This window comes from Pelodiscus sinensis, chromosome 1 (assembly GCF_049634645.1).
Source record: "Pelodiscus sinensis isolate JC-2024 chromosome 1, ASM4963464v1, whole genome shotgun sequence".
In the NCBI taxonomy this organism is placed as follows: domain Eukaryota; kingdom Metazoa; phylum Chordata; order Testudines; family Trionychidae; genus Pelodiscus; species Pelodiscus sinensis.
In genome coordinates this window covers 223,702,622-223,774,710 of record NC_134711.1, presented here as the reverse complement: position 1 = coordinate 223,774,710, position 72,089 = coordinate 223,702,622, and the positions used below count along the sequence as shown (strand labels likewise).

The 72,089-nt window shown below is 44.9% G+C and overlaps 1 protein-coding gene across 2 annotated transcripts; it reads right to left on the bottom strand.

Moving 5' to 3' along the window:
- Positions 1–19,646: 19,646 nt before the first annotated feature.
- Positions 19,647–56,347, bottom strand: CRLF2 (cytokine receptor like factor 2). Of its 2 annotated transcripts, none has more exons than XM_014579880.3 (8): positions 56,179–56,347; positions 47,737–47,848; positions 45,411–45,586; positions 43,917–44,056; positions 34,180–34,342; positions 29,581–29,695; positions 23,133–23,217; positions 19,647–21,233 (listed from the first exon to the last, which is right to left on the bottom strand). In XM_014579880.3, exons 1-8 carry the CDS (start codon positions 56,252–56,254, stop codon positions 20,976–20,978), a joined length of 1,125 nt encoding a protein of 374 aa, XP_014435366.2. In that variant the 5' UTR covers positions 56,255–56,347; the 3' UTR covers positions 19,647–20,975. The 2 variants fall into 2 exon arrangements, with proteins under 2 accessions (XP_014435366.2, XP_075772109.1); XM_075915994.1 differs by having other exon boundaries at positions 21,107–21,317.
- Positions 56,348–72,089: the final 15,742 nt, after the last annotated feature.

Below are 72,089 nucleotides of genomic sequence, written 5' to 3'. Positions count from 1 at the left end.
AGGATCTTGCTTTTAGAGTTTGTTAAGCATCTTGTATGTTAGGACAATCTCATTAGAAGTTTTATTATATATTAGGTCTCAGTAAATTTGCAATTCCCTGAAGACTAGATCCTCCCTGACATATAAAGACAATAATTTCTGCTGACTTTTATTTGTACTGAAAAATTGTGTAGCAACTGCTAACAACATCCTGGTTCCTCAGCAAATTCTCCCACAGCACTCTGTGACCTTGCTACAGGTATCCCATGGAATAATTCGGCTTTTGCTAATCAGACCCTTACCGAGTTTTCATGCCTAGCACTTGCTTCAAGTTACTTACAGTGTAGCCATGTACTAAATTAATACTAATAATTCATTTATATATAGTGCATGACAGATTACCTGCCTTTGTTTCTGTAAGAAACCAGTAGACTTGTGCTATCTATCTGCATTTTTTTCTTTCCTTTTCTATTTTGCACATTTTTAATAAAGATACAAGCTGTTCCAGGTCTCTGGTGCAAATTCTGGTTTTAGATACCTAAATATGGACTTGACTCTAACTTTAGGTGTGCATGTTTAAAAAATTTGGATTGAGATGTAAAAGCTTTCAAAGGAAAATTTAAAAACATTTTTAAATGAATAAAAAAGCCCCAGATAAAAACATTTTTAAATGAATAAACAAGCCCCACCCATGCCTATAGTCCCCACACATATCACCTGTTAGGCCAGAAAAAGATGCGTCTCATGTGATACAAGTAAAACATAACATGCAATGTTTCAATCAACTTTTTTTTTAAATATATTTGATATGTTTCCATTTACTGTTATCGGTGCAATCCTCTATTAAATGGTTATAATGTCATCTTATTTTGTAAGATCAAAGGAGTCTGTATTTAATATTTTCATGGGGCAATTGTCCATGTGGTCTGAAATTATCTTATTGGAACATCAACATTTGTTATTAAATTTCCTCAAGTATCTCCCTTGAGCAAACCCTATAGTCACATGGAGGTTGTTTGCCAAGATTTGAGGTTGGCTTTTATGTATGTGTGAGAGAAGATATCCTACCTTCAGAAGGACCACCAGGAGATATTTTGAAGGAGGGAATGAAGCAAAGGGGAAATATGCATACAGCATGTGAATGGTTACTGACAGACGCTTATTATTTGGTTGCTGAAATGGGATATATTCATAGGCTAACATTTGTAATATGGGCCTTTCGCCTCCTGGTTGAGAGGCTTGGAAGAGGGTTCATGGGTAGCTGTTGTGTATAGCAGGGTTTCTCAAACTTCATTTTGTTGCAATCCCTCTCTGGCAACAAAATTTGCTACATGACTCCACCATGGGGCACCAAAGCCTGAGCCTGCCTGAGCTCCGTCCTCCAAATTAGGAATCCAAAGCCCAGGCCCCACCATCCAGGGCAAGGTGGACCAAAGCTGAAGCCCAAAGGCTTCAGTCCAGGCAGGAGGCCTGTAACCTGATTCCCAACACCCAGGACTGAAGCCCTCAGACTTCAGCTTTGGCCCCAGGTGGTTGGGCTCAGGCTTTGGCTTCAGCCTCAAGCCCCAGTAACTCTAAGCTAGTCCTGGGGACCACATAAAAAGGGGGTTGCAACCCACTCTGGGGTCCAAACCCACAGTCTGAGAACTGCTGGTGTATGGGAATAAGAGTGTATGCTTTTTAAATGGTGTGTGAGCCCTCTAGTGGTTCTCACTGCAATTTGTAGTTTAGAAGCCACCAAAAACCAGTCAGGACATAGCCAGACCTTTCAAGTTTGTGTATGTTTAGCAAAAAATGTTTATTTGGAAGCCAATTGTATCCATCTGGTTCCTTCATGTTATTCCTGTTCTGTAAAAAGCTAAGGATTCTTGGACACTTTTATAGCTAGGCATTTATTGGTGAGTCTGCTAATAACTTCAGTCCAAAATAATTCAATATAGGATGGCAACCCCAAAAGTTCAAAAATAATGAGTTAGACTCTCAAAAACCCTAAGGCCTAAAACATTATGAGGCTTTTAAAAAATCCAACTATACTTTTAACTGTATTTTGAATGTTTAACTCTCCACAATTCCTCTGTCAATGCATGTTGATAATTTCACATTGAAAAGTTAGCCTTTAACGGCACAAAAATGCACACTGTTCCATGGCTGCCCAAATGGAGGCTATCCTTACCATCTTCTCATCCCAGACACTGCAGTTCCTCTAGCCATTTCCTATACTGTCTTGACACAGCAGCCAAACTTCTGCTACCCGGGGACTTCTCTACTGGGGTGTAGGCAATATCACTTCCTCCACTCCCCTGCCTCCTGCTGCCCCAGGCTGTTCCTCTGTCAGTGGCAGTTTTTAATCCAACTCCTTCCCCTGCCTTTCTGTGCTACAGGGAGACACTTGAAGGCAGGGCTTAATGGCTGGTCTGGTCTCCTGCCCTTAGCCCCAAAGCTCCTGCACAGAGCAGTGCCCCCTATGTCCAGTGCTGAAAACTGTGAGAACAGAGGAGCTTCTCATGTCATTGGACAATTCCCCTTTCTGGCACCAACATCCTGTGACTTTTGATCTGTTTGAGAGAACTGGCGACACTGCTTATGTTAAGAATAAAGGTTAACGTCCCTTGTACAATTCTACCCTATCTCATGACAATCACCTAGTAAATGAACTAATCAGATGCCTACCAATGATTAAACAGTGCACTGTCATCCTGAGCTTAAAATCTTTGCAGTCAATGAGGTGTCCACCGACTTCAATGGCCTTTGAACCAGGATCTCTGATACTCCTGCTTTCACCCCATTAAGTAAGACCAGCATTGATTGGCTGTTCCATCTTGTCACTAAAGATAAGAATCACCAGTCAAGTTCAGGACTAATAGTCTGTGAGACACAGCAAACTGCAGCTGCAAAGGTAAGTCATGGAATGATGCCCAGGAAATCTCTTCATAGGCAATGCTTGCATTATTGCCAACTCTCAAGTTTTTATATCAACTCTACTGACATTTTTTTGTTTATTTTTACCTGTTACATGAAATATGATGAAAATCAGCCAGCACAAAAATTTTCACTTGTTTCCCCAACTGCCCTTACTCTCAGTGGCACTGAAGCCAACAAAATGATCACCATTTCTTTGCAGTCTGTCTGTATGTGGAAACGAGGCTGCAATTTAATAAAGATGGCTGCCAGCTCCACTGTTTCCACTGAGGTTAAAGACATGCTCCCAGGCAATATGGCTACCACTCTATGGTTTGGGGGGGCTAGATAGGACCCCAGGCCTGTGGGGAGCTCAGAGATACTGTGACAAGTGGCAGGGGAAACATGAGGCAGATGTAGAGAAGTGGGGTGCAGGAAGGTGGGGGGAGGAACAAGGTTGAGGAGGGTGCAAATGTAATGTACACACCTTCTGTGTGTGATGTATTGTCCCATCTAGTAGCACCAAGACCACTTACAGAGAGAGAAAGACTAATGAGTTTGCGTTACTACCTTAGCTATGAGGCAGGTGGCTTTTAGCTCATGCGGTAGAGGCTCATGCACTAAGGTTCAGAGGTACTAGGTTTGATTCTGCCTATTAGCTTTCCACAAAGTCTGGAGATGGAGTAGTTAGAACTGCAACTCCCCCAGTCTGGGATTAGTGATAGATGTGGGTAAGAAAAATCCCTCTCTGCCAGGGAATGATCTGAGCCAGTTGTACCTCCTCAACCCTTAAACTTTTTAAGGAAGGAATTATAAGTCACAAATTTTACCAACCCTAAACCCTTATCTACATGCAAGTACAGGTTGGGCCTCATTGGTCTGGCACCCTCAGAACCTGACCGTTCCCAGATGAAGGATTTTGCCAGACAGGGGAAAGTAATTTCTGGGCTCTCCCTCTATCATTGGCCCCCCAACCATGTCCTTGCTACCAGCCTCCCAGCTGGCTTCCCCTGCCCCTGGATCCTCCACATACAGGGCTCCTGACCTCATCATGGCAGCCCCACCACCAGCATGCACAGCCCCATCGCCGGGCTCTTGGCCCTGTGAGTCAGCTCCCTCTGGGGTCCATCTGCACCACCGGGCAACAGCCCCACTCGAGTGTCAGCCACAGTCGGCAGCCCTGCTGCCTCTCAGCCTCACCAGGCAGCTCCTCTGGTGTCAGCAGGCCTGCTGGGCTCTTTCCTGCACCACCAGGCAGCCCCACACCCTAGTTCCTGGCCCCACTCCCAGACAGCCTTGTGCTCAGGCTTCTGGCCCACGGGGCAGCCACACTGCCTCTAACCTCACCAGGCAGCTGCACTGCTTGGCAGTATCTAGGCTGCCGGGCTCCTGGTTGTGCTGTTGGGCTCCAGCCCCGCAGCCCTACTGCTGGGCTCCCATTTTGCTGCCACAAGGCAGCCCCGCTACTGGGCTCTAGTCCTGCTGCAGGGCTCCCAGCCACCAGCCTTCCACCAGAACTCTCTGGTCCTGGGACATCCATGGTTCTGTAGGACCAAGGATGTTGCTGGACCAGAGAGTCCTGGTTAAGAGAGGTTCAACCTGTAGTCCCACTGATACAATATCCCCCTGTAGGGCTACTTGTGGGGGTGCTCACAAGTATGTGCCAAAATTTGGTAGTGATCTCTCTGGCTTGTTATAAGAATGCACAGATCCTAGAATGACTTCTTTGTTACTTTATCCTTTTCTACTTACGTCCAACTGAGGAAACGTCTATTTCACTGTACTTACTGTACTTATTTTTCTGCCCATCCACACAACAGCACATCCTTTACCACAGACTTAAAAAGAGTTGATCTTTAGATCCTTAAGTCATATTTTAGCTGCTTTAGAAGGAACACTTCTTTCTACTTAGGGGATATTTACTAATGAAATAGACTGGGGGTTAGTGCCTGCTTTGAAAGATACTTGAAGGAAGAAGGGATGTTCTGAAAGAGGGTTTTTTTCTGACATTTGGCCCCATGTAGATGGGCCAAAAGGAGGAAAAGCCTCTTTCAGAAGAAAAGCAGAAAAACCGCAATTTGCGTATCTTTCTCCGACTTTTCTTTGTAGTGTAGACACTACTTTTGACTCTTTCATGAGGATAAACTACACAGAAAATAATTTAAGCTTAGATTTTAAAATATTCTTCTAGGGAAGCATTTGTAATATGCTTCTTTAATTCATTCGGGTTCAAGACTGAAGATCTTTCTTGGAAAAAACTCCCATTTATATCAATGACAATTTAGTGTGAATAAGGACTGCAATGTCAGATACAACACCAATGCAGGATAATGCTCTGGCATAATGCCCGAGTCCTGCCAAACTTTGACCAGGCATAATTCTTGCACAGAAGATGTAATTAAAGTCAATGGCACTATTTACATGAGTAAAAATTACTTGTATGACTGAAATTTAGAAGGGTCAGTCTTCTGATGTCTTCAATGCTAAAAGGAGAAATACAAAACTCTAAAACCTGGCCATTGTAAGTAAACAAAGGAGGAAATGATTTTCTACTTGATGCTATGTAATTCATAAATCTGCTATTGATTTGGGATTTAAAACAGTTCATAAATTAAAAGAAACAACCAACTTTTTCATTCACCTTTCAGGACTTTGTGAAAAATTAATTTGTGACTGTTCATTAGGCTCCTTCAAATCTAGTGGGCTCTTTCATTTCCACAAATGCTCAGCACCTCTTTCCATTGACTTACATGTCTGTGTTCTGTGAATCTAAGAGTCCTGAGTAGATTTTTTTTATTTAAAAAAGTAAATGTGCATATACAATGTAATGTATGTATATGGAAGGGGTTGTTTTTGTTTTTTACAAAATACCTAGAGGCACTTGACTTCAAGTAAGCTGAAGACAAAAACACATCTGATACTACTAAAATTTATTTTGTGTTTGTGTGTGGTCTAGACATATCTAAAGGGATTTATTTTCCCCCAAATTTGCTAAATAATTTGACTCTTCAGGCTGATTTTGTTTGCAAGGCTTCTTCCTAGATTTATTTTCATTCTTTAAAAGATGAAATTATAAACCTATGCAAAAGCTGACATGGCACGGAAGCTGAAATGAGATTTTTGTGAATAGCATCAGTAAAATTGTTATTTTGTCTTTTCACCACACAATACATATAGCAAAAACTTGAGACCAAAGTCAAAGATTCAAGAAGATAATTAATTGACTATTACACTTTATATAAAAGGTGGCTATTATGGTAATAATACTTATTTTTTAATAATATTAATTTTTTCCCCTGAAACTTGTTCTATCGTTTATACTAGTGCAAGGTGGCTGTTAACATCAAGCTCATATTACACACAATTAACATTCATTTCAAATGAGATTTTGCAAAATAGTGTTTGTCTTCATGCAACGTGTTCCCCCATCCAGCTAAATGAGGCCACATGTCTCTGAAACCCAAAGAAGCTGAGTTTTCTTTATGAAAGGAAAACAAAAAGGAACATGTAATCATATTATGTATTCTTTCTTTTTTTCTTTCTTTCTTTCTGAATGACACTGTAAATATCTCCTCTAGACAGTAATGGATGCTCAGTCTTCAATTTAAGTCATTAGACTAATGATAATGGAGTATGCCTGTATAATATTGATTTTAAATTTTGAGATTGCTTGGCTCAGTTAATGGTAACTGTAGTGAAGTTCACAGCTAAGTCAGGTAGTGGGGCTGCGTTAAGTGGGGCTTTTAATCATCACTGAAAAAAATGTGTCCTGCAAGTCAGAACACTTTTCTTGAAAGAGGTATTTCATTTTTCTATGAATTTTCCTATTATTGTATGCACAATATTTGTCCAAAGGGTTATGTAAGTTCTCTGTCTTTCAACTTCTTTGGTTTCCGAGCTTCAAAGAGCCACATCAAAATATCTAGAATAGAACAAACACCAACCAGTGTTTCCTTCAGCATTCAACAGCTATCAAATTTTGTAGGTTGCCCAGGCAATGCTGGCAAGCGCAGGCAAATTCTTCTCTGACATGCAAATGAGCCTGTTAATGTAGGATGGACGGGTGTCCCTTGAACCTTGCATTTTTAAAAAAGGATACTTTCATATAAGATTGGTTGGTATAGGGGAAAACTGGCTTATGTTATTTCAAAATAAAATCCTGCTCTTTGAAGCATTTCAGTTGGCTACTATTGTAAAATAAAAAGTGCCATAATACTTAGGGATGCTCACTTTTTCAACTCTCCCTTGAATGCACTCATGATTAGAGAAGTTCTCTTGATTTCATTAGGAGCAGAAAAACAGACTGTAACCCAAGGTGTTTCACAATAGTGCCCTTTCAAAACAACTCTTTTGCTGATTTCAGCCCAAACTGGAGAATGATCTTTCAGTCAAGGAGTTAGCTAAAATTAATGGAAAACACAAAGATATCTTCTGCTGCTTGTTTTACCTCTCATCTTTAATAGACAACATATTACCCATGCTACCCATTTCTGCCTGCCAGTGTGCTCATCTTTAACAGACCTTTCTGATGAGGAAATATCCATCAACAGATGGGCTTTCAGATCATTTTCATTGTTGATTGTGATCTGAAACCTCCTGCAAAGTAGCATGCGAGAGAGTTTCTTTCAAGATGGTTGCACGCACATAGATGCCATGAGAGATAATCATGAACATCTGCTAGCTAGACTCTTTGTGCTAATGTTTACCGCTGTACTTTGTGCTGCAGTTCAAGCATTCTGACGTGAAAAAAACATCAAAAAACGAGCATCAACTTTTTTTTATTAACAACAGCATCAGCAAAACATGATAAGGAACAAAGGCGTGTGTTTTCAGTGGCTTTTGATTTTATTGTTCTTTTAAGGTAGGTTGCACTCTGATCTGCTGCTATGTTGTCTTGTGCTGTTCTGTCTGTCAGTTTGCATAACGTAAACAGGTTTGGTTAAGCTGGGTATTCAGATAGGAGATAAGAGTAGTGTGGCAGAAGTGGCATTAATGTGCCATGAATAACAGGACTTTTTGAGAGTTGACAGTCTGCTCAGCCATGTAAAGAACACAGAAGTTAATGAGACATACACTATTTGGTGCCTTAATCACTTTTGCAAATGGTGCTTAGGCTCCTAAATCACTTGCCTGCTTTTGAAAACTCTGCTTTTAGGATTAAATCCACAAAGGGGGCTTAGACTCAGCATTGCAGGGGCAAGATTAGAAAGGCAAAGGTACAGAATGAGCTCAAACTAGCTACGGGAATAAAGGGAAACAAGAAAACATTTTATAAATACATTAGAAGCAAGAGGAAGACCAAGGAGAGGGTAGGCCCAGTGGTCAGTGAAGAGGGAGAAACAGTAACAGGAACCTTGGAAATGGCAGAGATGCTCAATGACTTCTTTGTTTTGGTCTTTACCGAGAAGTCTGTAGGAATGCCTAACATAGTGAATGCTAGTGGAAAGGGGGTGATTTTAGAAGGTAAAATAAAAAAGTACAAGTTAAAAATCACCTAGAAAAGTTAGATGCCTGCAAGTCACCAGGGCCTGATGAAATGCATCCTAGAATACTCAAGGAGCTGATAGAGGAGGTATCTGACCCTCTAGCTATCATCTTTGGAAAATCATGGGAGACAGGAGAGATTCCAAAGGACTGGAAAAGGGCAAATATAGTGCCCATCTATAAAAAGAGAAATAAGAACAACCCAGAAACTACAGACCAGTTAGTTTAACTTCTGTGCCAGGGAAGATAATGGAGCAAGTAATTAAGGAAATCATCTGCAAACACTTGGAAAGTGGCAAGGTGATAGGGAACAGCCAGCATGGATTTGTAAAGAACAAATCATGTCAAACCAATCTGATAGCTTTCTTTAATAGGATAACGAGTCTTGTGGATAAGGGAGAAGTGGTGGATGTGGTATACCTAGACTTTAGTAAGGTGTTTGATATGGTCTCGCATGATATTCTTATCAATAAACTAGGGAAATATAACTTTGATGGGGCTACTATAAGGTGGGTGCATAACTGGCTGGATAACAGTACTCAGAGAGTAGTTAGTAATGGTTCACAATCCTGCTGGAAAGGCATAACAAGTGGGGTTCTGCAGGGGTCTGTTTTGGGACCGGCTCTGTTCAATATCTTCATCAACAATTTAGATATTGGTATAGAAAGTACACATATTAAGTTTGCAGATGATACCAAGCTGGGAGGGATCGCGACTAATCTGGAGGATAGGGTCATAATTCAAAATGACCTGGACAAATTGGAGAAATGGTCTGAGATAAATAGGATGAAGTTAAATAAAGACAAATGCAAAGTGCTCCACTTAGGGAGGAACAATCAGTTTCACACATACAGAATTGGAAGCGACGGTCTGGGAAAGAGTATGGCAGAAAGGGATCTAGGGGTTATAGTGGACCACAAGTTAAATATGAGTCAGCAGTGTGATGCTGTTGCAAAAAGTTCCTAACTGTCAGGGTAGTCAAACACTGGAATAAATTGCCCAGGTTGTGGAATCTCCATCTGTAGAGATATTTAAGAGTAGGTTAGATAAATGTCTATCAGGGAGGGTCTAGACAATATTTGGTCCTGCCATGAGGGCAGGGGACTGGACTCAATGACCTCTCGAGGTCCCTTCCAGTCCTAGTATTCTATGATTCTATGATTGCAGCATCTAAATGTAGGGGTCCTAAATCCTGTTGTAATATACCACTCCACGTTAGACATCCAAGCTCCCTATATAATGAATGGAGAGAATTAGGCATTTTAAAGAGGAACTGCAAAAGCAAACATGCTGATCCAGGAGCAACATAAGCTAGTCGGTAGGAAACAACGAAGTGAGAGCTCAGTCTTCAGTCCTTCCCCCCAAAGAGAATTAGGTGACTCAGTCTGGGACACAAGGAGGTGCCTCCCTCTATTTGGATTTGTACTGTGAACACCCTCCCAGAGTTAGGTGACTAAGGGTATGTCTACACTACCCTCCTAGTTCAAACTAGGAGGGTAACGTAGGCATACCGCACTTGTAAATGAAGCTCAGGATTTGAATTTCCTGGGCTTCATTTGCATAAACTGGGCGCCGCCATTTTTAAATCCCTGCTCGTTCGAACCCCGTGCCGCGCAGCTACATGCGGCACGAACTAGGTAGTTCGGACTAGACTTCCTAGTCCGAACTACCATTACTCCTCGTGGAATGAGGAGTAATGGTAGTTCAGACTAGGAAGCCTAATCCGAACTACCTAGTTCGTGTCGCGTGTAGCCGCGCGGCACGGGGTTCGAACGAGCAGGGATTTAAAAATGGCGGCGCCCAGTTTATGCAAATGAAGCCCGGGAAATTCAAATCCCAGGCTTCATTTGCAAGTGCGGTATGCCTACGTTACCCCGCTAGTTTGAACTAGCGGGGTAGTGTAGACATACCCTAAGTCCTTTCTCACAAACAAGGAGAATGAGGCAAATTCCCCTCCACCTTATAAACTTTAGCCCTGTGTTTGGGACATTCACCTGGGATGTAAGAGACCCAATGTTCCAATACTTTCTCCCCATTGGGCAAAGGTAGGAATCGAACCTAGGAGTTCACATCCCAAGTGAGTGCCCTGACAAGTGGGCTAAAAGTTATAAAGAAGACACTGAATCTTCCTTGTCTGGCATTGTTTTGGGGAGCCTGATACAGTTAGCAGCTTCTGGAAGCACCTACCAGATTGTGTCCCACAGTTGAGATAAGCAAGGGCAAGCCTACTTTGATGCTCCTGCAGGGGTTTAGGAATGAGATGGATTCCAAGGCTGATGCTGTTGTGCACATGTTCACTGGTAAATTTTTAGGTGCTATGAGGGCTTGATTGACAGAGACTTAAATGCTTCGGGCCTTACATTTCCTCCAAGATTGGGCAGCAGCTGAGCAGGGATTTTGAGGCTGTAAATTTTGGATTTCAGTGCATACAGTAGCAATTAAATGCCTAAACCCTTTTGTGACTCTTGTGCTTATTCTTCTGTGCTTTAGTTCTCCAGAACAATGGTTAAAAGATGTTGTGAGGTTTAATTAATTAATATTATGAGTTTCTTAGATAGGGTACATCTAAACTACATGGCTCTGTCGACGGAGCCATGTAGATTTGTTTGTTCGGCAAAGGGAAATGAAGCCGTGATTTAAATAATCGCGGCTTCATTTAAATTTAAATGGCTGCCCCGCTCTGCCGATCAGCTGTTTGTTGGCTCAACGTGCTAGTCTGGACGCTCCCCTGCCGACATGAAAGCCCTTTATCGACCTTCCCGGTAAACCTCATCCTACGAGGCATAATGGGGAGGTCGATAAAGGGCTTTCAGGTCAGTGCGGGAGCGTCCAGACTAGCACGCTGAGCCGACAAACAGCTGATCAGCTGTTTGTCGGCTCAGCGTGGCAGCCATTTAAATTTAAATGAAGCCGCGATTATTTAAATCATGGCTTCATTTCCCTTTGCCGATCAGCCTAATCTACATGGCTCCATCGACGGAGCCATGTAGTTTAGACACACCCATGGTGTGGTGATAGATGCCATATAAGAAGATAGGACTAGCTTATTTTCCCCTATTATACTTCGCTTGATGGGGCATGGGGTGGATATTTATTCCTGCGGGTGCACAACAAAGTCTTATTTTCACTTTCCTGCTTATGGGGTTTTTCTTTGTCTCAGAGGATATGACAAGTGGCAGATACCATGAGGAGAGAGGGAGTACATTTTTAACCTGACATGTGAAGAATCCCATGGGGTAGTTTTGCTTAACATTGGAAGTGGGCTGTGCCCACAAAAGTTCATGATGCCATCTACGTGTTTTAGTTTAGTTTATAAAGTGCTACCAGACCATTTGTTGTTTTTTAAGTTTATTATGTGATAACATTTAGCCTGATTCACCATGATAAGTCACAGTGGGGCAATTTTCCTGAAGTACTCTCCTTCCATTAGGTAGGTCAGTAGCTGAGTTGTCTGCTTTTTAAGTGAAAAGGCTTCTGACCCAGCAAGGTTGAGTTGAAACCCATTTCCATATTCTAGGCTTCCTTTAATCTCTTTTTCCATCTTCCGTTTAGTTGGCAATATAGCTTTTTTTCCAGGAAGATTTGGATACTGCCTAAGAATAGTTCTTTTAATAGTATCCTCATTTCAAGGGTACTTTTCCTTAGAGGTCTTAATAGTTCAGCACAGAGTAGGGAACCAGTACTGTCAAATAATGGTTTTAATTACTGGGTGTACTTGTATGAGAAAAAAAAACAAGAGAAGAAAAGAGCAGTGTGAGGAAAGTTATCCCTTATACCAGGTCAAGGTAAAGCCTCACCACTCACTACTAATTCAGAGCAGTGTTGGTTGGGTATCTGGTAACCTAAATAATAGGAAATGTCTGATACTTAGCTATTGTGCTTCATGTCACTAAGTCATACTAAGAAATAAGCAAAACAATATCAGAAATCCATTGTAAAGTCAGTGTGTGCGGACCATTATTCTTGTTAATTCACCACTTTGTGAAATAACCATCTATTAGCTACTGGTTTTCAAGAGAAAAAATAATGGCTTCAACTTATTGTCACAGCTTATCATCTTCCATTAAAAAGCTCTGTAGTGTACTAGCTGGAAGATATATACCATCAGCAGTAACTCCATAAACCTGGCTGTCCATTACATGTCTGCAAAATGACTTCAGAATCTCTCTTGTTGGAACTGTTTCACTTTGTATGTAATATGTACTAGTCACTAGACAAAACAGAGTGAGAATAACTCGATAGCCCAGTGGCTAGTGCATTCATGAGAAAGGGTGGAGGGGCCTAAGTTCAAATTTCTCTTCTAATGAATATTTAATAAGTCACACCAAGGGCAGCAGCTCCAACAGGAGACATTGAGAAGTGCCTTCCTCTGTAGTTAGGGCACTTTCTTGGAAGATACAGGTTCAACTCCCTGATCCACGTCAGGCAGGGAATTGCTTCTGGGCTCCTACATTGTGGGTAAAGGCTCCAACCGCTCCAGTGGGACTAGACGTAATGTGGGATGCACTCCTACCTCCTTCCCATGTGTTTCATTCAGGACTCAGCCTGACAGATGTGCTCTCAGGAGGCAGTTAAGAAAGTCTACCAGATTGGGCCTGAAAGGTGGGGGAATGCCCAGTTTGTAAATCCTACAGGGATTTAGGCCTGAGTTAAACTAAACTTTGTTTAGATTAGAGAAGAAGATTGAGGCGGGACGTGATAGCGGTTTTCAGGTATCTAAAAGGGTGTCATAAGGAGGGGGGAGAAAATTTGTTCATCTTGGCCTCTGGGGATAGAACAAGAAGCAATGGGCTTAAACTGCAGCAAGGGAGGTTTAGGTTGGACATTAGGAAAAAGTTCCTAACTGTCAGGGTAGTCAAACACTGGAATAAATTGCCCAGGGAGGTTGTGGAATCTCCATCTGTGGAGATATTTAAGAGTAGGTTAGATAAATGTCTATCAGGGACGGTCTAGTCAGTATTTGGTCCTGCCATGAGGGCAGGGGACTGGACTTGATGATCTCTCAAGGTCCCTTCCAGTCCTAGTATTCTATGATTCTATGATTAAGTGCTAAGCTGCTCATTGGCATCAGAACTGACAGGCATGTGTACATGCTAGTGAAAGATTTTCAGGAGCTTTAGCAGTGGAAGTTCAACTGCTGAGGGAATGCCTAGAGGGTTAGGCAGCAGCTGAGTTTTGAAGATTTAAAAATTGGATCTAAGTGCTTAAAGTAGCATCTAAGTGCATCAATCTGCCCTGTGAAACTCACCCATACTTTATGCAGGTGAGTAACTTTAGCCACATATGTAGCATTCTTTGCTACTTCCATCCTCGCTTGCCACAGTTCACTTCTGATTCAAGAAGAGCAGCACTGGAATCAGGAGATTTGTTTTGGAGGGGCACAAACAGTTCCTGTAGAAATGAAAGCTGCAAACAATAAATGCTTTTAAATTTGGCTTTAGAAGCTTTTATTAGTGTTGCCCAATGATCTGAGGCTCCCAGGGGAAGGACTGCACTGTCACCATCTACTGCTGAACTAGAGAAGGAAAGAATAGGCAGACTTCCCTTGCTTGGGTACCTCCCGTTTTTGCTAGTCGTTTTGGTAACATTCTTTTAAGTTTTGGATATAGGGATAACACATGTTAAAAGGCAGCAGAACTGTACATAACAGCTGTGTCTAGACTGGCAAGTTTTTCTGCAAAAGCAATTGCTTTTGCGGAAAAACTTGCCAGCTGTCTATACTGGCCACTTGAATTTGCGCAAGAACACTGACAATCTAATGTAAGATTGTCAGTGTTCCACAAATACTATGATGCTCCCGCTTGGGAAAAAGCCCTCTTGCGCAAATGCTTTTGCGCAGGAGGGCCAGTGTAGTCAGGTAAAAGCTGTTTTGCTCAAAAAAGCCCCGATGGCGAAAATGGCGATCGGGGCTTTCTTGCGCAAAACCGCGTCTAGATTGGCACAGATGCTTTTCCACAAAAAGTGCTTTTGCACAAAAGCATCCGTGCCAATCTAGACACAGTTTTCCGCAAATGCTTTTAACAGTAAAACTTTTCCGTTAAGAACAATTGTGGAAAATCATGCCAGTCTAGACGCAGCCAGTATGTCCTGCAGAGGGATTCATTATAAACAAAACCTTTCATTGACACTGGGTAGTAGAGCATGGACAAGTGTAAAGAGAAGGACTTTTGTCCTGAAGGATGAGATGAATTTCTTGGGGGAGGAACCCTGATCCAGAGTGACACATGTTATTGGCTCTGGATTTCATGGTAGAGACTTGGAAGTAGTGTCATGGTCAGAGATTATAGTAACTCTCCACTGCAGAGGGCAGCAACCGGTCTGAGAATTCCAGAGATGGTCCCTCATTGCCTTCCACTCACAGAACTGTATTCATGCTGAGGATGGGGGTGGGAGGTTGATGCCTTAGACCTGAGCTCTCCTTGTTTAGACATGACAGTACGGCAGCTAAAGGTGACAGTGTGGCGAGAGGCAACTCAGAGGTCTCTTCATGGAAGCCAGGCAGTACTTCCTCCTAGTTGTTGGAGATGGACCTCCTTGTGTGCATTCATAGGGCTCTGGGACTTCACTTAAGTGAATGGGTTGCACCAGTGGAGAAAAGTCAGGTATTAAAAAGTCAGCATGAGGTATTAAATGAGTATTTGTTCATCAGATGTAGCACACTAGCATATGGGGAAACCGAGGCAAAGATACTGTAGGGTTGGATGCCCAAGGCATTGAGTATGTTAACTTATAGTTGTGTAAACATATGGTTGTTTATTGTTGTTGTGTTTCCTTAATGTTCTGTTCCTTTTCCCATTAATACCATCTTAGTTGTTTGTACACACAGACATAGATTCTGGAAAAAAAAAAAGCCTGTTAAGGCGGCCTAGGGAGGTTTTTCATTACCCAGGTTTCCTAGTCAGGGCTTGGGTCAGTGCATCTGTTAATTATAGAGGAACTTCCTCCCTAAACATTTGAACCCAGTCCTTCTTGCCGCTGACAACATCTGGCAGAAGGACCACATCAATACATTGTTAAAAATGCTTTTGTTTGTTTTAGTGCAAAAGAAGCAAGTGATTTCTGCTTAAACATATAATTTCGGCTCAAACTTATATACTCTCCATTCAAATAAACCTATAAATTTTGAGGAAAATATAAAGCGCTAACATAACCACATATAAACACAGTTAATGAGTGAAAATAAAAGCTGCAAACCAGGCTCCAATAAATCCTGTTGTTTGTTTAAAAGATTTGTGTGGTTTCCTGCCACCCTTCCTCTCAGTGGAAATCATACATCAAAAGCAAAGCATGCAATATAGATGCAAATTTGCTCACTATAGGTATATCTAAGGCATATATTTCATGAGGCACAAATGTACCATTTGCCTGTTTCTCTGTTGTGAAAATATAATTCAGTTCACCTGGATGTTGTGCAGTTCTCCCCTTTCTATGAGATATAATTAGGAACAAGATGGTACCATCTGAGGGACTTATCCCTTTGAAGAACATGACAACGTTTGAATGAATAAAAGAGAGATATAAAAGTTGCTATCTTTCTCTCCTTTTCACTGTGGGGAGTAAATATTTCTTTTTTCTGACTAGCTATTTAATTTGTGCACAGGCAACTAGGGGTGTGGCAATCTTTCCAAACCCACTCTGAAACTTTACCTGACTGGCCATTTAGCTAAACAACCAAATGCTCAGCAAATATAATAGGTGATTGATCCTTTCAATGCTGTCAGCAAAAGGGAAAACAACAACAAAATGCTAAGCATTGGCCCACGGGGGAAATGAAGTTGTATTAGAGAGGCTTCAGCTCTTGCTAGTCAGACTCTGTTTCTGCTTCATAAAATATCTAACACAGCAGTCAAGACCCGTGCAGCATGGCATATCACAAGGCCTCCTGATTTATGCCACAGTGTAGCACAGAATGCTGCTGCAGCATAGGCACCGGGCAGCAAAACTAATTGGCTACCACATCATTTGACAATTTCCAGGTTCATAATCTGAAGAATGCCCCACTTAGTGGAATTGTGACCAATACACTAGAGCTACATCTACATTGTCAAGATTTTGCACAAATACTTCTAACGCAAGAGTTTTTGCGTTAAAGTATTTGCGCAAGAGAGCATCTACACTGGCATGTGCTTTTGTGCAAGAGATGTGCTTTTGCGCAAAAGCATCTATGCCAGTGTAGATGCTCTCTTGCGCAAGAAAGCTCCGATGGCCATTTTAGCCATCGGGCTTTCTTGCACTAGAAATTCATGTTGCCTGTCTACACTGTCCTCTTGGGCTGCGTCTAGACTGCAAACCTCTTTCGAAAGAGGCTTTTTCGAAAGTATCTTTCGAAAAAGCCTCTTTCGAAAAAGAGCGTCTAGACTGCAACAAGTACTTTCGAAAAAGCAAGCCGCTTTTTCGAAAGAGAGCACCCAGGCAGTCTGGATGCTCTCTTTCACAAACACCCTGTTTGCATTCAAGAACGCCATTTTTCGAAAGAGCACTTTCGAAAAAAGGCGTTCTTCCTCATGAAATTAGGTTTACCACCGTCAAAAGAAAAGCCGCGTTATTTTGATTTAATTTCGAAAGAACGCGGCTGTAGTCTAAATGCAAGTGAAGTTTTTTTAGAAAAAAGGCTACTTTTTTTGAAAAAACCCTTGAGTCTGGACACAGCCTTGCACAAGAACACTTGCGCAAGAGGGCTTATTCCTGAGTGGGAGCGTCATAGTTCTTGCTCAAGAAGCACTGATTTCTTACATTAGAACGTCAGTGTTCTTGCGCAAGAACTCGCAGCCAGTGTAGACAGTCGGCAAGTTTTCACGCAAAAGCACTTGCTTTTGCGCAAAATCTTGCCAATGTAGACACAGCCAATGTGCAATGGTTCTATCAGAGGTTTGGGAGGATCCTTTTTAGACTTGTGTAAGCCTTTCGGGACATCTGAATGGCTCAGAAATACAACTTTACTCTTGGAGGGCTGCCATTTGCGTTCATGTGCTCCCCTCAAGACATCACTGTCCGTCCTCCTCTGAGTGGGGCTCCAGGAGTTCTTTCTGCCCTGAACCACAGTCTTTCTCCTTTTTGTCACCCCATGCAGGAGCAGTGAACCCACTTTTTTCACTCAAACAGGAGTTCAAACAAAAATGAACAGGACTGGAGAAAGAGTGTAAATTGACAAAGGGACAAGTGAAGGAGCGGGATGATGGCAGGAAACTGGCCAGGACTGTGGATCTACCCAACTCCAGTAGAGAATTATGCAATTTCTTTTTTTAGCCACCTCACCGCATTGCACAAGTTGCTTTGACAAGAGATGGGGCCTGGAATGCTATGGGCAGCACAACATCGTAGCACTTTGCCATGATGGATGAGCTCAGCTAAGTGTGCTGTGCATGGAAAGAACCAGGGCAAGGGGAAACAAATGTGTCAGATTAATGGACAAGAAGAAGGGACATCATTGCACTAGATAAAGTGGTAGCAGTAATGCCAAACAAACAAACATAAGAACTTAAGAACGGCCATACTGGGTCAGACCAAAGGTCCATCTAACTCAGTATCCTGTCTTCCAACAGTGGCCAATGCCAGGTGCTGCCAGAGGAATGAACAGAACAAGTAATCATCAATCGATTCTACCCCTGTCACCCATTCCCATCCTCTTATAAACAGAGGCTAGGGACACCATTCCTATCCATCCTGGCTGATAGCCATTGATGGACCTATCCTCCATGAATTTATCTAGCTCTGTTTTGAATCCCTGTTAGGGCATGTATACATATCAGAGCTAAAGTCGAATTAAGCTAGGCAACTTCAGCTACATCAATTGTGTACTTAAAGTAAAAATAGCCGACATTTGGCTTTTGGCGCTGTCTACCCAGCAGGAAGTCGAAGGAAGAACACTCTTTCTTGGACTTTCCTTACTCCTCATGAACTGAGAGTTACCATGAGTCAGAGTAAGATGTCCTTCAGCTCGACATTATTTTGGACTAAAGGCTAGTAGTGTGTAGACATGCATTATGTTATTTTGAAATGTCAGTATTCTGAAATAATGCTATTGTGTAGATGTATCCTTAAAGTCCTGTCTTCACAACATCCTCTGGCAAGAAGTTCCATAGGTTGACTATGTGCTGCCTGAAGAAAAACTTCCTTTTGTTTGTTTTAAACCTGCTACCTATTAATTTCATTTGGTGACCCCCTAGTTCTTGTGTTATGGGAACAAGTAAATAACTTTTTCTTATTTACTGTCACCACACAAGTCATGATTGTATAGATCTCCAACATATCCCCCCCCTTAGTCTTCCCTTTTCTAAAATGAAAAATCCCAGTCTTTTTAATCTATCTTCATATGGCAGCCTTTCCAAATCCCTAATCATTTTTGTTGCCCTTTTCTGAACTTTTTCCAATGCTAAGATAAAAACAAACAAACAAAGCCCTGAAAGTATCCACAAAATGTCCTCATAAGTCCCCAACACAAGAGAAGAATAAAATATAAAAAGTGAATTCTGGGTTTTCATGCCTATATTTTCAAGTGATTGTAGTTATCTCCATCAAGCATCTGGCAGAGCTGGATGCTCAGAGATTGCTGAGCACCCAACCACATGACATCAGCCCAGTGTCTCAGGGTATGTCTACATTACAGAGTCTTGTCAGAAAAATGGCTTGAGGAAAGTCTACGCTGCAATTGTGTTCTTCCTCAAGAAAATCGAAAGAACAGGGTTTTTTCCGGCATTGATAATCCTCATTCTATGAGGAAGAAGCCTTTTTGCGAAAGAGCTCTTTCTCAAAAAAGGCACGTGTGGACAGGGAAGAGGGAGTTCTTTCGAAAGAAGAGGAAAGAGGAAAAAGCACAGGTGCCCTGGTGGCCCTTCTGTCCATAGCAATCACAGCTTACATGCGAGAGAGCATCCATTCAGTCTGGACACCTGTAGTCTAGTCAAGGGATTTTCTGAAATCACAGAACCATCTATATTTCAGTTATAAAATGTCACAACTCTTAATTGGTATTGTACATTTTCTTGCTTCCTCTCCCAAACTGTGTCTGACAGATTTAGGGCTAGTTCCTCAAATAACACAGAATGGTTAATTCCTTGTCACATGTAACCATAAAAATCAACTTGAATACTTGGAAGAAAAAAATCTGTTTTGTTTCTGAAATCGATATTTTAACAGCTTTGAAAATTTACGTCTAGATGCATGTGGAGACAGAAATACTGTTTTACAAAGGATTTTCAGATTTTAGAACTTTATTTCATTCTGAATCAGAACAAACTCCAAAATGTGTAACTTATTCACAAAGGAAAAGTCCAAAAACAACAAATTGTGTCAATTGAGAAAAATATTTTGTTTTTTATTGGCTTCTTATTTCATATTATAATATATAATATAATATAACATTAAAATTCAAAATGAAAAGTCATTTCAAAATTTGACATTTTTTCCTGAAAAAATCAACGTGCCTTTTTACATTGTTGGGACCTTTGTTGTTGTTTTCACTCCCCAATGACTTTCGGAAGAATTAAAATTAGTTCCTAAAGCATTTCTATTTCAAAGACTCTTCACTATTTCACAGAAAATGACACCATAAGTCATTTTTCTGACCCTCTCTACATATGTCCTTATTTATGTGCTGCTCCACTAACCACATAAGGTATTTACATTCTAAGATCTTGCTTCTCACTTCTGAAGCAATAAGTGGGTGAGATCTTCAAGTAGCATAAATTGAAGTAGCTTAATTTCCATATAATAATGTTAATTTTCCACCAATATATTAATCCTTGGGGTAACTACATTACCCTAAATGGACTTATGTGAGAGATGAATCTCAGTTAGATGTTTAACTACAATGTTTATTCTCAAGAAGCATGCATATTAAATGATGGAGGAAGATGTACCAAATATAGTTTGGATGAGTCAATTGGGTTTTCCTGAGTCTGCTATCTAAAAAAATGTGGCTACAGAGCAAAAAATATGACATAGTTTAGGTGAAGTTGGCACACATAAAATAAAAGGTTGATTTAAGTAATATGAAGAGCAATCCATTTATAAAATCTACAGTTCCTAAATATGCCAAGAGAAGATTTAATATTGAGAGCAAAGATATATATTTCACAGTCAAAACAACCCACCCTTGAGAGTTATCCTCTTTGTCCACAAGAATGTGTCTACTATCTGAAGAGAAAAGAGAAAGCAGATTGATAGTGCTGACCTAACTCAAATTTTTTACTTTTTACTTTTTACTTTGGAAGTGCTATTGTTTTCATTAACTGAACACAGTCAGTGCACTCCCTGAGAACAAGGCCTGGGTTTATGCTCAGCTCCTAGAAGGTATGCAGTGAATGAGAAGGGCTCTTTGGAATCTCATGTCCACATTACGCATGATGGGGCTTGGTTTAGCCTTAGAGATGGGCCTAAATTAGAACCCCAAATCTAAAGACACCTGAATTGTCATGCCTTCTTTTTTCTCTAATGGGCTTGCATAGGTTGTCCCTAAATTCTGGGAAAATTGCAATCCAGATTGGAGTGTGTTCTATGTTATGCTAGGCAAGCCTCATCATAACTTTTCACTGTATTCAGATGCTCCTTTAAACTCATCAGGGTCCTCTGTACCTTTACCCCAACACCATCTGTTCCTACTGCAGCACATATTTTCATAAGATGACGTACATGTCTTCATTCATAAAAAAATTTAAACTCCCAAAAGAAACCGTCTCACTGGCTGGTGGTTGCAGGCAAGTGTTATGAACAGAATTCAGAAAATCTCTTTTGTTCATGTTTGACAATTCACAAAGCTTTTCGCTAGCTTCCTTCACATCTTCCTGCTCAGTTCTTTCCTCAATGATGCACTCATGTTCTATACACTCCATCTTTGTTTGGGCCATTGCATTGTCAGTTTCATGAATCCATTCCTAAGAGAATGAAGAGTAGATGTCATCCCAGGCTCTAATTTCATTTGAAAACAAGCACAGGCTACACCGACCTTCACCATGACCCTAAGAAATAGCAGGCAAGCAGGAAATAAGACAAAAGCAAAAAACATGGATGTGTATGAAGAACAAAGAAAACTTCAAGGAAATTACTACTGCTAACACATTCAGAATTGGATTTAATTATTATCTAGCAGTTACAGTGATAGATACCTTCAAAATACACTAAATGAACACAGTGCCTCTCCCCTACCCCACTTGTAAGGATTTTGCAAATCTTTTAAGACAAGTCCTGACTCAATCAAAACTTAAGTTGATTTTGGTGGGAGATTTATCTAATTAATTTTAGGAGCAGGTCCTTTATTATTATTTTGCATTGAATTATTAATAGTTATTATTTTGTATCTTTTAAAACTTACCTCGGGTAAGTACATTTTGATTCATGAGTAAAACACTATGGCTACGTCTACATTGGCCCCTTTTCCGGAAGGGGCATGCTAATTTTTCAGATCGTAATAGGGAAATCCGCGGGGGATTTAAATATCCCCCGCGGCATTTAAATAAAAATAAAATAAAAATGTCCGCCGCTTTTTTCCGGCTTTTAGAAAAGCCGGAAAAGAACGTCTACACTGGCCCCGATCCTCCGGAAAAAAGCCCTTTTCCGGAGGATCTCTTATTCCTACTTCAAAGGGCTTTTTTCCGGAGGATCGGGGCCAGTGTAGACGTTCTTTTCCGGCTTTTCTAAAAGCCGGAAAAAAGCGGCGGACATTTTTATTTAAATGCCGCGGGGGATATTTAAATCCCCCGCGGATTTCCCTATTACGATCTGAAAAATTAGCATGCCCCTTCCGGAAAAGGGGCCAATGTAGATGAGCCCTATTACTGTTTTTCATTTTCCTCACCGTTGTAATAGTGGCACAGTACTTGTATTTATTATGCATCAGATAGTGAATATTCATCATTATTTTGCCAGTCTGCTTTCTGCTATGGCATGGTCTAAATGGTGAGGTTCAAGCCACATTCAAGATATTCAAATAACAGATGCTTTTCAGGTAAACTGCATGCATTTCAGCTTAACGGGAAGCAAACACAAAGGGCATTCCTCCCTCGGGCTGTCTGAAGATCTGCTGTTTTACAGCAAGGTGAATGTTAAAAGGATTGGAAGGTATAGTGGTAAATCAGGCAAGTTGGGACATTGTGGATAGTTTTGTGAAGGACAAAGGTTGGTGGCCTTTTGTGACAGGAGGTCTGGAAAGAGAATAGTACAAAGATTTGGTGTGCTGTCATCTCTACTTTTCAGGATGGCCTTTCTGGCCTTATTCTTATCATGCCTGTCAATATGTGTCCATGTATCTTGCCTTCTGCCATCATTGCAAGCCCCCTGGGCAGAAATTGTCTTTGTACGGGTGTTAGCACATTCAATCCACTTCAGTGGTTGAGATCCTTATGTGTTACTACAATACAAATAAAGAGGGCTGCAGACAGACTTCTGCAGTCCCTGGGCAATGTGGGGAGGAGGGCTCAGCTCTGGGCCCCCAGAAGGGGCAGGGCCTCAGAAGGAAGAGGTGGGGTGAGGAGTAGCCAGCCCTCAGCGCCACCTGGACTAAGATGCGCAGAGCTCCTGGGTCTTTTTAAATTTCTGGGCCACGGGGTTGCTGCCTCTTTTGTACCCCCTTATCAGTGTCCCAGCAAGTAAGTAGTAATAATAGTTCTTCTTTAAGACCACATGAAGTAGCGCGAGAGACTTTTTTAGGATCTGAGAGCGCTTACTTTAACCTTCAAAGGTAGCTTTCAGGTTTTTAAAATGATATGTAGGGTAGGACTGTTGTGTTGGAATGAATCCAATACCACCAAGAAGTTCAAGAATGCTTGGATATTTACCTGGAAGTTTCCATTATGATCGTTAAAGAGATCAGAAAATATATGCTTTGGGTCTGGTATAATAGGCATGATTGACTTCTGAAATCTATAAATAGAACAAAACAAAGTAAGCATTCAGCTCATCTAAACTCTTCCAGTTGGTAACAGGACCAAAGGAACTATCCATTTGCTGGGATTTACCTAAGCCCAGCATATCTGGCCACGTCCCTTCCCTTCTGGAGTGGTGGTGCAGAAGCTAGCCATCCTGGCTGTATGCCTGCTGTGGAATTGAGGCCTGTTTCTGCTTTTCTGCTATTCAGAGTGGCAAAAACAGAGAAGAAATTCTGAAATTATAACTTCAATGAGCTTTCCAGTCACATGTATCTCCCATAATGTAGCTGTGGTTCAGCAGCATGGGATTTTTCAGAGAAATAAAAACTACTTCTGTGGTTTTGGGAGCTGGCAGCTTTCAGAGGGCTGTAAGAAGTGGCGTGTAAATCTAAACTGATGAGTACAGACATGCAAACCATAAATCTTAACGTTAGCATCATCTTGCATGTGCTGACTTTGTTCATTGGTGCAACAGAGACTGATGCCAAAATCACTAGTGCTTTGATCTTGTCCAGTACTGAAGCAGGCAGTTGACAGAGAAACAAGGGAGAGAAAGTCAGTTTATCAGTAATCGGAAAAACAGTCAGTTTTAAAGATTTAATTTGGCCAATTGAAGCAATACATAAAGTGGAACAAACAGCATTTTGCTCTGAAAAACTTCTAATTTTCTCTAGAAAACTACTCTAGTCCTGGCCTTCATTGGTCTCATAGGACTAGAAGAGTCACCTCTGCACCATCATAATTACCCTCTTTGTAGAACCCTGTGCAGATACATATTTGTTATCTGCATCCACATCTGCAAAAATGATCTGCAGATAACTGCATCCACCTTTGTGGGTGCAGATTCCTGTGAATAGAAAACAAATATCAATAGATTCACAGGGCTCTTGATACAAAACTTGTATCCACATCCGTAGCCACAAAAATTAGCCCCAGATATTTGCAACTACATCTGTGGCTGTGGATATCCGCTGATACAAGGCAGATATCTATAGAGTTGCAGGGCTGTATCTATTGGTCCTTGAAAATGAAAGGAAGAAAAGTCTGCAGAAGTACAAGGAAAAGAAGTTCCAAGAGGCAGAATACCTGGAAGCCTAAACTAAAGTGTTGGCTTCCAACTCCTCAGGAGCCACTAAAGCTGACTATACTGATGTGTCAGAGCTCTCCTTTTAGCATAATTATACCTTCCAAATAAGCGGCGGTCACATGGTGACTGAGGGTATGTCTAGATGGCAGAGTTTTTCCGGGATATGAGAAGTGTGTCCAAGGAACGCATCTGCTCTTCCCAAAAAGGTTTTGGAAGAGCAGACATGTTTTTTCAGCATCCCTGTAAACCTGATTATATAAGGAAGAAGGGATGTTCTGAAAAAGAGGTTTTTCCCCACATTTGGCCCAGCATAGATGGGCCAAATGTCAGAAAAGCGTCTTCCGAAAAAAGCGGAAAAAGTTACGCAAATTGTGGTTCACAATTTGTGTATCTTTTCCCGGAAGAACTGTGTAGTCTAGACACAACCTGAGAGAGCATGCCCAGCCAACATAGTATCATCCACACTCACGTGCCTGTCATTGAAACTTATTGCAGTTGGGGTGTGGTTTTTTTGACTTCCTGACTGACAAGAAATTTACCAACAAAAGTGCTAGTGTGGGTAGAGCCTTAACTTTCCAGGACTACAACCCTCTCATAACTCACACCTTGCTGGAAGGCTGGCAGAAATTCAGCTGTTAGAGGTTGTCTTTTACTTTAAGGTCACACTGGTATTTGGAAAGAAATGGTTACTGTTATACTGAATGGGCAGAAGGGACCCTTAAAAAGTCAAAGCCTTTCAAAATTTAGCCTTTAGTTGTATTATTATTATTACAGGTTGTATCTTCCTGGTCCACCTCCTCAGGACCTGACCAACGCTGAACCACAGAAGGTCAGTATTGTCTAGTGGCATTACCAACATAAGAGCTTATGGGGCTTTTAGAAGATGTTTAGGGATAAATTAGAGCTAAATAATAGCATAGAACACTGAGAGCGAGGACTGGTGGGTGTAAAAAAACTTTATGGGATTGCAGGAAGCTTTGCCACACCCATGATAAGTGGACATCTGGCTAACTAAAATCATGCCAGGACCCGGATACTGCTGGACCAGAGAGTATCAGATTAGAAAGGTTCATCCTGTATTTCCACTCTTTCCTATTCTGCTCTTTTGTCAACACAACAGAGTTGTTGTAGGTTAACATAATCCATTTTTAAACTACTTTGCTTAAACCAATGTAAGCACGTTTGTTTCAGTTTAAGGGTGACTGAATTTTGTGTAGTGTAAACTGATTAGAATAAGAAAAAAAATATCTTATTGACTCTATATAAAACCATAGTACACTCACATCTTGCTTACTGCGTACAGATGGGATCGCCTCATCTCAAAAAAAGATAGATTGGCATTGGAAAAGGTTCAGAAAAGGGTAACAAAAATTATTAGGGGTTTGGAACAGGTCTCATATGAAGAGAGATTAAAAAGACTTGGATTTTTCAGCTTAGAAAAGAGGAGAGTAAGGGGGGATATGATAAAGGTCTATAAAACCATGACCGGTGTGGAAAAAAGTGAATAAGGAAAAGTTATTTACTTATTTCCACAATATAAGACCTAGGGGTCACCAAATGAAATTAATAGGCAGCAGGTTTAAAGACACAAAAAGGAAGTTTTTTTCCAAGCAGCGCACAGTCAATCTGTGGAACTCTTTGCCAGAGGATGTGGTGAAGGCTAGAACTTTAACGGGTTCAAGAAAGAGCTAGATAGATTCATGGAAGTTTGGCCCATCAGTGGTTATTATCCAGAATGGGTAGGAATGGTATCCCTAGCCTCTATTTCTCTGGAGGTGGGTGAAAGGGGAGGGATCACATGAGGATTACCTGTTGTGATCCCTCCCTCTGGGGCTTCTGGTATTGGCCACTGGAGACAGGATACTGGGCTAGGTGGACCTTTGGTCTCACCCAGTATGTCGTTCTTACGTTCTTATGTTCTTATGATTTCTAGCTGATTTGAGCCAGACCAAAATAAAAACTTCTACACTGGGCTTTGCCCCAGTGTAACTAAATGTGTTTAGTTAAATCAGTGCAATTTTCTAAAGTAGGTAAGACCATCAGGTATATCTCTGCTGCAATGGTCTGACTGCAACTGAGGGTATGTCTACACTACAAAGTTAGTTCGAACTAACTTAGTTCGAATTAGTTAATTCGAACTAAGCTAGTTCGAACTAACGCATCTAGAACTAAAAACTAGTTCGAACTAGCGTTTTGCTAGTTCGAACTAGTAAGTCCACATTGAGTGGACTCTGAACAGGGCTTAAGGATGGCCGGAAGCAATGCCGGCAGGGCATAAAAGGAGGACTTAGAGCATGGAGATGCTGTCTCAGGCTAGCCGAGGGCTGCACTTAAAGGGTCCCGACCCCCCCCCCGGACACACAGTTCTAAGGGGTGCCCCGCTTGCAAAGAAGTTCTGGCTTGGAGTGCCCTGAGTGCCCACACTGGGCACATCACACCACTCGGCCATCAGCCCGGCTGCACTTGCCGCAGGCTGCCATCTGGGGAGAGGGAGTAATTGGGGGGCTGCAGGAGAGCTTCCACCCCCAGAAGCCCGCAGAGCCAGCCCAGTCCTCCCCATCGGGGGCTCGTACCCCATTCCTCCCTCACCTCCTTCCACTTACCCTTCCCTAGCCCCCCTTCTTATTGATGTACAAAATAAAGATAACGTTTCTTCCAACATTGACTCTGTCTTTATTGAAAAAAACTGGGGGAGACTGGGAAAAGGAGGTGGGAGAGGGGAAGAGAAAGGCTGGGAGAGGGGAGGGCAACTAACATGATCAGGGGTTGGGAACAGGTCCCAGATGAAGAAAGGCTACAGAGACTGGGACTGTTCAGCTTAGACAAGAGGAGACGGAGGGGGGACAGGATAGAGGTCTCTAAAAGCAGGGGTTGGGTGGAGAGGGTGCATTCAGAAAAGTTCTTCCTGAGTTCCCATAAAGAAGGACTAGAGGACACCAAAGGAAAGGACTGGGTAGCAGGCTTGAAACTAGTCAGAGAAAGTTGTTGTTCTTGACAAAGCAAATAGTTAACCTGTGGAACTCCTTGCTGCAGGAGGCTGTGAAGGCTACAACTAGAACAGAGTTTAAAGGGAAGTGAGATAAAGTGATGGAGGTTGGGTCCATGGAGTCCTATTAGCCAGAGGGTAGGAGTGGTGTCCCTGCCCAAAGTTTGTGGAAGGCTGGAGAGGGATGGCACGAGACAAATGGCTTGGTCATTGTCTTCGGTCCATCCCCTCCAGGGTCCCTAGGGTTGGCCGCTGTCGGCAGACAGGCTACTGGGCTAGATGGACCTTTGGTCTGACCCAGTACGGCCATTGTAAGCTCAGGGCTCAGTGTCGGGGGTCTCAGTGGACCCCCTTGATTTTCATGCACACCTGGTCCTGGGTGGCCAGGCTGGCAGCTCTCCTGCCCTAGACGGCCACTTTCCTGTGCCTAGTGCGGAGATCGTGGACGAGGTCCACGATGTCCGCACTAGCCCAGGACGGTGCCCGCCTCTTGCGGTCCAGGGCAAACTCCCGGGAGCCGCCAGCCTGGTCCCGGCAAGAGGGGGTGGGCTGGGGGGCATCGGGTGGGTGGCTCTGTGCCGTGCCAGGTGCAGGGTCTGCTAGCTGGGTGCTGGCAGGCTTGCACCTGGCACGGGCACCGTAGCCAGCCCGTGCCCCTTTAAGGGGTCCGGGGCCGGGAGGGGGGCATAGAGTTTCCCTGGTGTTGGCCAGAGTGGCCACCAGGGAAATCTGGGGAGGGCTAGCCTCCCACTAGTTCGAACTAAAGGGCTACACAGCCCTTAGTTCGAACTAGCTAGTTCGAACTAGGCGTTAGTCCTCGTAAAATGAGGTTTACCTAGTTCGAACTAAGCGCTCCGCTAGTTCGATTCAAATTCGAACTAGCGGAGCGCTAGTGTAGCACCTATTAAAGTTAGTTCGAACTAACGTCCGTTAGTTCGAACTAACTTTGTAGTGTAGACATACCCTGAGGTAGGCATATCCTGGCTGGTTTTAATCTAACTACACAGCTCAAATAGCAGCAAAGGCATGGCAGTATAGACCCTGGCATGGGCTAGCAATGCGACTACACAGTCAGAATTCTGGAGGCTTGTCAGCCTGTAATGAAGCCCATGATGCTAGGGCAGCGGTTCCCAAACTTTTCCAGATGGGGACCTATTTTGACAATTCAGGAAGACTTGGTGACTCAAAGCAATTCAAAAATGGGAGGTGGGGGGAGAAGGAGGGATAGAGCTACCTGGGGAGACACTTGGCGACCCTTTTGAAATGTAATGGTGATCCATATTTGGGTCTCGACCCATAGGTTGGGAAACCCTGCTCTAGGGCTACTCTGCTATAGTTATCATGAGTATGCCTACCTGAGCTGCAAATCACACCTTCGATTGCAGTGAAGACATAGGCTGAGTTATTTCACAAAACACTCTTCTTCCAGGAGAATTATAGCCTATGGTCAGATATATACATCTCTCTCTCTCTCTCTCTCTCTCTCTATATATATATATATATATACATATATTTGACTGAAGCTAAAGGATGGAACTCTTTGTATTCCTCAAGATGCATACATTATTCATCCAAACACATGATCTTTTTGTTTTTACCACCACCACCTGCATCTCACTCATCCCTATCCTTTATCTTTCCCCTTATATTGTGCTTTAAATTGTTAATTGACATACATTATGGATATACTATAGAAATAAACAAACAATAATGAGTAATCTCGGTTGCACCTTCTTAAACATGATACTAGCTTCATAATAGTTGTCACTCTTGCAATCTGCACCTTTTTAATATTTAGTACTGTAACTCAAAAAATAGAGCAGGAACAGTCTAAATTCTCTTTGGAACTGCAAGCCCAAAAGAATGTTGGTAAGAAAGAATGCTCATAAAATGGATTTTCTATTGAGCCCTCACAGGCTGATTACTCAAGAGATTTGCTCAGTACAGGAATGGCAGCAGGAAACTAAGGAGTGAATGAGTCTGCAATCTGAAGACTGTAGGCTGAAGATGCCAGAAATTCTTTGGTTGAACAATGATTCCTTAGCATCATAAAGACCAAGGGAGAGTAGTAGATTCTGGAGTGTATTTAATTATTCTTTGTTTTCCAGTAGCACTTACAATGTGCTAGGCTCAGGGTACAACCACAGGGAATACACAATCTCTGCCTTCAAGAATTTGCAATGTAAGTGGACAAACAACAAGGGTTGATGGGAGAGGGTTATATTTTTACATATGTTGTGTTACCATAACACAGATATCAGTAGAGTCTAGTAAATAACACTTACCTTTGCCATTTGCACACAAAAATCAGAAGGAAGACTATTACTAAAAGGACTGCCAGCACAGAAATTAAAAGGATCGCATGGTTTGCCAGAGGCTTTATATCATCAGCACATGAATCTAGGCATAATCACAAAAATAATATTTTAAAATGTCATGTTTTGATAATGTAAATTTATAAACATGCCTATTACAGATATTCTCTTAGGCTATGTCTAGACTGCAAGCCTCTTTCGAAAGAGGCTTTTTCAAAAGTATCTTTCGAAAAAGCCTCTTTCGAAAAAGAGCGTCTAGACTGCAAGCAGTACTTTTGAAAAAGCAAGCCGCTTTTTCGAAAGAAAGCAGCGAGTGAGTCTGGATGCTCTCTTTCTAAAAAGCCCTGTTGGCATTCAAGAACGCCTTTTTTCGAAAGAGCACTTTCGAAAAAAGGCGTTCTTCCTCGTGAAATGAGGTTTACCGCCGTTGAAAGAAAAGCCGCATTCTTTCGATTTAATTTCGAAAGAACGCAGCTGCAGTCTAGACGCAGGTGATGTTTTTTCGAAAAAAGGCTACTTTTTTTGAAAAAAACCCTGAGTCTGGACACAGCCTTAGAAATAATGTAAAGGAAGAGACAAGACAAACTAATTTAAGTCTAGAAAGCCACAGTTCCTTTACTCTTGTCCTGAAAGGCCATTTTGTGGTCCTAGAAATGCAAGGTGGGAGAGGTAATATCTTTTATTGGACCAACTTCTTTTGATGAGAGAGGCTATCTCTACATTATAGACCTTACAGAGACAGGGCTGTACCCTATTATTTTGCCAGTAAAAGGTCTCCTGTGTAGCCACTCTAAGCTGAAGGGAGAGAGTTCACCTGCCAGCATAATTAAACCACCTGCAACAAGTGGCATTAGCCATGTCAGCAGGACAGTCTCGCCTGCCCACATTGCACTGTCCACACCTGCACTTTGGCTAATGAAACTTATGTCAGTCAGGGCTATGCTTCTTTCACACCCCTGACTGACAAAAGAGTTGCTGACAAAAGTTGGAGCATAAACAAAACCTGAGGCAAAGCTTTTGAATTTACACTGAGCTTTTCTCTAGCTCGAGGAAACTAAGGCCGTGACTGCACTACACCGTTTTGTCAACACAGGACAACTTACACTGACCTAATTATGGAGGTGTGCACACTACAATGCTCCTCCCACACGCCTGCTATGCTGACATAATAAAACTACCTTGAGGAGAGGGGTAGAGCTCAGGGCAACGTAGTTAGAGTCACGTTGTGTCAGTAGAAACACTGCACTGCTCATGTTGCCCTAAGTGACCTGCAGGAAGTATCCTGCAATGCCTATCCTGACCACTCTGGTCACTGTTTTGAACTCCAACGCCCTACAGCCAGGTACATAGGGAACACACTTCCCATGTTAAAGTTATGAACTTGCTCTTCCTGTTTGCTCAGTGCGGAGACCCACATAGCAACGGCCTCTCTGGCCATGCCAGCTCCATGAAGGAAAACATGCTTCTGCCTGGAGTGCACGGGAGGTGGTGGATCTTCTGGGTCTGTGGGGAGAGGAGACTGTGCAGTCACAGTTCTACTTCAGACCCAGGAACTTGCTCAGGAGGAGAAAGGCTATGACAGGAACGTGCAGCAGTGCTGTGTAAAAATCAAAGAGCTACAGCGGGCTTAGCAGGCAGCAAGGGAGGCAAATACTAGCCTCTACAGGAGGGGGCTGAGGTCAGAGTGGGGGGCAATAGCCCCCCGTTAAGCTCCCCTTGCAGCCTTGTGTTCATAACACACAGCACAATTCCAAACCGCAGTGCAGGAGCCATGCAGTCTGACACAAATGGCTGGCTCACAGGTTACCAGGGCAGCTGAAAAGTGACTGGAAATCTAGTAGGATGCCCATGGAATGATGGGATTGAGAAACCTGCATCACCTGCAACCTCCCCCCAGAAGGAACTGCAAACCATTCTCAAAACACCCTCTGGCCATTTGCACAGTGAGGTGGCTGCCCGTAGTGTACTGCTCTCTGTGTCAATGCAAGAGCTGCTACTGTGGTGCACTCCACCAATAGTGGGAGCATAGTGTGGACATGCAGTAGCAGTTTAATTGCAGTGTGGCTGGATGTTGACATAACTTAAGTTGACTTAACTTTGTGATATAGACATAGGCTTACTCAGAATGTTATGCCTATATCCAAGAAGGAGTAGGTTGTTTAGTATAAGTAGCTAACATATTTCAACAAATCATTCAAGGTGAAGTAACCTGTTAACATCCCTCCAGTCATAGGGAGGAAAGGAAGAGAGCAGGGTTCCCTGTAAGGTTCATGCCTGCGCAGGCACACACCAAGAATTTCATTCCCACCCACCCCCTCAGCAGAGCCACGCAGTTGTGGCCCTAACTGCTCCTGGGGGTGGGGCCACATGGCGGGTGACTGCCCACCCCAGGAGCAGCTTGGCAGCTACCATGCGGCCTGCGTGGCAGCTACCAGAGCTAGATGCTGGGCCACGGTACTGAAAACAGCACTATGGCCTGGCTCCAGTTTTGGCACACTGGGCAGCCACCTGCCACATGGCTCAGTCCCTGGGAGCAGCTGGATACATGGCTACGTGGTGCCTGTTGGGGCCAGGACCACAGTACTAAAAATTGCACCACGGCCTCAGCTCGAGTCCCGGCATATGGGGCATATTGCCCTGTGTGCCTGGACAGAGCCAGGCCATGGTGCAGCTGCTCTTGGGCCAGGGCTGCAGTACTAAAAATAGCACTGTGCCCTTTCTCCAGCCTTGGCACAGACAGCCACCCACCATGCAGCCCCACCTGGCAGGTGCAGGTGTCAGGATGGCAGAAGGGAAGGGGCAGGGGAATAACTAAGGGGAAAGTGGGGGTGAGGAGAGGAAGGGGTCAGGGCAGAAGAAGAAAGGGGGGCACCAAGGTGGAGGAGAGACAAATGCCAGCGGGCCAAGAGGAGACAGTGAGGGGAAAGGGCAGGAAGAGTGGGGGAATGGGAAGGTGTCAGTGGGGATAGGAGAGGGGAGTGACAAAGTGATTCTGGGAGACGAGAGGGGAAGGGCAATGGGGTCAAGAGAGAGGAAGAGGAGAGGGGAGGAGCGGTGTTGGGAGAAGAGTGGTTGAAAGGAGGGGTGGGCATGAGGAAAGCAGGGGTTGGAGCAAGTCATATGTGAGGGTGCAGAGGGGCATGAGAACTGGGGCAGAGAGTGGTGAGGGGGCAGGCAGCAGGGAGGAAGAGGGCAAGGGGGCAGGTGTTGGGAGGGCAGAGGCAATGAGTGAAGGGGGAGGCACCAGGAGGATGCAGGGGGTAAGGGAAGGTGTAGGTTCCAGGGCGATTGTGGGGTGAAGCGGAAGGATAGACACAGGGAGCGGAGGAGAAGGGAGGGAAGGGGAGTGGAGGGACTGGCACCAGAGGGCAGAGGACAGAGGCAGGGCAGATGGGTAGAAGGAGGTGTTAAGCGAGGAGATTGGGAAGGGAGCTAGAGGAGGGGTGGGAACAAGGGGAAAGGGCAGGTGCAGAGGTCAGAGAGGATGGGGAGAGGGGCAAGACCCAGGAGAGCAGAGGGCAGTGAGACAAGCAGGAGCCAGGGCAGCAGAGGACGGGGAGGAGTGGGGTATATGGGAGACATGGAGGGGAAAAGGGAGAGGTTTATAACTTAGGTGCCACAGTGGCACACATACAAACAAGCACACATGGACTCAATATTGGTGCACAAGACAAACCTCACTCTGCTCATGGATGGAAAATCTTCGGCTATGTCTACACTACAAAGATAAATCAGAAAAACAAATGCAATTTGCAGTACACAATTTGCATATCTTTTCCAATTTATTTCTGAAAGAGGCTTTTCCAAAATTTGGCCAAACGGGGCCAAATTTTGAAAAAAAACAAACCCTCTTTCAGAACATCCCTTCTTCCTCATAAAACAAGGTTTACAGGGTTGCTGAAAAAATTCATCCGTTTTTCCAACTTTTTCTTTTTTTGAAAAGCGGACACGTTCCTTGGACACGGTAGAGCTTTTCCGGGATACTGGAAACTAAGTCCTTAGTTCGGATTAACTGTTACTCCCCATGGAATGAGGTGTAACAGTTAATCCGAACTAAGGACTTAGTTCAGATTAACTTTAAACTGCTGTGTATAGCCGCGGGCAGTCAGTTCGAACTAAGGGGATTTAAAAATGGTGCCCACCCAGGAACATGCAAATGAAGCCCAGGATATTTAAATCCCGGGCTTCATTTGCAAGTTTGAATGCCTACATTAGCCTCTGTAGTTCGAACTAGGGGGCTAGTGTAGACATACCCTGAGAGATCTAAGCTCCACTGCCCCTGCTCCAAGGATTCTTGAAGGAATTACAGTGGAACAGCTTCAGTAGGTGATACTGCAAGAACTGCACATCAGAATAGTGTACAGCTCAGTGGTTGGGGTGCTTCTGAGAGTTAGCAGAGCCATTTGTAGACGATTTTGCTATAGCAGGTAGAAGGAGGGACTTGAACCCAGAGTCTCTCACAAGAGTAACATAACCATTGGGTAAAAGGTATAGGGGAGGCCCTTCTCCCACCCTTCCCTACTCTGACTATATTTTCCAATAAGAATATGAAAGTAGCTCAGCATTTACCTATTAAGCTGCCATTTCTCCAAACTGTTACCTCTCCCCATTCGCTGCTATAAGGAACGACATTGCAAATTGGTGTACGTCTTTCCAATCTGACACGGAAGGAATAGCACTTTTCAGGATCAAACCCTTGCTCTTTAACTTCGCAACAGACAGATTTTCTAGACTGGATACAAAGATATTTGATCATTAATTATTGCTTTCAACATATTATTCTCAGAGTATTAAGATAGATCATTATAATAACATATATAAAAGATGAACTGACATAAAGAGAATACCCCCAAAATGTTTAGAAGATTTGGACCTAGGAAGTATTTTCATGGTTCAGACCCATTTCTAGTATTAAAATAATGTTACAGTTAAACGAACATAGACTTATAGACTTTAAGGTCAGAAGGGACCATTATGATCATCTAGTCTGACCCCTGCACAGTGCAGGCCACAGAATCTCACCCACCCATTCCTAGAATAATCCTCTCACCTATATCTCAGATACTGAAGCCTTTGAAACTTCGAAGACCCCAAGATGCAGAGAATCCTCCAGCTGTGATCTATACACCATGCTACAGAGGAAGGCGAAAAACCTCCAGGGCCTCTGCCAATCTACCCTGGAGGAAAATTCCTTCCCGGCCCCAAATATGGCGATCAGCTAAACCCTGAGCATGTGGGCAAGACTCACCAGCCAGACACCCAGAAAGTTCCCTATAGCAACTCCTATCATCCCTCCATTGACCTATTTCCCACTGATAATGAATGGTCAATTAGTTACCAAGATCATGTTATTTCATCAAACCATCCCCTTCATAAACCCATCTAGTTTCATCTTGAAGCCAGATAGAGCTTTTGCCCCCACTACTTCCCTTGGAAGGCTGTTCCAGAACCTCACTCCTCTAATGGTTAGAAATCTTCGTCTAATCTCAAGTCTAAACTTCCTACTAGCCAGCTTATATCCATTTGTTCGTGTGCCCACATTGGTATTAAGCTTAAATAATTCCTCCCCCTCCCTGGTATATATCCCTCTCAGGGTATGTCTACACTACAAAGTTAGTTCGAACTAACGGACGTTAGTTCGAACTAACTTTCCTAGGCGCTACACTAGCGCTCCGTTAGTTCGAACTTAATTCGAACTAACGGAGCGCTTAGTTCGAACTAGGTAAACCTCATTTTACGAGGATTAAGCCTAGTTCGAACTAGCTAGTTCGAATTAAGGGGTCTGTAGCCCCTTAATTCGAACTAGTGGGAGGCTAAGGCTTCCCAGGTTTCCCTGGTGGCCACTCTGGCCAACACCAGGGAAACTCTATTGCCCCCCTCCCGGCCCCGGAGCCCTTAAAGGGCCACGGGCTGGCTACACAGTTTGTGCCAGTTGCAAGGCTGCAAGCACCCGTGCCAGCAGACCCTGCACCTGCCACAGGATGAGCCAGCCACCCGAGGGCTCCCAGCCCTCCACTGCTCCCCAGGACCAGCCTGGCGGCTCCCAGGAGCCTGCCCGGGAGCGCAAAAGGCAGGCGCCCGCTTGGTCAAGTGCGGAGATCGTGGACCTCATCGAGGTTAGGGGGGAAGCCTCCAATGTCCACTATCTCCGCACTAGCCACAGGAACGCGGCCGTCTACGGCCGCATGGCTGCCAGCCTGGCCGCCAGGGGCCATCAGCGCAGCCGGGAGCAGGTCCGCTGCAAGGTCAAAGACCTGCGGCAGTCCTACTCCCGGGCCTGCCAGCCAGGGGCCGACCCAGAGGCCTGCCTCCACTTCCACGCCCTGGACTGCCTCCTGGGGGCTCATACCATCCTTGCACCCCGGGACGTGATTGACCCCGGGGCAGAGGGCTCGCTCCTGGAGAAGGAGGAGGAGGAGGGCTCTGAGAGCCAAGAGCCTGCTGCCAGCCTGCCCGGGACCCGGGACCCCCGAGGCACCCCACAGAGCCGCTCGCCTGCGTCATCTGAGGCTGGGGAGGCATCCACCTGTGAGTACCATCGTGTTCCCCTTATGTGTACGGGGGGCTGGGGCGAGAGGGAGCCCCAGGACCGTGCGCCTGGGCCTTGCCCACCACGGAGCAGCAGCTGGGGATCCTGCAGGGGCCCTGGCCTTGCAGAGGGGAGCTGGGTTTCACACACCTGGGCATCTGGGGTAATTGACCGCTGGTCTTGTTGCACCACAGCTGCAGCACCTGGGCCTGCAGGGCGCAGCACACCGCCTGCAGCAGCCGCCCGCGCCCGGGCAAGCAGGAGAGCCAGGAACGAGGAGGAGTATCAGCGGTGGCACCTCCGGTTCATGGACCACCAGCTCCGCACCCAGGACCACTGGGTCCAGGAGGACCTGAGGCTGCACCGGAGGAGTCTGGAGGCCCTGGAGGAGCAGGGCCGTGCCCTGCGAGGCCACCTCCAGAGCCTGCTCGACTGCTTCCCATTTCCTCCTCCCCCTGCTCCCCCTGCTCCCCCTCCTGCTCCCGCTCCTGCTTCCGCTCCTGCTTCCTCCACACCCTCTGTCCCTCCTGCCCCCCCCTCCACAACCATTTCCCACCGACGCCCCCGGACCTGCAGTGTGGCGAGACGGGAGAGGCAGCCGGACTCGCACCCCTGAGCTTTCCTTTCCCTTCCTCCCTTCCCTCCCCTTCCAGCTCCCTCGTCCCAGGTTTCCCCCTCCTCTCTCCCACCCTCATTCCTCCCTTCCACCACACAGTTCTGTGAAATAAACAGACATTTTTGTTTCAAAAACAGGTGTCTTTATTTTACAGTAGGTAGGGAGGGGAAAGGGGAAGGGGGGTAGGGTGGAAGAAGGCCCCAGTGGGGCATGCAGGGAGAGGTCAGTCCTCCTCCTCCTCATGGAAGCTCTCCCGCAGGGCTTCCCGGATCCGGATGGCCCCCCGCTGGGCTTCCCAGATGGCGGCGGTGCGGGGCTGACCGTAGTGTCCAGCCATGCGGTCAGCCTCAGCCATCCAGGCTGGCAGGAAAGCCTCCCCCTTCCGCTCACACAAATTGTGGAGCACACAACATGCTGCCACCACGGGAGGGATGTTGTGCTCGGCCAGGTCCAGACAGGTGAGGAGGCATCGAAAGCGGGCTTTCAGTCGTCCAAAGGCCCCCTCCACCACGATGCGGGCCCTGGTCAGCCTGGCATTGAAGGCATGGCGGGAGGGATTGAGGTGCCCCGTGTAGGGCTTCATGAGCCAGGGCTGCAGTGGGTAGGCGGCATCCCCCACCAGGCACACGGGCATGTCCACGTCCCCGACCCTGATGTGGCGGTCGGGGAAGAAGGTCCTGTCCTGCAGCCGCTGGCACATGGAGGAGTTGCGGTACACCCGGGCGTCGTGTGCTTTGCCGGACCAGCCCACATTAATGTCCGTGAACTGTCCCCGGTGGTCACACACGGCCTGCAGGATCACGGAGAAGTACCCCTTGCGGTTGACGTACCGGGACGCCTGGTGTTCCGGGACACGGATGGGGATGTGCGTCCCGTCGATGGCCCCCCCGCAGTTGGGGAAGCCGAGGGCGCCGAATCCCCAGATGACGGCGTCCGGGTCGGCGAGGCGGACCACCCTGCGGAGCAGCACCCGGTTGATGGCCTTGACCACCTGCGGAGAGAGACACAGCAAAGCGCCAATCAGTGGGGCGCCCGGGTGGCTGGGAGCGTTCGTGCCCTGGCAGTGCTCCGCACCCCACTCCCGGAAGCAACCCCCCTGGCAGCGTGTAGTACGGCCTGGACAGCCCGACCCCTCCGGTGCGGGGAGCTTTCGCCTCCTCCCGCCCCCCCTTTGTCCCTGGGGTGGCCCATCCCCTCCTCGCAGCCCCTCTCCCCGCCGGCTCGGTGGCCGACGAGTGCCATACCTGCATGAGCACTGCTCCAACAGTGGATCTCCCCACGCCGAACTGGTTCCTGACGGATCGGTAGCTGTCCGGCGTGGAGAGCTTCCAGAGGGGATGGCGAGTCTCATGCGAGTGTCCCTTCTGCGCAGGGCAGGGGCGAGCCACTCGCAGAGCTCCAGGAAGGTGTCCCTCCTCATCCTGAAGTTCTGGGTCCACTGTCGGTCCTCCCAGCGCTCCAGGACGATGCGGTCCCACCAGTCGGTGCTGGTGTCCAGACGCCAGACGCGGCGGGGCACGCCGGTGCCGGGGCGCCGCCACGGCTCCTCCACGGCCCCCAGGGCGGCCAGGCGGAGAGGCAGGGGGCTGACGTTCACCAGGTGGTGCCAGGCAGCCTCGAGCCATTGCTGGCAGCAGCAAGTCCAGAACGTGCACCAGAAGGTGCAGGGCGAGCGGTGGCTCCATGTTGCCACCTGCGGCGGCCCCCCCGAAGAGAAGCACCGACACAGACGGGCACAGAGACCAACGCTTTGCTGTCCCTCGGCGAGGTTGGCAAGCAAGCAGGAAAAGCTGAGAACCGGCTGTCCAGGGGGGTCCCTTTAAACTCGAGCCTCAGATAGCCTCAGACAGCAGCCACACAAAGCAACTACTGACCTGATGCCCTGCCAGAACCGGTTTCAGCTGCCCTTAAATGCCCCCCTGCGTCCAATCAGTGTGGACGCGCTAGTTCGAATTAGCAAAACGTTAATTCGAACTAGTTTTTAGTTCTAGATGCGCTAGTTCGAATTAGCTTAGTTCGAATTAACTAATTCGAACTAAGTTAGTTCGAATTAGCGCTGTACTGTAGACGTACCCTAATATATTTAAAGAGTGCAATCATATCCCCCCTCAGCCTTCTTTTGGTTAAGGTAAACAAGCCAAGCTCCCCAAGTCTCCTTTCATAAGACAGGTTTTCCATTCCTCGGATCATCCTAGTGGCCCTTCTTTGTACCTGTTCCAGTTTGAATTTATCCTTCTTAAACATGGGAGACCAGAACTGCACACAGTATTCCAAATGGGGTCTCACAAATGCCTTGTATAATGGCACTAACACCTCCTTATCCCTACTAGAAATATCTCGCCTAATACATCCCAAGACCGTATTAGCCTTTTTCACGGCCATGTCACAATGGCGGCTTACAGTCATTCTATAATCAACCAGGACTCTGAGGTTCTTCTCCTCCTCCATTACTTCCAACTGATGTGTCCCCAGATTATAACTAAAATTCTTGTTATTAATCCCTAAATGCATAACCTTACACTTCTCACTATTAAATTTCATCCTATTGCTATCACTCCAATTTACAAGGTCATCCAGATCTTCCTGTATGATATCCCGATCCTTTTCTGAATTGGCAATACCTCCGAACTTTGTGTTATCCGCAAATTTTATCAGGACACTTCCACTTTTGGTGCCAAGGTCAGCGATAAAAAGATTAAATAAAATTGGTCCCAAAACTGATCCCTGAGGAACTCCACTAGTAACCTTCCTCCAATCTGACAATTCACCTTTCAATATGACCCGCTGTAGTCTCCCCTTTAACCAGTTGCTTATCCACTTCTCAACTTTCATATTAATCCCTATCTTTTCCAATTTAACCAATAATTCTCCATGTGGAACTTTATCAAATGCCTTACTAAAGTCGAGGTAGATTAGATCCACTGCATTTCCTTTATCTAAAAAATCTGTTACTTTCTCAAAAAAGGAGATCAGGTTGGTTTGGCACGATCTACCTTTTGTAAAACCATGTTGTAATTTGTCCCAATTACCATTATCCGCAATGTCTCCAACTAATTTCTCCTTCAAAAATTTTTCCAAGATCTTGCATACTACAGATGTCAAACTAACAGGCCTATAATTACCTGGGTCACTTTTTTTCCCTTTCTTAAAAATAGGAAATATATTAGCAATTCTCCAGTCAAATAGTACAACCCCTGAGTTTAGAGATGTATTAAAAAATTTTGCTAATGGACTTGCAATTTCATGTGCCAGTTCCTTTAATATTCTTGGATGAAGATTATCTGGGCCCCCCAATTTACTCCCATTAAGCTGTTCAAGTTTGGCTTTTACCTTGGATATGGTAATATCTACCTCCATATCCTTAGTCCCATTTGTTATGTTATCATTATCCCTAAGCTCTTCATTAGCCTCATTAAAGACTGAAGCAAAGTATTTGTTCAAATATTGGGCCATTCCTAGATTATCCATAACCTCCACTCCATCCTTAGTAATTAATGGTCCTACTTCTTTTTTTGTTTTTTTCCTATTTATATGGCTATAAAACCTTTTACTATTGGTTTTAATTCCCTTTGCAAGGTCCAACTCTACCTGACTTTTAGCCTCTCTCACTTTATCCCTACATGCTCTAACCTCAATAAGGTAGCTTTCTTTACTAATCCCTCCCATTTTCCATTCCTTATATGCTTTCTGCTTTTTCTTAATCACCTCTCTGAGATGCTTGCTCATCCAGCTTGGTCTAACACACCTGCCTATATTTTTTTTCCCTTTTCTAGGGATACAGGCTTCTGACAGCTTCTGCAACTTTAACTTAAAATAATTCCAGGCCTCCTCCACTTTAAGATCCATAATTTCTTTAGTCCAATCAACTTCCCTAACTAATTTCCTTAATTTACTAAAGTTAGCTCTTTTGAAATCAAAAACCCAAGTCTCAGATTTATTTTTGTTTATCCTTCCATTTAATTTAAACTGAATTAGCTCATGATCACTCGAGCCAAGGTTGTCTCCTACAACCATTTCATCTATGAGATCTTCGCTACTCACCAAAACCAAATCTAAAATAGCATCCCCCCTTGTTGGTTCAGCAACTACTTGATGAAGGAATTCATCAGCTATCACATCTAGGAAAATCTGAGCCCTAATATTATTACTAGCACTTGTTCTCCAGTCTATATCTGGAAAGTTGAAATCTCCCATGATTACGCAGTTTCCATGAGTATTTACTTCATTAAAAACATTAAAGAGCTCTCTATCCATTTCCAAATTGGATCATGGTGGTCTGTAACACACCCCAAGCACTATCCCAGAGGAGGATCTGATAGTTTTCTTTCCCAATGTGATTTTTGCCCAAACAGACTCTGTCTTCTCCATTCCATCACTTTTTATTTCTTTACAATCTACCTCATCTTTGATATACAATGAGACTCCACCACCTTTACCCTTATTTCTGTCTTTCCTAAACAGCACATATCCTTCAATACCTGTACTCCAGTCATGCCTAGTATTCCACCATGTTTCTGTTATTCCTATAATATCTGGTTTCACTTCCTGGATCAATAGCTGTAGTTCCTCCATTTTGTTACCTAGGCTCCTCGCATTGGTGTACAAACATCTTAATTTTTGCTGTTTGGCCACACTCACATTCTTTACCAAATTTGGCATGGATATTGTACCTCCAATATAGACTAGTATCCACCCTCCAATATAGACTAGTATCCACCCTACCCTTCCTCATGTACATTCTCCTACCCCCAGCTATATCCTTTCTTACTTCATTTTCCTCCCTCTCAGTGTTAAAATCCAGCGTAGAGATTACCTGGACATCTCCCAACTGTCTCCCCCAAATTCCTAGTTTAAAGCTCTCTTCATCAGTTGAGCCAGCCTCCATCCTAGAAGTCTATTTCCCTCCCTACTTAGGTGAAGTCCATCCCTAGAGAACAGTCCTCTGTCCATAAATGCCTCCCAGTGACCATACATCCCAAAGCCCTCCTTATAGCACCACTGCCTAAGCCATCTATTGATCATCATAATCCTGTCACATCTTAGTTGCCCTTCTCTAGGAACAGGCAGAATCCCACTAAAGATCACCTGAGCCTCAATTTCCTTGAGCATCCTCCCCAGCCTATCATAGTCTCCCTTAATTCATTCCAGCGAGAATCTAGCCGTATCATTTGTTCCTACCTGAAGGATGATCAATGGATTCCTTCCTGCTCCCTTAATAATCCTCTTCGACCTCAGTTCCACATCCCGTATCTTAGCACCCGGCAGACAGCACACCCTTCTATTCTCTGGATCAGCTCAGGTTACAGGCCTATCTATTCTTCTCAATCACGTACCCAATCACGTAGACCTGCCTTTTCCTAGTGACAATGCAATTCTCTGGTCTATCTCTTGCTTCCTCTGGCTGCAAGTCCTTGCCATTCCTGTTTTCCCTTGTAATCCTCTTTAACCCATCCTGTATCCTCCTAATGCTCATTATTGGTGTTGTCTCCATAAACTCTTCCCTTTTATCTATGGGACTAGCCACTCTTCTCTTCTTCCTTACCCTTCCATCTTCATTATCTACCTGCTGTACCCCTTCTTCATTCTCCAGCTCCACATACCTGTTCTTGAGCTCTATTTTTCCTTCACTGACCCATCTTTTCCTCTGCCTGGTTCTCTTAGTCACATGCTTCCACTGTCCATTTTCTTCGCCCAGCAGTCCCCCCTCTGAGGCCCTCCTTGATCCTGCTTCCATCTGCATATCTAAACTTTCCCCTTCAGCCACATCATGCCTTTGCTCCATCATCTGCTCAAACCCCCTTCTAAACTTGACCAGAGTTTCCACCTGCATCTCCAATCCTCAGATCTTTTCTTCCATCAGCTCTATCAGGCGGCACTTCATACAAACAAAACTCCTTTCAGGTACCCCCTCCAGAATCATGTACATACCGCAGCTACCACATCCAATCATCCTCCTCGTGTTCTCTACTACTTGGGCCACGGCCACTACTGCCTCTGTGTTTTATCTACTTTCTCACCAAAATCCTATTAGTCTGGTGAACACAAAAACAAACCAAAACACCCCCTCCACAGCAAAAACAAACCCTACAATCCAAACTCCCTTTACAAACTCAAACTCCCCTGTTTATAGCTCTGTTTGCTGGCTCTTGTGCCGCTGCAGCTATCTATGTCACATTCATGCTACAAAAATTATTTGTGAAACAAACAGAATTAACTTTGGTTCACAAAGTATATACCAAAAAACAAATAGTCTTGCAGTATCTTCGAGACTACCAAAACATGTAGATGGTAACATGAGCTTTTGTGGGCACAACCCACTTCTTCAGATGAATGAGTTGTGCCCACGAAAACTCATGATACCATCTACATGTTTTGTTAGCCTTTAAGATACTGCAAAACTATTCATTGTTTTTTAAGTTTTTCCTGTTACAGAATAACTCTGCTATCCCTCTAAAGTATACACCAGTTAGTTATGAACCCAGAAAGAATTAATTCCATGATATAAAATGGAAAGATGGTATTTCCGTTCTAGATAAATAAAATGCCTGGAATATTGTGTCTTCCCCATCAGCTGCTCTCTGTTGTCTTTTCCTCCAATTTTTTCATCTTCATTTCCCATTTATGACTCTCCTCCCTGCTTATATTCTTCATGTATTATCTGTCCCCTACATCTTCTTGTCATGTGCCTATGCAATGAAGAGTAACTCCTTAACCAGGCCCATTCACTGGAATGCTGACATTCAGTACATATTAGATAGCTAGAACTCTAGGGCTAGCCTTCACCACTAAAAAAGATATGTTTTTACTAGTGGTAACTAACACGTGAAGACCAGGCCCATAGTTTACCATGAGGTAAACTCGTCAAGGCCAATCCCTGGAGGTGGTATAAAACTATTTAGCTTGACAACTTAATCTCACTTTCAGTTAAAGTGCCTGGGTTTCAGCATGTATTTACCTCAGGATAGCATGTGTGTTAGTTATCCCAAAGGAAAAAAATGCATCTTTTTTTTTGATGAAAACTAGTCCTTATTCTGTTCCCAGTCTAACAAGTGTATGTTAATGGGATAGGATGGACCTCCAAGAAAACCCCACCTTCTGTTCTAGGGAGGGGTCATTCCCATCTCTTTCCTCTGTTAAGTGAGAATTGCAAATTCTACCCACCTGCCATTCTTTGTCATATTCGCTTTTATACTGAAGTTCAAGCTTCAGGCACTTTGTTTTTGTCTTTGGTTTACTACATCCAACAGTAAGTGTATCTCCTTGCCAGTGGAAAGTTACATTTTCAGGTGGGTTAGGTTTTACTAAGGAAAAATAGACATAAAATATACAATGTTCTCTTAGAATGAACCATCACAACACACTTCAACAAGCAGCCTGGATCCCCCCGAGATACCCTGCAGGCAGTGTGTGGGGTGGGGGAGAGAGGCATGCAGGAGGGTGCGGCCCTTGAAGTGTTGCCCTCCCCCCCAGACAGCCTGCAGGTCATGGGGAGGTGCTGTAGGGGGTGGCAGCCTCTAGAGCCTAGTCCCCCCTCCACAGCCTACAGCACATGAGGGAGGGCAACTGGGGGGGGGAGGCTGGCAGGAGAGCACAACCCCTTGGAAGAAGTCACTGCTGGAGCAGTGCTTCCCCTACCTCCCAGCCTCCTCTCCTGAATCCCCTACCCTGAGTCCTGCACCTCCCACCTGCCTTGACTTCAGCCTCCCCTCCCCCTCCCCCGATCCCCCACACCTCCCAACCCTTTGACCTAAACCACCCATCTCCCGCCCTTCCTCACCCCTGAACACTCACTCCAGCCTTCATTTTCCTTCATTTTTTGAAACATACAATCATTGAAATAACGTGTATATTTTTCATTTATTTAAAAAAAAAAATTCTTCAGTTACAAACCAGAGCAATGCCAGGTAAATCTGCTAGTATAATGTATTTACCCCTCTACTATGAAAATGGAAACATGGCTACTAGTTGTTACTACATGTATGTTTACATGTCCTGCGTAGACACCTACATCGAATATTTCAAAATCCAAACATACCTACATTTTTGAGTATTCAAAATCCAAAACTGGATTTGAATTTTGGGGCCTTTATTGAAGTGAGTAGCTCCAGTGAAAACAATGTGACCACTGACGTAAGTGTTGAAGAAGCAGCCTTATTATACCCAAAGAAAGAACAATATTTTATTTTATTGATAATATTTGTCCATTGGACTAATTCATCATCTTCCTTGATAATATTTTATACTTTGCAACTGTTCTCTCTCTTTCAGTGCATCTACACAGCACCCTAAACTCAAAATATGATACACAATTTGCATTACACAAATTGTGTATCTTATTTTGATTCTATTTCAAAATAGCTTATTTTGTAATTTGGCTTGTCTACACGGCACCAAATTTTGAAATAATGCACTATTTTGAGACATCCCTTAACTCTCATTGGATAAGAATTACAGGGATGCTGAAATAGCGCGCACATTATTTTGAAAAATATTTTGAAATAACAGGAGGCTTGTTAAGATGTAGGATGCTGGAGGTAACCTGAAATAGCCGCACAGTGTAGATGTACCCTTTGTCTCAGACTAATTACAAAAGAACATCATTGAAGGCACTGCCATTACCAAGGAATTTGGTAATGTCATTGCTCAATCACTTACTGTAGAAATCAGTTTTTAATGATCGGTTGAAAAGCTCTTTACTTCCACTCTTATCCTTAATAGACATGGTAAGAGTCTTTCCCTCCGTCTTGAAGAAACAGCCAGAATTGTAGCCTTGATCAAGTATATAGTTGGCACATAGCTTCCAAACTCTGTTTTGAGAATGTGTGTCAAAACTATAAGTAAAAAGAAAAATAAAATTAGTTAACACAGTTATTATGCTATCTGTTGAAATAAGTTAGTTGCTTTTTGTGAGTTTAGATCAGAGCTACTCAACTTTGGAAGCCGTGGGGGCCACAATGAGACTCACAGAACATGCCGAGAGCTGCAACTTAAGTGTGGTTGCATATACCTGCAAATATATATGCAAATATATGCAAATAGCTTCTTTCACACTGATGGGCATGAATACAAAGTTTAAGCATTAAGCCATGGTGCTGGACCCAAACATAGCCAGTATGAGCCAGTCAGCACCTCTCAGGCTCTGCCCGCAAGGCTAAGCAGCCAGCACTTCCCACAATGCCCCGACTCTCTTGGCACCTCCTCCTTGGGGGCTAGAAATGCTGATACTCTATACCCATCTGTTCCAACCAGCCTGTCCTCTTGCATCTTTCAATGCTCTAGGAGATGCCTCGCTGTTGTGGAGAGTGTTCCCCGTGGAGGCCATGTTTAAAGGATTCCACTTGCGGACCGCGTGTTGAGTAGCCCTGCTTTAGATTATTAAAATACTTCTTCTCAAATTATATTTTCATGGAGAATTTATCGATGGAATTTTCAAAGTGGAGAAGAGGATTTCAATACCTGACTCCCATTGCCTTCCCAGTTATCTGTTCATTACAATTTGAGATTGTTCAGTTTCTTTAATGTTGTCTTTTCTAAGAAGGGAAGGGTTTGCTATGTCAAACACTCATTACTTGACAAGGTATCCTATTTCTACACAATACTAGGGAAAATGCGGTCTCATATACCCTCTAAAATGAGTAACCCTCATACGGGCTAACTTATCATTGAGCCAACAGAATTATAAATGTTACATTTCCATTTGCACCATCAACTGCTTGCTGCACAGCTCTTAATTAAACAGCAGTGAAAGCGGTGAGTGTGTGTGAAAAATGGCACATAGACTGGAATCAGGAGAATAGAGAAAACTGTGAGTAAGAAGCTAAGTAGTCAGCAGATCTGCTGATTTCTTTGGAAAAGATAGTGCAGGGAGGAGTAAAGATAAACAAGACTGCATGCTGATATGAATCAAATATAATCTGCTCTTTCAATTGCAGGAACAACTCACACACAACTTGGACTAGGTGAGATATCTGATGGGACATCTAGGTTGCAATTAAAACACCATAGGTGGCCCATGTCAGCTCACTCGGGCTCAGAGAGCTTATATCGGGGGGCTCTTAAGCTGTGGTGAAGACAGCCTGCCAGATCCCCACAAGTACACCCCTACCATGGCCAATTCCATAACCATAGGGTTTGAAAATTAGTAATGTCCACATTTGCAGTTATTTAAACCTGAAATTTCATGGTGTTGCAACCATGAGTCCAGACCCAAAAGGAGATTGTGGGGGCTGTAAACCTCTTGTGGAGGGGTCATGGGACTATCACCCTCATTTCTGTGCTGCCTTCAGAGTAGGACTCCCATGCTGCTGAAAGCACCCAAGCCAGAACTTCCTAGATACTATTCCTGGCCGGATCGGGCGGGACAGTACTTACTCTTCCTCTGCCCAGCTGCTCTTGGGTACCTCTCCTGGCTGCAGAACGCTCTGCATGCCCTGTCCCACACTTGTGTCTGGCTCCCATCACTCTGCAGCTGCATGGGGAAGGGTCACTGTGCAAGGTGTGCCCCCTTCCAGATGCAATTATTAACTTGTTTCAATGAAAGAAAGGTCATGTGAACCTTTGCCACACTCAGGGAGCTCCAAGCAGCACAGGGATCCAACTGCCTCCTACAGCTGCAGGAACCTCAGACAGGAACCTCAGGAATGCTCAGTCTCAGAAAGCATCCTGCAAAGGAGGGAGGCACCCGGAGGTAGCTCTGGTCTGGTCCCCGCCGTTCTCAGCACCAGAGCAGAGTATAGGAGAGAGACAGCATCTGTCCCTCCCTTGGCCAGTTAGAGATAGGACCTCTCTTTGCTTGGGGCACTCCTTGGAGACATCAGATTTCATGGGGAAGGGCTTATTGCCTGGTAGGGCCCTCCCCATTTGTCCGAGTTAGCTGACATGGGCCAACCATGGGTATTTAACTGGAGTATAGACATAGTCTCAGAATCACTAGGCAAAGCTGCTACCGAAGAGGAACAAGATAGCCATTCCCAGTGCTTACCTGTAAAAAAAAGTCACATTCCTGTCAGGGTAATAGTCTTTAGCTGCCCATGTGATCTGCATCAGTTCACCATTGAAATTGACTATTGTGATGTTGACGGTTCCTTTCAAACCTGTCTCATTGAAATGACAAACAAAACGATTTCAACCCGAGCAATCCAAAAACATGGCCATACATTTGTTAAGAAACAGGAATTATAACTGAATTACTCCATGTCCACAGATGATAGAAAAAAAAGAGGCAATGTGAAGCCTCGCCAGGCAGGTAAATTAGACTAAAAGATCCAGAGAGGTTAAAAATATGGGTGGAAAATAATAAAATGTCATTGAGATTTGCTAATTTGAAATAGCATGTCCACATTGAGTGGACCCTGAACCGAAGTTAAGGCTGGCCGGAAGCAGTGCCGGCAGGGCATCAGGGTTAGGACTTAAAGTGTGGAGCTGCTGCCTCAGGCTAGCCGAGAGCTGTGCTTAAAGGGACCCGACCCCCACCCCGGACAGACAGTTCTCAGGGTTCCCCGCCTGCTTGTCTAACTCGATGAGGGACAGCAAAGCAGTCCTGGCTTGGAGTCCCCTGAGTGCCCACACTCAGCAGATCACAGCACTCGGCCATCAACCCAGCTGCACTTGCCACAGGCTGCTATCCGGGAGGCTTGATCGGGGGGCTGTCAGGATCCAGGAGGCCCTGTAAGAGAGCTTCCACCCCGAGGAGCCCGCAGAGCCACCCCAGTCCTCCCAATCGGGGGCTCGTGCCCCATTCCTCCCTCACCTCCTTCCACTTACCCCTCCCTAGCCCCCCTTCCTGATGTACAAAATAAAGGACACGTGAGGTCAAAAATAGAAACTCTCTTTATTGAACAAAACTCGGGGAGACTGGGAAAAGGAGGTGGGAGAGGGGAAAAGAGAGGGTGGGAGAGGGGAGGGCAACTAAAATGATCAGGGGTTTGGAAAAGGTCCCATATGAAGAGAGGCTAAAGAGACTGGGACTTTTCAGCTTAGAAAAGAGGAGATTGAGGGGGGATATGATAGAGGTCTATAAAAGCATGAGTGGTGTGGAGAGGTTTCATAAAGAAAAGTTCTTCATTAGTTCCCATAATAGAAGGACTAGAGGACACCAAATGAAATGAATGGGTAGCAGGCTTCAAACTAACAACAGAAAGTTCTTCTTCACAAAGCAAATAGTCAACCTGTGGAACTCCTTGCTGCAGGAGGCTGTGAAGGCTAGAACTACAACAGAGTTTAAAGAGAAGTGAGGTAAAGTCATGGAGGTTGGGTCCATGGAGTGCTATTAGCCAGGGGGTAGAAATGGTGTCCCTGGCCTCAGTTGGTGGAAGGCTGGAGATGGATGGCACGAGACAAATGGCTTGGTTATTGTCTTCAGTCCATCCCCTCCAGGGTACCTAGTGTTGGCCGCTGTCGGCAGACAGGCTACTGGGCTAGATGGACCTTTGGTCTGACCCGGTATGGCCATTCTTATATTCTTATGTTCTAAGCTCAGGGCTCAGGATCGGGAGTCTCACTGGACCAACTTGATTTTCATGCACACCTGCTCCTGGGTTCGCATGTGGCCTTTGGTGGCCAGGCTGGCAGCCATGCGGCTGTAGGTGGCTGCATTCCTGTGCCTAGTGCAAAGATAGTGGACATTGGAGGCCTCCCCCCAAACCTCGATGAGGTCCACGATCTCCTCACTAGACCAGGCGGGCGCCCGCCTCTTGCGGCCCCAGGCAGGCTTTTGGGAGCTGCCAGCCTGGTCCTAGGAAGAGGCGGAGGGCTGGGTGGCAGCAGGTGGCTGGCTCGTGCTGTGCCAGGTGCAGGGTCTGTTGGCTGGGTGCTGGCAGGCTTGCAACGGGCACAAGCACTGTAGCCAGACCATGCCCTTTTAAGGGCTCCAGGGCCGGGAGAGGGGCAGAAGAGTTTCCCTGGTTTGGCCCAGAGTGGCCACCAAGGCAAGCTGGGAAGGGCTAGCCTCCAACTAATTCGAATTAAGTGGCTACACAGCCCTTAATTCGAACTACTTAATTCGAACTAGGCATTAGTCCTCATAGAATGAGGTTTACCTAGTTCGAATTAAGCGCTCCTCTAGTTCGAATTTAATTTGAACTAGCAGTTTGCATGTATAGCCACTATTAAAGTTAATTCAAACTAACGGCTGTTAGTTCAAATTAACTTTGTAGTGTAGACATACCCTTTAACTGCTTCTTTCTGGCCTCTCAGAGGGAATGGGAATGGACTGTGAGGAATTGAGGCCATGGGTTCTCATCTGCCATGAAAAGAAGATGTGATTGGTTACAACATAGGGAGTAAGTTGCATAAACACAAAGAATGGCTCCTGGTTTTTCTCCTGTAGGAGGACAGTTCCATAGTATCCCTTAAAGACTCAATCTATCCCTGGATAAAGACCTTAAGTTTTGGCTTTATATGCTTTTTGTTTGACCTTAAAGAATGTCACATATGCTTGTTTAGCTTTGCATTTAGTCCACTTGCCTTCAGTGGGACTATGGGCATTGTAAAGCTAACCATGTGCAGGAATCTTAGCAGAATTAGGGCTTTACTCTGCACCTAGCTATAGGCCAGCTGCATATTATGGAGTAGAATGTTGGGATTTTAACACCTGCATTTGCCATCTAGAAAACATGGTTATTGATGCCTTGTAAATGTGTTACCAATATATAGTGAATAATTGAAAGTGGGAGGTTGTAATAAATTATCTGGTAACAGTAGGAATCATCTGATATACTCTAGTTTCTAAGAGCTTCATAACAGTAAGTGATGACATAACCTTTTGAAGGTTTTAGAATACTGTATTCAATTGTACAGGATTTATATAATTGTAAATGCATTTGTAAATAATTTGATTATTACAGTATGCTGTACTGTTGGGCAAATGAATTTCAGGCTCTGCATTTTTTTTAGTTTGCTTTTTTCATACCAGAAGATTACCCGGCGTTGCCCGTGTCCAGCCTGGGACAGGATGGGGGATGCACTGGCTTACCACTGGTGCTCCCTGGGCCTAAACCAGGAACGGGGTGGGCTCTGCACAGGCTGGCCCCGGCAGCATTCCTCAGGCCCAGCTCTGGAGCTGGAATCGGGGCCATGCTAGCCCAACATGGGGGAAAGGGAGGGGAGACATGCAAGCTGGCCAGGCACAGCTATGCTACATGACTTATCAGTGCTGGGGGCAGGATGTGGCTCCTGGAGGAGGGATGGGGCTGCACTCTCCAGCCCTGATCGTGTTCCGGGGCAGAGGTTGTGGAGGTGGGGCTGACAGGCCTTCCCCACCTTGTCTGGCGCTGGGGCTGAGGGCCAAGAGGGAGGGTTTGGGGGCAGAGAAGCCACTTACCTGGGCCAGTGACCAGCAAGATGGCAAGCCCCATTCTCAGTCGGCCACTCCCTTTGTGGTGCAGCTGCCCTCAGTGGTTACCCTGCATTATAGCTGTCCCCCACACTCATGGTGCAGTAATGCATCCCTCCAAACAGCCTTTCTATGTTTTGGAAAACAATCAAACTCCAGGCACATCCCATTTTCCTGGCACAACCAATCCCTGACCTTACTTTTAGTTAGGATAAGAGGAGGCTACAGACCAATTTAGTAGTCCTAGCTGTTATTATTTAGGAGGATTTTTTGAACACACATCCTCACGGACAGACGGAGGATGCACAGATTCTCACACATCTCTGAAATATAGAGAAAGTTAGTTCACAGTCCTCATCAAATACAGAATAGTGATAGAGCTGCAATCGTGTTAGTCTGGTCTAGCTGAAACAAAAGACAGAACTATGTAGCACTTTAAAGACTAACAAGATGGTTTATTAGGTGATGAGCTTTCGTGGGCCAGACCCACTTCCTCAGATCAATATGTAGAAGAAAATTGTCACAACCATTTATACAAAAGTGATACAATCAAAAAAAAATGAATGCATGTGAAATTGACAAATCAAATTTTAGAACAGAGTGTGGGTGAGGGGGGAAGGTTAGTGTCTGTGAAGTAATGACATAGAGGTGATAATAGGGGAAGTTTCTGTGAACTTCCCTCACAGAAACTTCTGTGAACTTCCTCACAGAAACTTCCCCTATTATCACCCCTATGTCATTAACTCACAGACACTTTTTCGTAAAAGGGATGTAAATTAGACGTTTCGCAATTGCTAATGAAGCGGGGATTTAAATCTCCCCCGCTTCATTAGCATAAAAATGGCTGCCGCTTTTTTTCGGCACGGAGCTTTGCTGGAAAAAAGTGCCAGTCTAGATGCTGATCTTGCGGAAAATAAAGCCTTTTCCGAAAGATCCCTTATCCCTTATTTCATAGAATATAGAATATGAAATAAGGGATAAGGGATCTTTCAGAAAAGGCTTTATTTTCCGCAAGATCAGTGTCTAGACTGGCACTTTTTTCCGGCAAAGCTCCGTGCCGAAAAAAATGGCAGCCATTTTTATGCTAATGAAGCGGGGGAGATTTAAATCCCCGCTTCATTAGCAATTGCGAAACGTCTAATTTACATCCCTTTTACGAAAAAGGGATGTAGTCTAGACATAGCCTAAGTGTTCCAGACAAGGGGCCATGGACCAGATGCCCAGACTTCCACTGAAATTAATAAGAATAAAATATTTTTGAGGATCTGGATCCATGTTCTCTACTTAGGCACTGGGAGAGTGCTGTGTGTGCATCTTTACAGATAATAATAATATAAAGAATGAAAAATGTATTGTATTATGTAATATTTTTTAAACATCAAGTGAGATCAGCATCCATTCAGATTCTTTTTCACAGCTTATGTGAATGTTAACAATCCCCTTTTATGCCCCATATTTCCTGCCCCTTTTTCTGAAGGCTGCTTATTCTCCTCTATGGGCAGGAACTACATTTTTGGAAGGAGAACCATCTTCTGCCAGTGGAAAGTGGCTTTTACGGGAATCAAGTCAGAGAAGTTTAACTTGGGAGGAGGGAACAGGTTAGACCAATAAAACAGGGGTTATTTCCCTCCTGTTTCATAGGCTTTATGATTCCAAAGAGGACAACTGAGATGATCTCAATCATTGAACTTTCCACACACACAGCCAATTTGGTGCCTTGTTTCATATTAATGGTAGACCCTATCTTGCCCACTGCCCCACAGTCGTATAAGGGCAAGGAGGTCACATGACATTCCAAAGTGATAGGGAAGAAGCAGGGTTATTAATTAATTACTCTTGTCATTACTTATTGTTTTATCATGGCTGGAAGTCAAGGCCTCGTTATGCTAGACTCTGCACAACCATGCAGCCAAGAGACAATCCCTGTCCTGAAGAGATGTTCTGGATCCAGGCCCTCACATGTCAGCCAATGAACTTCGCCAAGAATTCAATCTTGTGTGCTGGTTGGACCGTTCCAGCTCTGGGAAGAGCTCTACTTTTGTTCTTGGAGGGAAAATTCTTGCTGGAATGCTAATAGAATTGATGGCATGCCCCCACATGGCCCTCAAAGACGAGCTAATTGGCACAGTTGAGCACTGAATGCACTGAAGAGTGTAGAAGCATAAACACATGAAATATATGTTCTCTCCATGCAGTATGTTGTCTGATAGAAAAAATAAGCAGAAAACATGACTGCTAGTTGAGTCCACCACCTTGAATAATTTATACAAGCAGAACCCTGAACAAACATGTAAGTAGTAACATTGGGAACCACAAATTATTTCTCTTAAGTGTTGAACCAAAAGGAACACCATAATAAGACAAAATATAATGAAACAACCAAAAACCACCTGTCTACAAAAATAACATAGTGGAACACAAATGTTCTGGAATCCTTGCAACCTCAACAAATCAACAAAACAGAACAAAAAACGCTACGTCTCATTTCCCAACACTGATTAAAGCTCATAAGCAACCACACATAGTACTTCCACATTTTGTAGCTCCTAGCTCACTGTATTAAACCCAAGCTGCAACTGATCCTGCAGCTGCTACGTGCGCTGGAGTATTGCTTATCCATGATAGCAATCTCATCTAAGTCAATCGAACCACATATAGGAAATAGTGCCACTAAGGGTAAGCACTGAAAAACATGAAATGAGCACCCATGCCTGAACAAAAGATAAACAAATCCCTGTCTTAAAAGTATGAGTGAGAAGGAGGGAGAAAAATAGAGTGCATATACCTGGGGGAGATGTATTCTTGGCTACATTTACTGGGCTTCAATACTGGCAGAAGTGGCATACCATGGGTTGGATAACAGGCACTGCAGTAGCTAGACACTACTAGGCTGATTCTGTAATGCTTGTACAAACTGGATTTAACATATGTAAGTAGTAGAGTGTTCCATCCACTTTCTAAATAACTATACCAAGTAATTACCAATGGAGCATCAGTCCTTGTGTCACTGAGTTGCCATAAGTGATGTGTTCCATATATACACTATAATATAGAACAGATTTATAGAAAATGATAAACTTTGGGATACTCTTAGGCTGTGTCTAGACTGCATCCCTTTTCCGTAAAAGGGATGCAAATTAGACACATCGCAATTGCAAATGAAGTGGGGATTTAAATCCCCCCTGCTTCATTTGCATAAACATGGCTGCTGCTTTTTTCCAGCTCGGGGCTTTGCCGGAAAAAAGCGCCAGTCTAGATGGGGAACTTTCAGAAAATAAAGCCTTTTCCGAAAGATCCCTTATTCTTCTTAAAAAAAGGAATAAGGGATCTTTCGGAAAAGGCTTTATTTTCCGAAAGATCCCCGTCTAGAAAAAAGCCAGAAAAAAGCGGCAGCCATGTTTATGCAAATGAAGTGAGGGGGGTTTAAATCCCTGCTTCATTTTCAATTGTGATGTGTCTAATTTGCATCCCTTTTACGGAAAAGGGATGCAGTCTAGACACAGCCTTAAAGAATGATTTTTTCTCATTAAATTCAGAAATCATATACCGTAACTTAGGGTGTGTCTAGACTACCTAGTTTTGTCGACAAAAGTGGACTTTTGTCGACAAAACAATACCAGCGTCTATACTACCGCGGAGTTCTGTCGACATAACGTCGACAGAACTCCGCGGTTTTGTCGACGCTGGTATACCTCATTTTACGAGGCAAAACACCTTCTGTCGACAGAGTTCTGTCGACAGAAGGTGTTATTGCCTGTAACGTTGCGTCCAGACTACGGAGTTCTGTCGACAAAGCGGCTTGCTTTGTCGACAGAACTCCATGTGTCTGGACGCATATTGTCGACGGAAGTTTTGTCGACAGTATCTGTCAACAAAACTTCCGTCGACAAAACGCGGTAGTCTAGACGTACCCTTAGTGTTAAACAACAATGAAGATTAAATTACCCCCATGTGCACTGTGGGAGGGTTTTTGATGGATTTTTGAGTCCATGAGTTGATATCTTAGTATGAGTAATAATGACCCTGTTCAATAAAAAGTCTCAGACAGATATTCTAATGTCTAGGATACCAAATATCCAATCTGTTACTGTGAATTAACAATGGATGAGATTTTTTTTCCTCTGGGAAATATATTATTAACTTTTCAGTATCCACAAGGACTATTATTAGGAATATATTAGGAATATATTTCTTAAATTATCCTGTTCTCAATAAAACATACTCTAGTAATAATAGTAATTGAATAATAGTAATTACTAATATAAGGCTTAATCAGGCCTATGCAATTCTTGTCTGCTTTGGGGATGGGTATTTTTAGGCCTGCCTGAGCTCTAGCACCCAGTGCACCATGATGGCTGCATCATTTTACCCATACCCAATCAATATGAGAGAATATTAATTGTTTAACTCTTACTTAAATCTCCGGTTCTTAATATTAATGTCTGGCCAGAATATTGCAGCTCTATTTTTGTGTATGATTCCTGCTAGCATATTTCATAATTTTGGCAGTATGTACTACTCCTCAGAGTTCTGAGAGTGCCTCCCCTTATCCTTTGGCTGATTGTCAACTGGAAGAAACCATTGTAAACATTTCTGTTATATCCTTATACATTTGTAAAGTAACAAGGGCTCAAATTTATGCCTGGTATAATGACACTGAAGTCTCTGTGATATTACACCAGTGATGAAGCAGTCCATATTATGCCTGATAAAACATGAAGCAAATAAAGCATCCATGTGAACAAAGGCACTGACAGCCTTGCCAGGCCCCTAAGTAAGGTGGAGGATCTGGCTCTGCCATCCCAGAAGGGGAGGAGCATCAGTTAGAAGGGGCATGGTTGAGGGCAGCCAGTCCTCAGTGTCACCTGGACAGTGGCACACCTATCCCCAGCTCTTAGCGCTGCTGGAGTAAGCCAAATTGTGCTTTGGTGGCTATTTAAAGAGCCTAGGTCCTTTTGAATTGCCAGGCCCCGAAGCAGAGTTGCTCCCTAGCCCCTCCCTCCACCCCACCCCTCCTCCCCCCGCCTGCACATGAACAATGAAAATCTGCACATCAGATTCTAAAATTAATATCTGGAGAGTTCAACTTACTTTGTGCAAGTGATTGAGAAGCCATCAGGTTGCCCAAGATAAAGATTGCTGCATAGGCTTGAAGGACTAGCCACATACTTGCAAATATTCATTAGTCTATGATCAGATTACCATGGAAAGCCCTGACAGCATTTCTTCATGAGTAATCTGAACTCCTGGAGTTCACCACTTTATATCAGAGGCTGGAAGGAACTAGAGGAAATGACAACAGGAAACAGAACATTAATTTTCATGTAGATATGAATAAATGAATGAAATATATTGCTACAGGTCAGCGACGCTTCATACGTCTGCCTGTGTTACTTATATGATGTGATATCACTGTTAGGAAGAAGAAAAAATTTGGAGATGCAAACTTGTTAGATTTTGACATGCCAACAATTTCCCTTTCTATCACTTTTCACACACAGCCCTTTCAAGTTACATGTATGCATTTGTACATACACATATATGTGTGTGTGTGGAGAGAGAGAGAGGGCTATTAGGAATATATTTCTTAAATTATCCAGTTGTTCTCAATAAAACATACTCTAGTAATAATAGTAATTGAATAACAGTAATGACTAATATAAGGATTAATCAAGCCTGTGCACATCTCGTCTGCTTCGGGGGAAGGGTATGTTTAGGCCTGCCTGTGCTCTAGCACCCAGTTCATCACGATGACACAAACCAGTTCCACAGGCAGAAGGAGAACAGGCTCTATGAGTAAGCAAAGGAGACCAGAGGGGAAGAAAAGCTGCCCAGCAGAATGCACTATGTTGTCCTCTCTGTAGCTCATTGCTCCCCAGTTGCTGTACATTAAGGTCCATAAGATGATATTTTTCTTGATTTTTTTTCTACAGGCTAAATCTCTGTTGGACTGCAGAAGCAGGAAAGAGGGCTGGTGCTGCTGATATGCCAAGCCTGGGGGGCGGGAGGAGGGCATAGAAGGGGAGAGGAAGACACAAGGAAAACATTCTTTAGCACTGCCCTCACTAGCCCATAATTACTAAAGAAATACTCTGGAAAGGGTATATTTTAAGTCACAGCTACTTTGCTGCATACCAAGCTTTAGGAAATGACTTCAGGGACTTCCGTGTACTTCTGAAACCAGCCAGTATGTTAAGACATTGGGTGTTGTATCCAAAGCTCTTTAAAGTCAACAGAGACACTCCCACTGATTTCAGTGGGTTCTCAGACAAAGCCACAGGAAGGCATCTCATTGAACATGCCTGGCTGACAATCTGCCTGTGTCAAAGTGACTCCACAGAGATAGTGCAGGAGCAAGCAGGGAAAGAGTTAATCACCATTTCAGATAAGTTGGTAATTACCTGTAATTAATATTTTTCACAGATAAATGATTTTCAATTCACAAAGTAAGATATAAGCTGCAAACCCTGAGAGCTGTCCTACAGTGATAGTGTAGCCACCTGCAAATCAAGGAGTAGATTAGGTTTAGGGCAGTTTTTGTTTGGGGAGATATAAATTATTAACTCACACTCACCATCCTCGTCTTTGCCCCCTTTGTCCCCTACTGTATGACACAGACAAATTAGTTTGGACCTTCCTTTCCAGCCTAACATGCCAAATGCCTATGCCTATGTTGGGATGGATTAGTCTAGACTAATTTGGATCAGGCACAGCCTCCTTCAGGCCCAAAGGAAGCAAATAACCAGAGCAAGGTCATTATTTATAGCCATGGGTGCTGAAGGAAGCTGAACTGAACTAGGCCATAAGCTGCTTGGTGACAGCTGCTAAAGAATAACCCAAAGAGTAAGATTTAATTTCAACAAGTAGTCTAGCAGCACCTTAAAGACTAACAAGACATGTAGATGGTATCATGAGCTTTTGTGGGCACAACCCACTTCTTCAGATTTCAGTGCTTTTTTGTGATGGTATGGCACTTCCAGTCAGAGCTTATCTGGAAAGAATGGAGTGTACCGGCACCTCTGTAATGAAACTAGCTGACAGGTGGCTGGGTTTTAAAGAGTACCCACACCTTCTTTTTTTTTAACAAAAAAAGCACTGAATGGAGTTAATAAAGGGCCAGTTCCAAAATAAATAGGGGATGAGGGGGAGAAGGAAGAAGGGGGAAAGAAATAGTCAACTAGGGTATGTCTACACTACCACCCTAGTTCGAACTAGGGTGGTTAATGTAGGCATCCAAAGTTGCAAATGAAGCCTGGGATTTAAAGATCCCGGGCTTCATTTGCATCTTGCCAGGCGCCGCCATTTTTAAAGCCCGGTAGTTCGGACTCCGTGCCCGCGGCTACACGCGGCACAGAATGGGTAGTTCGGATTAGGCTCTCTATTCCGAACTACCGTTACTCCTCGTGGAACGAGGTGTACCGGTAGTTCGGAATAGAGAGCCTAATCCGAACTACCTAGTTCATGCCGCGTGTAGCCGCGGGCACGGAGTCCAAACTACCGGGGCTTTAAAAATGGCGGTGCCTGGCAAGATGCAAATGAAACCCGGGATATTTAAATCACAGGCTTCATTTGCAACTTCGGATGCCTACATTAGTCACCCTAGTTCGAACTAGGTGGTAGTGTAGACATACCCCTAGAGTGTTCATGATAGAAGAAGCTGATGGAGAAGGTGCAAATTGTTCTTAAGTATCCATTGTTTGGTTTAAGACATTAGCAAGTGGAAGGTAGTGTGCTAGCCAGATAATGTCTTTGTTCATACTTTTGTGATGGGTCCCAAACCTGTAAAGGATGTTAAGTTTCCAGGTTTCCCTGTGTATTTGTTTGTGGAATTGGCCTGACACAACACAATGACTTTGAGATCCATTAATGAGTGCCCGAGCAGGTTAAAATGCTCCCCAACATGTTTCTGTGTGTTGCCTTTTTGTCTATCTGATTTATATCCATTAATTCTTTCTCATAGAGACTGTCCAGTTTGGCCAATATACATGGCAGAGGGGCATTACTGGCATTTGATGGCATAGATCACATTGGTGGATGTGCAGTTAAATGATCACCTGATGTGGTGGTTGATGTGGTTGGGTTCAGTGATGAAATCGCTTGAATAGATTTGTGGACAGAGTTGGCACGAGGCTGATTGCAGGGGTGGGTTCATGGATGAGTATGATGGAGCTGTGCTGCGTGGTTACTAGACAGAATTTGTTTGAAACTGGAGCTTCCAATTATCACTTAGGAAAGTGTAAAGTGCCTGGTGCAGATATATGGTCTGTGTCTCACCAATGTCCAGTATTCCCCACCACTTTGTTATGGAAAATGCCCCTACCAGTGGTAGCTCTGTACTCTTATTTTATTGAGGGATATGTAAAAACTGTGCCCATCCAAGCATGGGTGAGATGCAGTGGGTGGAGGCAAAAACAAGTGTGCTATATCAGTGATGCAGGGGTGGGCAATAATGAACATGGAGGGGCATTCCATGGAATTTGGTAAATTGCCATGGGCCATATGTTTTTACTATATTAATGGAGGGGATGTGGGGTCTAGGAGGGAGCTGTGGATGAGAGGTGTTTACAACACGCAGTTCCTGGTCTGTGGCATAGTGGCCAGTTTCTGGCCAATGGGAGCTGTGAGAATGCTGTTGGAGGCATGAGCACAGTACACGGAGACCCACTGCCCCATTTCCCTAAGGGGTGCACAGAGACATCTCCATAGCAGTCTGCTGTTTCCAGGAGTAGTGCGGAGCTGTGATGTGCAGCCATGGAAGTCAGGCAGCTTGCCTGAGCACCCCACTGTTCATGGACTTGACAGAAATGTTAAATGGGATAGATCGGTATTTTGCCCACCCCTGCATTGGTGAATGAATGAGACCTATGCATTACAATAGAGAGTAACTAAGGAGTTTGGTCAGTGTTAGGCAGATAAAGCAGGGTAAAATGAGGAAATAACAATATGAGTTAGTGCACCTTCACAGGTTCTTAAGTTTAGAAAGGACCTTTATGACCAGCTAGTGTGTTCTCCTGAGTAGCACAAGCCATAGAATTTGACCCCTTAAGTCCTGCATTGGAGCCCTACCACTGGTGTAATCAATGACCACATGCATCTCTGGTCACCCTATCTTGGTTGACATGGATACTGGTAATATGTGATTGTGTAGGGAGTAGATACATAGCATACAAACACTCTAAATTTTCAGTGTGTGGTGGATGGCAGACATGAAACAGATATGCCTTGGGGCAAAGTATTGGAGATGCATTGCCTGAGCTGTGATACTATTGCTAGTATGATAGTTGCAGGATTTGTTATCTGCAAAATTACCATGCTTTGAGCACTTATTATTTAAACAGTGCTTACCATTCAAAAAAACATATTAGACTTGGAAAAGGTACAGGGAGGGGCAACAAAAATTATTAGGCACATAGGCAGAGAATGAACAACTATTCAGCATGGGAAAGACAGCAAAGGGGATGGGATCTGGTAGATGTCTATAAAATCAAAAACAGTGTGGAGAAAGTAAATAAAAAAGTGTTATTGACCCCTTCACACAGCACAAGGGCTACGGATAACCCAGTAGCAACCTGTGGAACTCATTGCCAGGAGTTGTTGTAAAGGCAAAACAGGTATAACAGGTTTCAAAAAGAATTAGGTAAGTTCATGGAAGATAGGGCCATCAATGGCTTTTAGCCGACCCCATGTACTGGATGTCCCTAAGCCTCTGACAGCCAGAGACTGGGACTGTATGACAGGGAATGGAGCTCTCTGTCATTACCCTCTTTTGTTCATTCACTCTGAAACATCTTGCATTGACCATTGTCTGAAGACAAGATATTGAATTAGACAGACCACAGGTCTGAAGCAGTAAGGCCAGTCTTATGGTCTTATGTACCTTTCTGTATTTTATGCTCTTCAGAAATCCCAGCAGATTTTCTTTATACAAGGTTTATTCTTGAACAAAGGATTTTTAGTGTTTGATGTATGTGCAATAATTTTATCTATTTGATTTTTAGCTTGCTGCTAAGCATCACTTTAATCTGTTGTAGATTCTGCATGTGATTACAGCATATGCATTTGTTTCCTGTTGCCTCTCAGCCATTTGCATCATATCATTATAATCTGAATGACATTACAGAACTTTCTGTCTTGATCTTTCATTCGTAGTCAAGTGTTTCTCACCACTTCTAGAATTCTGACTCAGTTTGCCTCCTTGTCGACAAGTATGATCCATAGCAATCAACAGCTGAAAGTCCATGAATGCACCTAAGGCCAGGTCTACCCTACAAATATATATCAGTATAACTATGTCACTCTGGGGGAGGGAGGGTGAAACGTCCACACCCCTGAGCAATGCCGTTATACCAACTTAACCTCTGGTGTCAATGGGAGAGAGCTTCTCACATTCACATAACTACCATCTCTTGTGTAAGTGGTTAAACTACGCCAATGGGAGATATCGTACTGGGGAGAAACAGAAGGTCCCTGGCTGCCAGGAGGACTGGAGGGAGACAAAGGCCCTTGGCAGCTGGGCAGATGCGTGGGGGAGGGGACGGGGAAGTCCCCGGGTGGCTTGGGAGGCTGCAGAAAGACAGAAAAGGCCCCAGCTGGGGGGGGGAAGCCCTGCTGGATGGGGCCCCTTGACCCTAAGCCCCTTCTTAACCCCCAACACTCACTCTTACATCCCCCACACCTTCAGCCTTCTGCCCTGCCACCCCCACATTCTCAGGTCCCTGTCCTGAGTCCTGCACCACCAACACCACCAGCTCCCACTTTCCTGTTACAACCAAGCCCTGACCTTGGTTTAGGTTATGATAAGAGGAAGCTGCATACCAAATTTGGTGGTCCTAGCTCTTACCATTTAGAGGAGTTCTTGAACAAATAGACTCACAGATGGACACATAAAGTTTCTTATATATATAGTAAATTACTCTTTAGTTTCTAAAGACTCCAGGACAGTACTGGAGGTTTGGCAAACCTGTTGCCCAACATCACACAGGAACTCTGTGGTAGACAGCAAGAGTGGAATTTCAGGAGGGTGGAGGGGCAGCAGCCATTATCTCTGGGACACGGCTAGCTTTTCATCTTGTTCCCTGGACACTAAGGGAGTGAGGGGAAAGTACTTGCATTCCATGCATGCCTCTCACACCTGGCTGGTGAGCTTCCAGCACTCAACCTGATCCTTGCCTGAAGTGTGCACAGTCCTCTCAGAACTAGGAGCTGTGACGGGATGAAGAATGCTAAGTCAGTCTGTAGGGACAAAGCATGCGTAGTCGGATCAGTGACAGAAGCTGTAAGAGGCTTGGGCATGCTCACTGATGATGACATCTTCAGAGATTGTAGCTGCAAAATGGAAGAAGTCTCTAATGAGCACATACAAACTGCAGTTTTTAGGGGTTTATGTGTCAGCCAGATTTGGGCAGATTTTCACAATGATGGAAAAAGGCACATCTTTGGCACAAAGGCAACTATCCTTGCACACACCCAATTTCAAACAAAGTATGTTTCTCACACCTCATTCTCAGAAATGGCTGAACAATTTTGTCTGAAATTTCACAAAATAATGGAACCTGAGGTAGACACACACTATGGAAAATTTCACCTAAATGGTTGAAGTTTCTCAAAGTTATAGACAACTGAATACAAGTTCTGATGATGGGAAGTGTCAGGGAATCTTAATAAAAAGCCTATAATAATTTTTGTCAAAGTTCTACTTAAGCAAGACATGTTTCATTTTTTACGGTACCACATTATTGAAATTCTCTTTTGCCAGATGTAGTTTTTACTAATCATGCCATAATGAGCAAAGCATTTTTTTCTGGAAAGCAAAATTTTAAAGTTTTCATAAACTAGGGGATACAACTAAATCAAAATCCTGAAATTGAACTCTCCTAATCTTAGGAAGGATTTTGAATCTAGACTCAGGTCTGGATAAAAATTCTGATTCTGTCCAAAACTGGTTGAGCCAAAACCCTGAATGCAAACCCTATACATCTTTGGAGTATTTGAAATCCAGATCAAAATGTTGCAATTTAATTCTATCTTCGGTTAAAAATGTACTAACTACAAATTAAATATCTGACAATGTTGTTTTCACACAAGGTCTTCCTAGCATCTAACCTATGAGAGACAAAGGAGTAATTGTATAAGCATATTTATGATGGCCTTTTAGTTACATAGTCATCGATGTTGGAGCTTACCTATTGGATCATCCAGTTGCTTTGTTTGCTGAAGTAGGATTGTTTCATATGAATTACTTCTACTTTGATGTAGTTTTAAAGTTTCCAATTCTCTGCCCTATTCTCTGCTCTGATCTACTCTAGGACCTTATGCCAAAATAATTCGCCTTCCATGTTCAAATTTATAAGCAGTGTATCCACACCACCAAGCCCGTTATTTCAGAGTAACAGGCCACGGAATTTGAACTCTGTATTCCTGCTTTTCACCAGAAAAATAGTAATTTAGACATAATGTTAGTGTGGATGCTTCAGAGCCCCTAATTCAAAGTTATTGGCCTGCAGGAGGGCTAAGTCTGAGATAGTATGTCCACATTAATGGAGCCTGCCTCAAACTAATTTCAGTGCTTCCCTCTAGTGAGAACACGCAAGTTCAAATTTATTAAATTGGGAGTTCATAAGTCAAATTTAGTAATTTTGAAGTAATTTCTTAGTGTAGATATCGCCTTTTTTTCAGAAAAAGGGACTTCAGCTTGTTTCCCTGGCTCTGTTTTTATGAAATAGGTAGCTTCTTTCTGTCCTCATGTAAGAAACATGTGACACAGAGGAGGCCTGGTAAGAGAGACTGAGCATTATTTTTGCAAGTAACAGTATAAAGGGGTAAGTAATGTTGTCCTAAACAGAGACTAATCTGTTTACACTGGAGTAGGTGATAAACCACCAAGCCACATAATTACATCAAAGCAGCTTCACAAATAGTTTTTCGTTTGTGATTGTGTCAGAGAACATGTATAGGAAACACTGGTGGGAAAGTGTGACAGGCTATGTGGGAGATGAAAGAAACCAAAACAAGAAAAATCAGCAGCAACTGGGGAGAAGAAATGTTGTACCAGCACTAATTTAATCCATCTTTACCTGCACTTTCCCCCACCTCCTAATAAGTAAGAGGAGAAAATACATAATATAAAACTGGCCAGTGTTTCCACTATCAAAAGGAAAGAACAAGTGATAGAATCAGATACAGCAGCAGTAGTCTCTCCACACCTATTTCATCCCATGAGGGCTCTAATCCTTCTCTCCTCTGAGGGTACATTTACACAGCAGCATTATTTCAAAATAACTGATGTTATTCTGAAATAACATAGTTCATGTCTACAGTGCAAGCTTGTATTTTGACATCATATCAAGCTGGAGGGCTTCTCACTCTGACTCATGGTAACCCTCATGTCATAAGGAGTAAGGGAAGCCAAAGGAAGAGTGTTCTTCCTTCGACTTCCTGCTGTGTAGACAACGCCAAGCTGAATTAAGCTATTTTGACTTTAGCTATGCAATAGAAGTAGCTGAAGTTGTGTAGCTTAATTCGACATTAGCCCTGCTGTGTAGATGTACTGAGTCATCCCCTGCCTGATTTGTGATAAAGAGCTCAGCCAAGGGGCATTTAAGAGCAGTACTTCCAGAAATATAATTTATGCTATCATGTGCCAAAAGTGTCCGTCTGCTATGTACATTGGACAAACATCTCAGACACTTCGCCAAAGGATTAATGCCCACAAAACAGATATCAGACAAAATCACAAAGAAAAAACAGTTTCTTGCCATTTTAACCAGAAAGGACACTCTCTCAATGACTTAACCACCTGCATTCTGCTACAAAGACCTTTTACATCTGCACTTGAAAGGGAATCCTCTGAACTGTCATTCATGTTAAAATTCGACACTCTCCGAGAAGGAATGAACAAATACTCAAACTATCTCACCCATTACCAAGATAGGTTCCCCAATTATCACCTCTAATACCATTAACTCACAGACATCCCACTCTCCCCACCTCTAATATCATCAATTCACAGACACTTACCTTCCTTCCTTCCCCCCCCTGCATCCCCCTGATCATACAGAGTTGTGTTAGTTAAGCCTTATTGATTATTATTTTATTTAAAATCCCCAAGTGCTCCCTGAAGTCCAGTTTTTCACAGATTTCACTCAGACAGAATTCCCACCTTACCAGCTAGTGGGAAGGATGATTTAATGAGAGTTTTGCCTGAGTAATAAACATAAAAATAGAGCAAGGACTTCAAAATTCAGTCCAACAGTAATGTTATGGTCCTCTTTTGTTTCTTATCAAAAGAGCACAAGTAGTGTAGTGAATTGTCATTGTGGAAGGTGAAGACAACAGAACTATTCATGCTGTCGTTTAATTATTCAGTATTCACATTTCATTCTTTCACTCATTTTTTTAGGGCCCCAGGCATGGAAACACCAACTTTAACCCTGGAGAATATACAAGCCTCTTTCCATGAACCATTCAGTCTCAGGGTATGTCTACACTACAGCGCTAATTTAAACTAGCTTAGTTAATTCAAACTAAGCTAATTCGAATTAGCGCATCTAGACTTAAAAACTAGTTCGAATTAGTGTTTTGCTAATCCACACTGATTGGACGCTGGGGCGCACTTAAGGACGGCTGAAACCGGTTCTGGCAGGGCATCAGGTCAGTGGTTGCTTTGTGTGGCTGCTGTCTGAGGCTATCTGAGGCTCGTGCTTAAAGGGACCCCTCTGGACAGCCGGTTCTCAGCTTTTCCGCTTGCTTGCCTACCTCTCCGAGGGACAGCAAAGCGTTTTTCTCTGCGCCCATCTGTGCTGGTGCTTCCCTTTGGGGACGCCGCCACAGGTGGCAACATGGAGCCAGAGCTTGCCCTGCAGTTTCTGGTGCAGTTTGTGGACTTGCTGCTGCAAGCCTGCCAGCAATGGCTGGAGGCTGCCTGGCACCACCTGGTGCACGTCAGCCCCCTGCCTCTCCGCCTGGCCTCCTTGGGGGCCGTGGAGGAGCCGCGGAGGCACCCGGACACTGGCATGCCCCGCCACATCTGGCGTCTGGACACCAGCACCGACTGGTGGGACCGCATCGTCCTGGGGCGCTGGGGAGACAGGCAGTGGACCCAGAACTTCAGGATGAAGAGGAACACCTTCCTGGAGCTGTGCAAGTGGCTCGCCCCTGCTCTGCGCAGAAGGGACACTCGCATGAGGCCCGCCATCCCCCTCCAGAAGCGTGTGGCCATCGCCCTCTGGAAGCTCTCCACGCCGGACAGCTACCGATCCGTCGGGAACCAGTTCGGCGTGGAGAGATCCACCGTCGGAGCGGTGCTCATGCAGGTATGGCACTCGCCGGCCACTGAGCCGGGGGGGAAGGGGGCTGCAAGGAGGGGATGGGCCGCCCCAGGGAAAATGGGGGGGGGGAGGAGGAGGCGAAAGTGCCCCGCACCGGAGGGGTCGGTCTCTCCCGGCCATACTACACGCCACCCGGGGGGGTTGCTTCCGGGAGTGGGGCGCGGGGCACTGCCAGGGCATGAACACTCCCAGCCACCCAGGCGCCCCAGTGATTCGGGCTTTGCTGTGTCTCTCTGCAGGTGGTCAAGGCCATCAATCAGGTGCTGCTCCGCAGGGTGGTCTGCCTCGCCGACCTGGATGCCGTCATCCGGGGGTTCGGCGCCCTCGGCTTCCCCAACTGCGGGGGGGCCATAGATGGGACGCACATCCCCATCCGTGCCCCGGAACACCGGGCCTCCCAGTACGTGAACCGCAAGGGGTACTTCTCCGTGCTCCTGCAGGCCATGTGTGACCACCGAGGACAGTTCACAGACATTAATGTGGGCTGGTCCGGTAAAGCACACGACGCACGAGTGTACCGGAACTCCTCCGTGTGCCAGAGGCTGCAAGCCGGGACCTTCTTCCCCGACCGCCACATCAGGGTTGGGGACGTGGACATGCCCGTGTGCCTGGTGGGGGAGGTGGCCTACCCCCTACAACTCTGGCTCATGAAGCCCTACACGGGGCACCTCAACCCATCCCGCCAGGCCTTCAATGCAAGGCTGACCAGGGCCCGCATCATGATTGAAGGGGCCTTCGGGCAACCGAAAGCCCAATTTAGATGCCTCCTCACCTGTCTCGACCTCGCAGAGCCATCCCATGGTGGCAGCATGTTGTGTGCTGCACAATTTGTGCCAAAGGAAGAGGGAGGCTTTCCTGCCAGCCTGGATGGCTGAGGCTGACCGCATGGCTGGACACTACGGTCAGCCCCGCACCGCCGCCATCTGGGAAGCCCAGCGGGGGGCCATCCGGATCCGGGAAGCCCTGCGGGAGAGCTTCCTGGTGGAGGAGGAGGACTGGTGGAGGAGGAATGAGAGGGGAGAGGGGAGGGGGGAACCTGGGAGGAGGGAGCTGGAAGGGGAGGAAAGGGAGGAAAGGAAGGGAAAGTTCAGGCTTGGGGGTCCGGCTGGCTCTCCCATCTCGCAACACTGAGAAGCGGTCAATTCTTCCTGGGGACAAGGTGGGTGAAACCCAGCCCCCCTCTGCAAGGCCAGAGCCCCTGCATGACATCCAGCTGCTGCTCCATGGTGGGCAAGGCCCAGGCGCACGGTCCCTAATGCAGGGGTGGGCAATAATTTTTGATGGTGGGCCACTCCAAGAAATTGGAAAGTGGTGAAGGCCACGCTCTTCCATATTAATGGAGGAGGTGCAGGGTCTGGGATGGGGCTGGGTGCAGAAGGAAGCTTGCAGTAAGGGGCTTGGTTATAGGAGACGATCTGGGATCTGGAAGGGAGTTTTGGGTGAAGAAGGCAGTTTTGACCTAGTCTAGAGGACTAGGGTGCAGAGGTTTGGGTTGTGACCTTGGGCAGGGGACTGGGGTGCAGGAACTGGTAAGGCACTATGGATTCAGGAGGGGGAGATAGAGGGCTTGGGTTGTGACCTAGAGAGCAGGGGCAGAGGAGAGGACTTGGGGCAGAGGATTATGTTGCAGGATCTGGGAGGGAGCATGGATGCAGGAAGCAGCACAGGGTTTGGGTTATGTGAGGCAGAGGTGCAGGAGAGAGGGCAGAGTTTGGGTTGTGACCTAGAGAGGAGGGGTCTGAGACCTGGGGCGAGGGATTGGGGTGCAGGATCTGGGAGGGGTTATGGAGGCAGGAGGAGGGAGGGCTTGGGTTATGTTGGGTATGGGGGCAAAGGGTTGGAGTGCCAGAGGCAGGCTCCAGTTGAAAGACTTACCTGCTTGACTCCCAGTCATCAGCCTTCTCAAGCAGACTCCCCGCCTGCTCCACTCCCGCACTGGCTGCAGGGACCATGTGCTTTTTGAACAGCCAAGAGCCTGAAGGGAAGGGAAAGGGTGCTTCCCAAACTGTCTGTTGACAACAAGCAGCTCCCATTGGCTGAAACTGGCCAATGGGATTGTGCTGGGGGCACAAGACTCACAGCTGTTCAAACAGAACCCTGCAGCAGCTTCTCTCAGCAGCACACAGGGGCAGGCAGGGCATCTGCCTCAGACTCCCTGCTGCATCCACAGGCCAAGTCTAGTGGCTTGGCAGGCCAAATGCAGCCCATAGAAGGTATTTTGCACAGGCCTGCCTTAATGCAAACAATTTGTTACAACAACATAAAGGACAAATTCCTCTGTGATCTTCTCTTGACTAAATCAATTTCTTTCTAGGATGTCATGCAAAAGATTAGCTGGGATGTTCTTTGTATTCTGTGTAACTTAGTATAGTTGCAGCCAACACACCATCGCTCCACCTAATCTGCCAGCCTAGATACAATGAAGTTAGTTGAAGATACTTTCAACTGGTTTGTGATCAGAGGAGTTGTTCCCCTCTAACTGCTTGGATACTGCTGGAATCTATAGAGCGATACTTCTATAGGATGTATACAAACTGCCATAGAAAAGATAGGATTCTCTGTTACTTTCTACTTTATTTAGGGCTACATTGTGGTATTACAGGCAGCTCTACATAAAGAACAAGGCTTAGCTGTATCCTACTCCTGGAGTAGACTAATGAAAGAATAGTGAGTCAGAGAGATTCTCCTTGCTCTGCCTTGCCCCATAACCACCAGAAGTCTATTACTTGCCCCATAGAGAGGTTGTGGAATCTCCATCACTGAAGATATTTAAGAGCAGGTTAGAAAAACACCTGTCAGGCATGAGAGAGATGGTACTTGGTGCTGCCATGCATGCAGGGGACTGACTTGACAACTTCTCAAGGTTCCTTCCAGTTCTGTGATTCTATGATTGCAGAAGGTACTGGAGTCAAGGTTTCTCCCACTCCTGCCTTTCTACCCTCACCTGCTTATTCACACAGTGTTTTGTCCCCCTGCTTTTGAAGGTGAGCTAGGGAAGCGGCATGACAGAGGGGTGTAAAGTTGGGCCACAGTGTGTTTTTTTGGTGGTACAGAATAAGTTTTTATCCCTACATTTTGTAAAAATGGGGAGGTATGAAATGGAAAGGATGAGCCCTAAAGAAGGGTATGTCTACACTACAAAGTTAATTCAAAATAACAGCCATTATTTTGAATCAACTTCAATAGCGTTTATATATGCAAACTACTATTTCGAATTTAATTCGAAATAGCAGAGCACTTATTTTGAATTTGGTAAACCTCATTCTACGAGGAGTAATGCCAAATTCGAAATAGCTATTTCGGATTAAGTACTGTGTAGACACTGTCAAAGCAAAAGAATGCTCTGTGTTTAGGCAGCTAACAAAAAGTTTTATTGATCAATAAGGCACAAAGTGAGCCAAACGTGACCCCAGCAGAGCCAGGCCCAGTAAGGCTGCTCAACACAATCAATCCTAGTATTTTATACCCTTAACCAGGGCATTCAATCAGCAAACTTCCAAGAGAAATTATTATCAGCAGAAAAAGAAACAGGTTTTAAGGAGTGAGAGTTTCAGTTCAAAATAGTTCATTAACGCATTCCAACAGCTCATCCTTCTGGCCTTTCTCACATCGGTGAAGGTCAGTTAACTCTCTAGCGTACATGCAGAAGTGAGAAACTTAAATGGCTTCTGTTATATGAAGTGGCTTCTAGCTAAATATGAAATGGTTTCCCCAACTCCCCCCTTTTAGCCTTTTAAAGGCTAACTTTGAAGCCATTTCATAAATTTATTTCCATCAAAGTATTTATGTACATCTCTTGTTCCTTTCTTTGCTCATCATGTTTTAACATCATGAGTTCCACATTCCTTCTGGTAAGGGTCTGTCCCGTGTTTTTCAGAATATAAGAAATACAGCATTTGATTAACAAGAAACAGCAATAAACACAAAATAATATAGTCAATACTAAAACTATTCCTTGCAAAATCCAAGTTCCCAAATGTCCAACCCAACCTCCTAACCAACCCCAGAGGGTCCAACTTTCCTCCTGTCTTAGGCTCACCACAGTTTTTTCAATCTCTGAGGCATCTTCCTCTATTTCCTTGCTGGTGTCCGTAATATACACACAGCATACTTTTCCCACTAAGGCACAAACCCCACCCTTACTTGCTAGGATGTACTCTAGGGCCATCCGGTTTTGGAGAACCATATGCCTTACTTCTCCTAGCTCCTTATTAATGGCTTGGAGAGCTTTGGTTGTGGCATTGGCTACTTTCTTGAAAGCTACTTCCAGCCTCCAAATTTCTTTTACTGCGTAGGCCACACCCAACCCTGGGATCGTTATTCCCCAAAACCGCTGTGTTTTTGGTATCTTTCAGTAGTTTCAGATTCTACTACCAGGGAGGTGGTCAATGATTCAAATGGCTGGGAAGGCTGCTGCAATATAGTAGGTTCCACTCCAATCTTTGGGCAGTGTTTGATATGCCCTATAGCCACATATGAAGTAATGGCCAACCTTTGTTAAGGTTTTATGGCATTGGGGCTCAGGGACCATGCACATGGGCCTTGCTGACCACGGAGCAGGTGGTAACCAGCTGTGCCAGCCGGGACACGTGGCCCCAGCTAGGTGCCATGCAGGGGCCCTGGCCTCTTCCCCACACGCATCTACGTGTGAAGGCACATGACAGGCTCCTGACCCCGGGGAGAGCAGGGACGGCGGGGAGAGACACTGCACACTGCCCTCCCTCCAGATGCCCTCTCTACACAGAGGCAGGACACATCTCTCCCTCCCTTCCCCCTCCAGACACCACACTATAGGCAGCACAGGGGCTGGGGTGCAGTCCTGGGCCAGCTCCCGGGGATAGCAGGACATGATGGTGCAGAGACCTGCCATCCTTGGCTTGCAGAGGGGGGCTGGGTTTCACCCACTGTGTCCCCAGGAAGAACCGACCGCTTCTCTTGTTTCACCACAGCCGCAGCACCTGTGAGTGCAGGGCGCACCACCCCGCCTGGAACATTCACCCACACCCGGGCCAGCAGGCACACCTACAACCAGGAGGAGTACCAGCGACAGCACCTGTGGTTACAGGGAAGGCAGGTTCACAGCCAGGATCACTGGATGCAAGAAGACCTGCAGCTGCGGCGGGAGAGTTTGCGGGAGCTGCAGGATCAGGGCCGTTGCCCTCCGCGAGCACCTGCAGACCTTGGTGGAATGACGCTGCTGCCGCCCCAGCTACCGCTCCTGCTCTGACCCCTGCTTCCCCTCCTGCTTCTTTCACCCCCTGTCCCTCCTGCCCCTCCCTCCATACCCACTCCCCACCGGGGATGCCAAGTCCCCCGCACCCGCAATGCTTCGAGACAGGAGGGCCGGCAAGACCCCCAACCCTGAGCTTCCCCTCCCACTTCCTCCCTTTTCCTCCCCCTTCCAGCTCCCTCCTCCCAGGTTTCCCTCCTCCCCTCCCCTGCCCTCATTTCCCCCTCCCCCCACTCTAGTTACGTTAAGAGACTTTTTTTGTGGCAACACAGGTGTTTTTATTGTAGATCAGGAAGGGGGCTTAGAGAGGGGAAAGCGGAAGAAGGTGGGGGTGGAATTTAAGGCACAAGGCCCCAGTGGGGCACACCAGAGGGACTTCATTCCTTGTCCGGCTGGAAGCTCTCCCACAGGACTTCCCGTATGCGGACAGCCCCCCGAAGGGCCTC

What these genes read in the sequence shown, in the direction of transcription:
- CRLF2 (XM_014579880.3), bottom strand. Translation starts at nt 56,254, where the DNA reads ATGTGGCTAGTCCTTCAAGCCTATGCAGCAATCTTTATCTTGGGCAAC. An exon ending in TTCTCAATCACTTGCACAAA is followed by an intron (nt 47,849 to 56,178) that starts GTAAGTTGAACT and finishes TCAATGAGACAG; the next exon opens with GTTTGAAAGGAACCGTCAAC. An exon ending in ATTAAAAACTGATTTCTACA is followed by an intron (nt 44,057 to 45,410) that starts GTAAGTGATTGA and finishes ATTTTTCCTTAG; the next exon opens with TAAAACCTAACCCACCTGAA.